The 72,089-nt window shown below is 39.6% G+C and overlaps 1 protein-coding gene and 1 long non-coding RNA gene across 2 annotated transcripts; one reads left to right on the top strand and one right to left on the bottom strand.

Moving 5' to 3' along the window:
* Positions 1-63,877: 63,877 nt before the first annotated feature.
* Positions 63,878-66,200, bottom strand: LOC122009192. Its single transcript, XR_006119487.1, has 3 exons — positions 64,831-66,200; positions 64,702-64,765; positions 63,878-64,396 (listed from the first exon to the last, which is right to left on the bottom strand). It is a non-coding gene; the product is annotated as an uncharacterized LOC122009192 (long non-coding RNA).
* Positions 66,201-66,521: 321 nt separating this feature from the next.
* LOC122009191 (cytochrome P450 71A1-like) lies at positions 66,522-68,351 on the top strand. The gene is made up of 2 exons (XM_042565258.1): positions 66,522-67,471; positions 67,558-68,351. Exons 1-2 carry the CDS (start codon positions 66,548-66,550, stop codon positions 68,179-68,181), a joined length of 1,548 nt encoding a protein of 515 aa, XP_042421192.1. The 5' UTR covers positions 66,522-66,547; the 3' UTR covers positions 68,182-68,351.
* The last annotated feature ends 3,738 nt before the right edge of the window (positions 68,352-72,089 follow it).

Genomic DNA, 72,089 nt, shown 5'->3' with positions numbered 1-72,089 from the left:
ATTTTAATTAGCTTTGACAAGTAGATTTTTCAAACTTAGTCTTAAAATTTTTTTTTACTAAGGGTTTAAATTGGATTTTATAAACTAAGGGTTTAGTTCTGAAAAGTAGATTTTCAAACTTAATTTTGAAATTTTGATTTTGAAAACTCATGTTTGTAAAGAATTCCAAGTTGAAACTTATTTTGAAAATTTAATTTCTTGAAATTTAGATACTTATGTTTATTAGACTTATACTTGAAAATTAGCTTTTAAAAACTTTCTCTTTGAGTTTGCAAATTCATTTAATGTTGCAAAGATTACCCTTAAAAAATTACTCAAAATATACTAAGTTATGTTACTAAATTAGTTATTTTTCAAAACTTAGTTACGTTACAAGAGTTAAATTACTATGTGGTGAAATTTAAAACTCCCCCAAGTTAACTTGATATCATTTCCTTTTTTTTTTTATGTATTCTGTATTTTTGAATGTTTAAATTATATCCTTGTTTGATGAATGTCAAAGGGGAAGGGATAGGTGGTTAAGTTAGAAAAATAAAATAAAATTAAAAACTAACTTAAACCTCATGCTAGAATAAAATGTTTAACCTTTTTTTCTCGCATATTTTTACTAACTTAACCAGGTTGTCATTCCATCAAAAAGGGGAAGATTGTTGGTGCAGTTAGCACTAACGGTCTAACTCGGGTTTTGATGAATGACAAATCGGGTTAAGTTAGGTTTGTTGTGATCTAACACTCTGACCGAGTGTGCAGACGAAGTCCAGACAGGTCGACGGGCTGACCGGATGTTTGGCAAGAAGTTCAGCTAGGTCGACGGGCTGACCGGATAGCTAGAGAGAAGTCCAAGCGGGTCGACGGGCTGAACGGACGCTTGGCGAGAAGTCCAAACGGGTCGAAGGGCTAACCGGATGTCTGGCAGGTAAGTGAAGGTAAGTCACTAGAAGGGAGTGACTGTGAGGACGCGTTCCCGGGAAGGGAACATTAGGCGTCGATCCGGCTTAGATCCATTTCGGATCTCTAAGTCAAGATCGTGACTAGATTCCAGTCTCGGAAAGACGGAATCTAAGTCATACTTTTTATGTCAAACTTATGAACTGTGCTCACACTCTGTTTTGCAAGATATACACTATTTATTCACCTCGGACTAACCTTGTCTTGTAGGAAAGTTGGTTTCTGGAGAAAGGTAGTCCGGGCGCCCGGAGGGGATCCGGGCGCCCGAGAGGTGATTTTTATTCAGATCACGCATCGTCACATGGAGCTCGTTGGTTGGACCTGCCACGTCTCACCAGGGCACCCGGAAGGGATCCGGGGCGCCCCGAGCCTCATATAAAAGGAGGGTCAGAGGAGAGCTTCAAAACAACAATTGAAAAAGAGATCTTCTACTGCTTGCCCTGCTGCTTTGCGCTCCTGCGACGCTAACGAAGTTCCGACAACTCGCTCCTGTTCTTTTAATTTCCTCCTTTGTCGGTATGAGCTTTGTTTTATTTTCGTTAGCATTTCTGTACTTAACTTTCTGTAATCAAATATTCGAACTGCTAGTGGATTGCCCAACGAAAGCACTCGACGAGTGCGGGCCTTGGAGTAGGAGTCGACACAGGCTCCGAACCAAGTAAAACCAAACTGTGTTAGCCTTGCCTTGATTTCTTACTTTGTCTTTACTCTATTTCCGCTGTGCGCTTAACTCTTTTCGAACGAAAGTTTTAATCGATATTCACCCCCCCCCCCTCTATCGAACGCTTACGATCCAACATTATCTCCACTAACTTCTGACTTCATCAAATTGAAATTGATTGTAATATTTATTCTTGATTGTTCCTGTAAACTAAAATGTAAAAAAAAATACAAAATGCATTAGATTCAATCTAACTTTCAAGAATGAAATATGATAACGCATTGAGAAAACATCCATTAATTTTAGATAATGAAATATAAGCTACATAATTTACAGAATCTAGACTAACATGGCATTAGTTCGAATCTTAAAACAAGAATTTGACTAACTAACAGATTAAGATATCTTTACAATTTTTGTATGAGTATCGAGATACTATTTTTAACTGGTTTGACAACTGAAGCCTGTAACAAAAAGATATTTCATTGTGAACATTGTCTATCAATAGGAGATGCATAAAATCAAACTTTTGACAAAATGAGTGGAAAATAAACTAATTCTTTTGACAGAATAAGTGGAAAATAAAACTCCAAGTGATCATCATTACTATTAGTGCTACAATATAAAGACAGCTATGAGGAAAAAAGAAGAGTAAGGTGAGGAATATATGACAATAATCAATAATGTGAATCCATAAAGTAGTTTGCTAGAACACAAGCATTTGACAGTTCCAATTTTAGTAAGTATCATTTTGCCAAAGTATTCCAAGAGATTTATAGTCAACTAATTTAGTTGTAAATCTAAAAGAATAATATAGTTATAACTCATGCTAATGATTAATAATCAGAAAAAGTAGGAATGTGTGAAAGTTGATAATTATCACAAGTTTTGTTTACTTGTGTCCAAAACAAAATGTTAAACACTTCATAAGAAAATTGTTGTATAGAAGGACCAGAGTGGCCTCATCTAGAATCTCATGCAAGCAATGGCGGAGCCAGCTCGGGTGATCTACCCGGGCTGTGGGCCACGCTGACGTCGACGCTGGCGCCAATGCCCGGGCTAGCCTCCTCTTTCTCTTCTGTTTTCTCCTTTTTTTTACAATAAAATCGACGTTTTTCTCTTCTCACCGCCGTCGGGCATCCGGGCTACAACCCAGGTAGGGTTGTACCTGGCTCCGCCCTTGCATGCAAGACTACACTAACTAGAAATAGTGATCAGTAATCATTTCAATAGTTGTTTTATTTAACATGAGGATTGGTATAAATGCTCAACACAATCAAAAACACAGTAGCAAAAGAGTATAGAAACTATATATTGATTTGTATAAATTGTCAGTTAGTACATCTTTTGTCATTGAAAATAAGATATAAAAAAACTAAATGAAAGATAATATTTTACATATTAGAGATCAAAACCAGTAATCCCACAATTCCCTATCATTATTAACCAAGAAAGACATTACAAAGAGGACAAAAACACTCTAATGAAAAGTAATAGAAAGAAAATGGAAGAATGGTATCAATCACTTTGAAAGTTTGCATCTGTCTACCTTGAGTATAGGGGAAGAGTAGAAAGATGCAAATTTTCAAAGATCAAAGCCATAGAGTTGTAGAAATCCAAATAGAACCTCTATTTCATCTCCATAACCTTCCCTCCGAAGCTCTAGAAAAAACACAACCAAATAATTGGATTTGTTCCTTGAAACAAAATCGAGAAAACATGTGAAAATACAACAAATTACTTAACACAACATCCCGCATTCTTTGTCAAGAATTGGTCAAATTATCAATATATAAAGTAGAAAATTATTTATTTTACGAGCCTCTCGAGCTGATTATGGTTATATGAAACAAGAGATACTAGTACTATAAATGAACATCTCACAAGTATCTACTAGTTTTCATGATGAAACTAATAAACATTGAGGACTAACTTTCAGGAATGCTTCATAGCAATCTAGGAGATTAAATGCCTAAAATTATACCTCCTCTTTGGTAATGAACATGTTGTGAAGATAAACAACATTGAAAGCAAATTAATTATCATGAAACTTCTACTTTTCTACTTATATTTTTAGCACAAGATCAAAAGTTTCACAAAAACATCAACACAATTAGAGAATTTATGAATTATTATGATCTTATAATCAATATCAAAACTCACCATCTTCTCCAACTCTAGATTTTTAGTTTCAACTATCTCTTTCATGTACCTCATCACACAATATCCACATCCAACAAACTCAGTTTGTTTTAAATTACTCTATAAAGTAATTGAAAATGTAATGCAAAAGTCACAATCCAAATAATAAGAACTATCCATTCACATCTTCATACAAAGGCACAATACATACCATCATTTGTTTAAAACCTGGCTCTTTAGAAATATCCTTTGATACATTGCACATTTTGACCCCACTACATTTTAAAAAGTAAAGTTAGTTTTTCATATTTATAAGTGAATGAATTCTAAATCAACACAATTTACTACCTACTTGGTAACTATAGTTTTCCATGCACTGTCTTAGTTTTTGTTACCCATAGAGTCCATTAAATATATCATATTTTTATCTTCATTGACGATAGTCAAGATCTAATGGTTCCTGTAAAAATAGAAATATAGCATTGACTAGTATATAGTAGGAATCGATAAATAACTAAAATATTACCCTGTGTTATATGGGGTGAAGCAGATGTTATCTCTATCCACTGCTTCCAACTGGTCAGCAATATGTTGTGATAAGTCACGACCATCTTTGCCAAGTGGCATGTAGGTATGTTGTTGGGATCCACAAATGAAATATTATAAGCCCTTTGTTCTTCCCTCAAACATTTGTAGAGGTGACTGCACTCAAATATTACATAACTTAGTTATAAATGTTTCAAAGTATGGACAAGTACTTCCAAATATTATAACAAATATGCAAACAAACATACCCCATGTAAATCAAAATGTGTCTGACACCTATCTCTTTCATCTTCATAAAGTGCAAGATATCTTCTCTTAGCAACAGTATACTTTTAGGAGGTCCAAAAATAGTGTCCTCAAACTTTATGTATATGCTCTCCGATTCTTTCATCAATCTAACAACATGGGAGTAGATATATTTGCATGCCATAGGTAATGTTTTTTCAATATCCTTAAAATTATCTTTCTGACTAGGAACATTTGAAAGAGCAAATGGTTATGGTTTCCCCTTCTTCTATAATTTAGGAAATAGTAACTCCATTACAATTAATGTTGACATTATGGTTTTTATGCTAGCATCACCAAGAAAAACTCACTGAACGAATTAATGGATTGCAATTTTTTCTAGTGCAACGAAATTTAAATGAACTATGGATAACATATTGGTTTTATCAAACACCTAGAGATGCACGTAAATAGACTGACATCAACTAATAAAAGGATTAAATAGTTTGTATCTATTTACATTATGTCTATTGCAATGAGAAAAGGGCAAATTCAACAGATTAATTATGTTCAATATCTCCAATGGCAATGCATTAAAGAAGCATATACAAGAATGATGAGTACAAGCTCACATCAAACTAACAGCTAAGTTTAGGAGGAAAGAAAAAGAACATTATTGTCTTATTTCCACTCTATTTCATCCATCTTAATTTATTGGCGTAATTATAAAGAGATAAATTACAATTGAGAGGACAACAAATAATCTAACTGCTTAAATCACATTTAAAAGGGAAAACATTAAGAGAAACCATAACAAGACACATACATCATGATCTATCACACATAAGTACGATTGCGAACTAAATCAAGACCATTTTCACTTGTCAAAGAAAATTTATAACATTTGATAGTATCTATAAGTAACTTCTTTTGGACATGCTAAAATGCATTTTATTTGACAATGTGGAACCACTCTTTAGGCCAACCAACAATATACAAACACAAAATCAAGAGAAAACTTAAACTACCTTTGTAGTTGGAAAAATTACCAACTCTTTAGGCCAACCAACAATGACTCCAACTACATCATTGATTAATCTTAGTCCAGACTTAATTGGGATTGGAAGCTCTAAAACAACATCAGCAGATACCTTGAAATTTTGTTTCCCTAGTGGAACATGGTGAATCATGATATTTGGACCTCCTTATGATATTATTGTGTCATACGCCACAACATTTTCATGTTGTTTAACGCCCAGGTGACATTTTTCCCCTTTTAAGAATAATAAGATATTATATATAAATAAATGAATGTGAAAAACTTAACTTGACTTGAAATCAGGAAATATAGAACCTCCAAATTTGAAGTGTCACATTCTAAAACTTCTTCCACATCATCTAAGAGTTTTGGCTCTTTCAAATCGAAATACTTGTTCGATGCTACAATCTCACAACTTTGATCTGTCATGATTGACATGCATATTTACACTAGCAAGTTGAGTCTTCAATTTCTCCAATTCAGCCTTAGTATATTCCAATTGTTCTTTAAAGTTTTTTGCCATATCTTTTGGCACTGATTCCCTCTTCTTTCTTGGAGTTTTAAAGAAGATGTGAGGTTTTACGAACACTCTCACACCTCAAACCTTTCCATGGTGCTCTTGGCTATAGTTAGAACATCATTCACTCTAGAACATGTAAACTCTCCTTAGATTTTCTTTTCCAATAAATCAGTCTACAATTAGAGCCATTATAAATCAATCCAAAAACTATAGTTTTATTTATCTAAGCAATATGGAGATTGAATAAAACTAAACATTTACAATTTTTTGATGACTTCTGATGTATCCGTATTTGTTATGCTATCAGATTTGTCTTCTTAGACTTTATGCCAAAGCATTGATTTGTCAACTTTTTTATCTTTAGCAATTATATTTTTCTCTCTCTACCATTCCAAAATTCATCAGCTTAATGATATATAATAATCAGCATACTATATTAGAACATGAAAAACATGTTGAAAATAATTGTTTAGAATGTTCTATAACTTACCAATTCAGCCTCTAAGTCTATGTATCCCTTATGAGATATTCTGTGGTGATATTTACAATGCATGGTATGTTTTTTGTGCTTTTCATGAATAACCTATATCATTATGTTCTTCAGTCAATTAAGTATGACAATTAATAATTCTTAAAGGAAACATGACAATTCTTAATGTACCACCTATGATGGATCCAATATTGCATCCACAAATGCTTTCCAATCTGCTATTGGGAGCTGATACTGACTTAGTGAAAAAATTAACTTTTCAAGATTTTTTCTATTTGGCCAAATGAATCTACTAATCAATTTATTTTTAAAAGCTCTCCATTTTTGAGCTACTAAAGTCAACACACTAAACTCACTTTGTGGCGCTAGGTTGAAGACATTTTATAAAAAAAAATATTAGTTGGTAGTATTTCATACATGGTCAAATTAATATACAAACATATTCTAAAAAATATGCATATGATAATTTAAATTAGCCTATGACTCTTACCAATATCTCTTCCCACACTTTTTGTTTTATGTTTTATAGAACATCAGGCCAGGATTTTATATTGATTGACACCATGAATCTAGCAATAGAGTCAATGTATGATTGTAAAGCCCTTCCATTTGCATTGTATGTTGGCCTTCCCATGTCATATTTTTTTTCCATATCTTGTAGCTACACTTAGTTTACCCATCAATGTAGGTCCTCCCTTATTCTTCTTCACAACTACAAGCCATTCTTCTCCTACAGCAAGTCCATCTAGCTCTACATTAGTAACTTCATTTAGCTTATCATCATTTGATCCTTGTAGTTCCTTAACTACATCTTTTTTTTCCTAGTTTTTATGACCCATTAAGCTCTCCACGGCATAAAAACATGATTAAAACTAATTATAAATCTACACAATAACATGGATAATAAAAACATCACAAACATAAACATTACATAAATAATAATAATAACAACATAAACATAACCATGATAAATAATAACATAAACATAACATAAATAATTAATACCAATAAGACAAATATATATAATCATTACATGAATAATAATAATAATAAACATGATAAAAGTATTGGAATGTCTACTAAAAGCCTAGTTTTTTGTATAAACATTTATTTAGAAATAAGAATCACATTGGTCAAATGTCTACATTTATGCTAAGTGTAGTTGTTCAATTAATTTGTATTGTAGATATCATGGTATGTGGTGTCACATACAGAAGATCATGTTATCAGTTCCTTATAAATTATAAATAGTAGCTCACGACTACGATGGATAGGAACAAACCATTGGAACAGTCATAGTGTAATTTGGTATTAGTTTATCTTGACTATAAAATTATACTAGTACACTCTGAGTGTATTGAGCAGGACCATTTAAGGTAATTTCATTTTATACTGACTGCATAAAAGAACAGGACCTTTGTTATTATGGAAGTGTGTGCTCCTAATCATGATATAATAATAAGCACATATACTTAATATTTATTTCTTTAATTTATCAAAGGGTGTGATTTAGCTCGTTAAATCAATAGGCCCGATAAGTTGGGAAATGATATTATTTATATGGTGTTGTTAATTATAGAATGAAACTATGTCTTAGTAATCTAGGTTGATGATGTCCCCTTGAGGAACTCATAAGGATTGTCATGTAAACCCTGCAGGTGGACCTAGTTCGGCATGACAATGAAGTTGAGTGGTACTACTCTTGGAGCTAGATATTAATTAAAGTGAGTTGTCAGTAACTCATTTAATTAGTGGTCATTCAATATCTTAAACACAGGGAGATTAACACACTCATGATAAGAAGGAGCCCATATAGTAATATGGGATTGGTGCGGTAGTGCAATAATAACTCTTTCGTGGAATGAGATATTATTGATGAACTTGAGTTGGGTGTTCGGGTCGAACACGGGAAGCTCAAGCTCATCGGGAGACCAAAACCAATTCCTCCTCTCAGTCCCTATTATAGCCTCTTATTTATAAAGTCTTATATCCACCAAACCCAACTTCTTACCCACCTTAAGGTGGTCGGCCAAGCCAAGCTTGGAGCCCAAGCTAGGGCCGACCAAACCAAGGTTAGATGGGTTCAAGTTGTGGCCGACCCTAGATTGGAGCTCAAGCAAGGGTGGCCAACCACATTCACATTGAAAGAGAGTTTAAAATTATAAATCTTTCCTTTTATAGCTTTCTACAAATGATTAAGAGAAAGGTTTGATATCTTTCCTTATTTGTAGTTAAAAGGAAGATTTTAATTTTTTGATAAATTTTAAATCTTTCCTTATGTGGAAGTCATGGTTTTAAAAAAAGAGTTTAAAATTATAAATCTTTCCTTTTATAGCTTTCTACAAAAGATTAAGAGAAAGATTTGATATCTTTCCTTATTTGTAGTTTAAAAGAAGATTTTAATTTTTGATAAAACTTTCCTTTTTGTAACCATCCACATGTTTTAAAAGAGATATTTTAATTTATAAAACTTTTCTTTTATAACCAACCATGAAGGGATTTAAAGAAAGAAATTTTTTAATTAAAATTTCTTATCGGAAACAATTAAGGAAATTTTAATTTTTTGTTTAAAACTTTCCTTGTTTTGAGGACAAGGTAGGGGCCGGCCATTAAAGGTTTATAAGGAAGTTTTTAATTAAATTTTCCTTTTTAGACATTGGCAAGGAATATAAGGAAGTTTTAATTATGTTTCAAACTTTTCTTATTTGCTAAGACCAAGGAATATAAAAGAAATGGTAGAGGTCCCTCATGAGATAACACATCTATTATTCCTCTCCTCTCTTCCTTGGTCGTGGTCGGCCCTCTTCTTCCTCCTATTCTTCTTCCTTGGAGGTCGGCGGTATCTCATCTCAAGGAGTTCAAGGTGGTCGGATCTTGTTAGAGGAAGAAGGAGAGATAGGAGGCATTGTTTCTTAGCATCCCTTGGAGCTTGGTTGGTGGCCGAAGTTCTTCATCTCTAGGAGATTGTTGGTGGCCGAAACTTGGAAGGAAGAAGAAGGTTTTGGTGGAGTATCGTCTTGGTAGATCGTCGCCCACATGACGTCCAAGATAAGAAGAGGAATACAATAAAAGATCGTAAGGTCTATAAGCTACAAAGAAAGGTATAACTAGTTGTCTTATTCCGCATCATACTAGTTTTCTTTGTATGGATTTTAAAATAACAAACACAAGAGGCTAAGGATTCTAGGTTTCGAATTTATGATTCGATTTTGTGTTTCTTTTGTTTTTCGATCTTGTGATTCGATTGTTCTTAGTGGTTAAACCTAAGGTTACTATAAGGAGATTAAATATTGAATTTCGTTGAAAGACTTTGTCTAGGAAGTGGTGGATGCTCCCATAACCAAGAAGGCCTAGTGTCTCGTCATGTTTAACTTGGAAGTCAGTCTCTAAAATAAATATTTAATCAAATTTGTAACATGGGTGGATTTGGATTAATAATGTTAAGTATCGTTTGCGATCCAAGTCTAAACCTCTAAGAACAGATAAGTTGAATTTGGAATCAATAATGTTAAGTTCTGTTTGCGATTCCAAATTTAATTTCTAAAGAACACAATAGGTTGTTAGGGAAGGTTCGGGACTTGTATAAAATTTTTGTACAGGGGAACTAGTACGCTAATCCGAGTAGCAACCAACAATTGGTATTAGAGCTAAGCTTTGCCTCTGTGTGTTTGGTTTTCAGTTTAATTATGCACATGTCATACATATTTTAGGCATGATAATAGTAGGATGTGCAAATAGATTAACTCTGTGGTTGCAGGCATCCTAGATCCAACTATTATGGCCTTAATGTGATTGTGTGTGATTGGATCCTCGGACATGTCGAGGGCATTTTATGTGTGTGCATGATTGTACTTATTAAATATAGCAAGAGTTGTATTAGTTCTAGGATTTTACATTATTGTTCGATCTAAACTCTATGTACATTCCTTTATGGAATATAGGATCGATATATGTAAAATTCTATTTTTGTCGCGGATCATATCCTTGTGAGGCGTGGTGCTATTTGAGGACCAGAGGCGCAACGGAAAAGGAAGCTCGATGGACGCGACGACATGAGCCCTAGGGCTGGTGGCAAGTTCGACGACTACTAGGGCTGGAGACACACGGAGGACAGTGATAGAAGAGTCCATAATAGTTGGAAAATTATTTTTCCATATTTATTGCTTTTTATTTGCTGTGATATGTGTGTGTGTGTGCATGTGATGTGTGCTTGCATGATAAAATCCTCATCTTAAAAAATACTAAGTGGGAGAGGGATTAATAAATAAATTTCACGGTCTCCATTACTGGTTTGTAAGTGATGCAACAAACTTGCTTGTTGGCTCTGAGTGCCTCCCTCCACAACGGATGAGTTTGTTTGCGGATCACTAGATCAAACTTCCTTTATGGACGGTTATAAGTGTTGGTTGCTATTCGGAATATCGTACCGGTTTCCCTGTACAAAAAATTTGTATAAGTCCTGAACCTTTCCTAACAACCTATTGTGTTCTTTAGAAATTAAATTTGGAATCGCAAACAGAACTTAACATTATTGATTCCAAATTCAACTTATCTGTTCTTAGAGGTTTAGACTTGGATCTCAAACGATGCTTAACATTATTAATCCAAATCCACCTATGTTACAAATTTAATTAAATATTTATTTCAAAGTTCGGCTTCCAAGTCAAACGTGGTGAGGAACTAGGCCGTCTTGGGTATAGATCATCCACCACTGCCTAGACAAAGTCTTACAAAGAAAACCAATATTTAATCTCCTTATAGTAACCCTAGGTTTAACCATTAAGACCAATCGAATTACAAGATCGAAAAACAAAAGAAACAAAAATTCGAATCACAAATCCGAAACCTAGAATCACTAGCCTCTTGTGTTTGGTATTCAAGATCTAAACAAAAAGATGAACTAGTTATGATGCAGAAACTTAATAACTAGTTATAGCTTTTATAGCTTATAGACCTCACGATCTTCTATCGTATTCCTCTTCTTATCTCAGACGTCGTGTGGGCGACGATCTACCGAGATGAGAATCCGCACAAGCTTCCTTCTTCTCCAAGCAAGTTTCGGCCACCAACAATCTTCAAGAGATGAAGAACTTTCGGCCACCAACCAAGCTCCAAGGAATGCTAAGAAACAAAGCCTCCTATCTCTCCTTCTTCCTCTAACAAAATCTAGCCACCACCAAGCTCCTTGAGATGAAGATGTCGCCAGCCACACAAGGAAGAAGAATAGGAGAAAAGGAGGTAGTGAAGGGTCGTCCACACCACCAAGGAATAGAAGAGAGGAATACTAGATTATGTTGTGAGGTGAGGCACCTCTACCCTCTCTTTTATATTCCTTGGTCTTGGCAAATAAAGAAAGTTTTATAAATAAAACTTCCTTATATTCCTTGCCAATGTTTAAGAAGGAAAATTTAATTAAAAATTTTCTTTTAAACCCTTAATGGCCGGCCACCACCATCTCCTCCAAATAAGGAAAGTTTTAAATACAAAATTAAAACTTCCTAATTTGTTTTCGAAAATTTTTAAAATAAAAATTTCTCTTTTAAAAATTCCCTTCATGGTTGGTTATAAAAGGAAAATTTTATAAATTAAAATCTCTCCTTTAAAACATGTGGATGGTTATAAGGAAAGTTTTCTCAAAATTAAAATCTTCCTTTTCAATCTATAAATAAGGAAAGATATCAAATCTTTCCTTTAATCTTTTGTAGAAAGCTATAAAAGGAAAGATTTATAATTTTTAAAACTCTCTTTTAAAACCATGAGGATGGTTACAAAAAGGAAAGTTTTATCAAAAATTAAAATCTTCCTTTTAACTACAAATAAGGAAAGATATCAAACCTTTTTCTTAATCCTTTGTAGAAAGCTATAAAAAGAAATATTTAAATTTTAAACTCTCTTTTAAAACCATGGCTTCCACATAAGAAAAGATTTTTAAAAATTAAAATCCTTTTATTGTGTTGTGGCCAGCCACCTACTTGACCCATCTAACCTTAGTTTGGTCGGCCCTAGCTTGGGCTCCAAGCTAAGATTGGCCAGCCACCTTAAGGTGGGTAAGAAGTTAGGGTTTAGGTGGGTAAAAGACTTTATAAATAAGAGGCTACGACAGGGACCGAGAGGAGGAATTGGTTTTTGTCTCCCGATGAACTTGAGCTTCCCGTGTTCGCCCCGAACACCCAACTCGAGTTCATCAATAATAACTCATACCACTAAAGAGTTATTATTGAACTACCACACCAAGCCCATATTACTATATGGGCTCCTTCTTATCATGAGTGTATTAATCTTCCTGTGTTTAAGATATCGAATGTCCACTAATTAAATGAGTTACTAACAACTCACTTAATTAATATCTAACTTCAAGAGTAATACCACTCAACCTTATTGTCATGTCGAACTAAGTCCACCTACAGGGTTTACATGACAATCCTTATGAGCTCCTCTTGAGGACATCATCAACCTAAATTCCTAGGACACAGTTTCCTTCTATAATCAACAACACACACTATAAATAATATCATTTTCCAACTTATCAGGTCTTTTGATTTATCGAGCAAAATCTCACCCTTTGATAAGTCAAAGAAATAAATACTAGATATACACACTTGTTATTATATCAGGATTAAGAGCACACACTTCCATAATAACAAAGGTCTTGTTCTTTTATGCAGTTAGTATAAAAAAAATTACTTAAATGATCCTACTCAATACACTCTGAGTGCACTAGTGTAATTTTATAGTCAAGATAAACTAATATCAAATTACACTACGACTATTCCAATGGTATATTCCTATCCATCTTAGTCGTGAGCAACTGTTTATAATTTATAAGGAACTGATAACATGATCTTCTGTGTGTGACATCACACACCATGTTATCTACAATATAAATTAATTGAACAACTACATTTAGCAATAAATATAAACATTTGACCAATGTGATTCTTATTTCTAAATAAATATTTATACAAAAAGCTAGGCTTTTAGTATACATTCCAACAATCTCCACCTATACTAAAAGGTTATGCTGCCATATACCCTGCCATACATCTGATTCCCAACCCTTCAACATGCCCATCAAAAGCTCTTGCCTTAAGGGCCTTAGTGAAAGGATCTCCCAATTTATCACCTGATGCAATCTAGGCGGCAACAACTTCTCCTCGTTATACGATATCTCGTATTGGGTGGTACTTGCGCTATATTGTGTTTACTTACCTTATGGACTTATGATTTCTTCGAGTTTGCTACTGCACCACTATTATTACAAAAAATTGTAATAATTTTTGGGCAAATCAGAAATCATGTCTAAATCCATCATGAAGTTTCTGAGCCATATAACTTCTATGGCTATCTCAGAGACTGCTACATACTCAGCTTCTATGGTAGAGTCTGGAAAAACACTTATGCTTAACACTCCTCCATTGTTATGGCTTCACCTCCTAAAGTAAACACAAAATATACAAGGGTTCAAGTTGTGGCCGGCCCTAGATTGGAGCTCAAGCAAGGATGGCCGGCCACATTCACATGAAAGAGAGTTTAAAATTATAAATCTTTCCTTTTATAGCTTTCTACAAAGGAAGAGAAAGGTTTGATATCTTTCCTTATTTGTAGTTAAAAGGAAGATTTTAATGTTTTGATAAATTTTAAATCTTTCCTTATGTGAAAGCCATGGTTTTAAAAAGAGAGTTTAAAATTATAAATCTTTCCTTTTATAGCTTTCTACAAAGGATTTAGAGAAAGGTTTGATATCTTTCCTTATTTGTAGTTTAAAAGAAGATTTTAATTTTTGATAAACTTTTCTTTTTGTAACCATCCACATGTTTTAAAAAAAAAAGATATTTTAATTTATAAAACTTTTCTTTTATAACCAACCATGAAGAGATTTAAAGAAAGAAATTTTTTAATTAAAATTTCTTATCGGAAACAATTAAGGAAGTTTTAAATTTTTGTTTAAAACTTTTCTTATTTGGAGGACAAGGTAGGGGCCTGCCATTAAAGGTTTATAAGGAAGTTTTTAATTAAATTTTCCTTTTTAGACATTGGCAAGGAATATAAGGAAAGTTTTAATATAAGGAAGTTTTAATTATGTTTAAAACTTTCCTTATTTGCTAAGACCAAGGAATATAAAAGAGAGGGTAGAGGTGCCTCATGAGATAACACATCTATTGTTCCTTTCCTCTCTTCCTTGGTCGTGGCTGACCCTCTTCTTCCTCCTATTCTTCTTCCTTGGTGGCCGGCAACATCTCATCTCAAGGAGTTCAAGGTGGCCGAATCTTGTTAGAGGAAGAAGGAGAGATAGGAGACATTGTTTCTTAGCATCCCTTGGAGCTTGGTTGGTGGCTGAAATTCTTCATCTCTAGAAGATTGTTGGTGGCCGAAACTTGGAAGGAAGAAGAAGGTTTTGGTGGAGTCTCATCTTGATAGATCGTCGCCCACATGACGTCCAAGATAAAAAGAGGAATACAATAGAAGATCGTGAGGTCTATAAGCTACAAACAAAGGTATAACTAGTTGTCTTATTCTGCATCATACTAGTTGTCTTTGTATGGATTTTGAAATACCAAACACAAGAGGCTAAGAATTCTAGGTTTCGAATTTATTATTCGATTTTGTGTTTCTTTTGTTTTTCGATATTGTGATTCAATTGTTCTTAGTAGTTAAGCCTAGGGTTACTATGAGGAGATTAAATATTGAATTTCGTTGAAAGGCTTTGTCTAGGAAGTGGTGGATGCTCCCATAACCAAGAAGGTCTAGTGCCTCGCCATGTTTAACTTGGAAGTCGGTCTCTGAAATAAATATTTAATCAAATTTGTAACATGGGTGGATTTAGTTTAATAATGTTAAGCATCGTTTGCGATCCAAATCTAAACCTCTAAGAACAAATAAGTGAATTCAGAATCAATAATGTTAAGTTCTGTTTGCGATTCCAAATTTAATTTCTAAAGAACACAATAGGTTATTAGGGAAGGTTCGAGACTTGTACAAAATTTTTGTACAAGAAAACCAGTATGATATTCTGAGTAGCAACCAACAAAAAGTGCATAACATAGTTTTTTAAAGTACATAACATGTCTTTTCTTGTCCATAACACAAACATGACATAAAAGTATAAATCATCATTGTTTTTCTTGTTCCTTTCCCAAACATCCTCCTTTTCTGATCTAAAGTATCTTTCGTGAACAAGAATACAATGAGTAACAACATCCTCAATTGGTGGAGACTCAAGAATACTAGTTCAACCATCACCCTCTGCCTCAAAACAACTATTTGGCACTGGGAGCACAATTGACCATCCTTTTCTTAATTTGTCATCAATATAAAAGACTTAATTAACTTGACTGGCAAGCATAAATTGGTCATTCTTGTACCCTCGTTTGTTCATATTGACTAAGGTAAAGCCACATTCATCGTTGTTGATTACTCTTTTATCATTTGCAACCCACGCACACTTAAAAAGAGGAACTTAAAATTGATAATAGTATAATTCCCATATTTCTTCAATCACTCCATAAAAAGGCACGTTGACCATTAATGGATTCTTATCTTGGCACTACAAACAAGCATGGTGCTGGCAACTAGAGAAACCTCATTGTTTTGGCAAACTCTCTCATCATCTCGTGCCTTTGTTTGGTATAAATTACCATGTGGTCCATGAGCCAACCCTGTCAATGTCGTTCCACCATTGCAGCTGTCTATTTCAACAGTCACCTGACATATATGTTTTAATTTTAATAAGATGAGTTAAATAGTAGCTACAACTTGTTTAGCGCAAAATGCATGGAAAATATTTTTGCATCCACCTTACCTTAGCACGAAACCAGTCAATGAATCTCTTATTGTGAGCATCTTGTATCCACCTTTTATTGCTCTCTTTTTTCCAAAACATTGACTTCAGGACAATTTTGTGTTCACTATGAAAATATTTATATATAAATTTGTCTTAAATATTAACAATGATACAGTGTGCAGAATATCTTCATTAATGAAGTACACTTACATTATGTAAGGAGATACTTCTCTATATTTTCCAGCACATTCAAATGTGTGTGTTGTAGATTAACTTGTTGCACTGTAATTGTTGCTTTGAATGCTAAGAATCCAAGAACGTTTACTTTGGATCTCGATTTGATTGAGGGACTTCAACAGGATCAAGGTCATTAAGGTATTCGGAACAAAACTCAATTGTTTCTTCAGCTGAATATCTCTTAACAATACAACCTTCAAGATGTTTTCGACTGGCTACATAACTCTTAAGCACCTTCATGTATCTTTTGAATGGATACAGATACCGAAAGTAAACTGTTTCACATAATCAAACTTCTTGAACAAAATAGACTATTAAGTGAAGCATGACATCAAAGAAAGAAAGGGGAAAAATACTATTTCAATAAGCAAAGCATAACAACCAAGTTAGATTATAACTTATCTAACTTGGCTACATCTATAACCTTGCAACAAATATCTTTGAAGAAGAAGTATAATCTTATGATGACATATCTAACATGTTTTGGCAACGCATCACGTATAAGTATTGGTAGGAAATGTTACTGTCACTCCCTGAGAGTAAGGTAGTCCGACGAAAATCGAACAACACCTCCCCTATAATAGTGACAAATAAATCATGTATACATAATCACAAGCTCACATAAGAAATAATCCACAGCCCACACGACTGGAACACACACAACCACGCAGTTATATACTCAGCTCACACGGTTGGAACAAAAATAACATAACCATGCAGTTATATAAGCAGCCCACACAACTGAAACAAAAAGAAACTACGCAAGATAAAACATTGATTGCATGCCGACATGACTTACACCACAATACAAACCCAAAACGAATAAATGGGCCACAAGGCTCAAAACCATAAACAAATCCATAACGCAATACTAAAACCAAATACAGAGTACCGATAGCATAATGCCCAATAGCATGGAAAGTCAATCTCAGATGTGACGTGAGACTGGCAGCTAGGATTCTCCAAGAAACTCCTCATACCTCTACCTGCTACCTGGCAAAAGAAAACCAGTACAAGAGGTGGTGAGTGCAACTCACTTAGCGAGTAATAAGAACATAGTAGTGCATAGATAAAAGTATAAGGCGATCAAAGATATACAATCTCAGTAGGAAAATAAGAACATGATCATATATAACATGATAAACATACATACCAGTACCGATCTAACACCCATGATATAACGATTAGTAAATCACTAGGAATCAATAATTAATATATATATATATATATATATATATATATACAACATAATAATATATGATAAAACAGTGATAAATCATCAAATGTGAGAGCAACGCTCCATCACAAAAATACAACATATGTGAGAGCAACGCTCCACCACAAACAATCGACAATATGTGGGAGCAACGCTCCACCACAAACAATCGACAATATGTGGGAGCAACGCTTTACTACAAATAATCTGAAATATATGGGAGCAACGCTCCCCCCACACACAATCTGCAATATGTGGGAGTAACACTCTACCACAAACAATCCACAAGTGACCAAGACGTCTAGCTATCTAGTAGGGACTGCGCAAGGTCACTCTACTACAGATCACTGTAGGCAAATAGGAAGTAGCTATTTAGCCACAGGCTGCGCGAGATCACTCTACCACAGATCACTGTGGGTAGCCCAAGATATAATAACCCAAGAATAAAACCACAAGTAAGCCGTCATACGCAGGAGCTACGCTCTGCCACGAGAAAATACAAGTGACCAATACATCTAATTATCTAGATAGGGATACACGAGATCACTCTACCACAGATCACTACGGGCAGTCCGAAATGTTGAGATCCCTGTCTGCGCAAGATCACTCTACCACAAATCATGGGTAGACAGGAGGTAGCAATCTAACTACGAGCTGCACGAGATCACTCTACCACAAATCACTGTGGGCAGCCCAACTACTAGGGAGCAATAGTCTTCAAACTAACTCATACCACATGGGAGCAATGACCGTCAAACTAGCTCATACCGCAAGAGAGCAATGGTCGTCAAACTAGCTCATACCACAAGAGAGCAATGGTCGTCAAACTAGCTCATATCGAAAGGGAGCAATGGTCGTCAAACTAGCTTATACCACGTGGAAGTAATGGTCATCAAGCTAGCTCATACCGAAAGGGAGCAATGGTCGTCAAAATAACTCATACCACAAAGAAACAATGGTCATCAACATGCATATAGTGCAATGATGAACATGATATAAATAATTATGATACCGATATAATGACCATCAATGCAACAACTCCCTCAACATAAGTACAATATACTCAACATGATCCTCTAATAGTACACACCAGACACATGTGCACACATAATACAGATATAATCAGCAAGATACCTCCAATAATACACACCAGACATGTGTGAACACTCAACATCGGCATAATCAACTAGATACTCCAATAATACACATCAAACATATGTACACACACCACAACACAGGTTTAATCGATAAAATACCTCCAATAGAACTTACCCGACATAGATGCACACCCAACACACATAGATCGAGAACATGGTCTATCAGTCACATATACCTATATGCATGAAAAGCTCCAACCTGCATCTACCAACAATATCTACAATACGTAGCAACACCTATACACATGTGCACACTAATATATGTATAATTAACATGGTAACTTCTATAGCATACACCAAACTCGTGTGTACGCTACTGCATACAAACAATCTAAATGCAAATTCCTATCATACACACCATACACGTGCGCACCCTATAAAATAGGAATATCAAACAGTGAGACTGTATAGATAATAAAAAGAGCATTTCAAATATCAAGCACATAAATATCAATCGCAGGAAAAATACGAGTGGAGTCAAGATAAAGCAACCTAACCATCAAATAATTCATGCACTAAGTTCAAAGAACTATAAAGGCCAATAAAGAAGTACCCGTCTTTATCTGTCAATCGTGCTAAATATCCTCCAATTTGTGCTCCGATCTCAAATTAGAAACCTGGAATTAGTAACGCAATCAATTCCTAGATCTAACATAGACTGGATAATGCAAATTAAACCCCAATTATCCCACCATATCTTGACCTTACAAATAATCAGAACTTAACCAAACTAAATCCACTTAATCCTTGATATAGATTCCTGACCAATTACTTGGTTAACTACACAATTCCATTAGATCAACACCTATGTAATAATCAACAGTGATTCTAATTATCAAAGATTTTCCCACATCCAAACATCACATTCTGATTCCAATTTCCAATCAGAACTAAAATAAGTCAACTAACCTTAAGTTAAGAAATTCCATACCTTCCAACTTCTTCCCATTGATTGTTGTTGCTCCGGTAGAGGCTCACAGCAAAACAGCGATGGTCTCGGCCAGAACACAACGCTAGGTGGAGGCAACGATACTGGTAGCCGAAGACCAGCTATCTGCCAAGGCTTCTCAACGGAAAGACCCACTGTGAAATAAGCGGTCGGTAATTGGGGTCGTGTACGCACCACGACGAATCTCACGATGGGGGCGGATCAAGAGTATAGTGAGGGATCAGTGAAGAGAAAGGCGACGATGATTCTCATATGGCCAACGACGTCGCTGTCCTAGCTTCTCGCGAAATGGCGACATCGGCTAGGAGAGGAAGCTAGATCTCGACGCTACTCGCTGTGATTAGCATATGAGAAGGCTCAGCTGATGGTGGTTGCACAACGCCGATGCGATGGAAAATATATGGCGTCGAGTAAAGATCCGGCGCGATCGGAGAACAAATGAGGTTGTCAGTGACAAGCGATCGGAAGATCCAGGGCTCCTTGCTCGATTTTTCGATAAGCTTTGAGTGTCTGCGGACAGGAGAGAAAAGGCAACGGCCGGATCGGAGCTTAGGTGGTCAGCATCGATGACTGGTAGCGCCGAGCACCGACATCTCTCGGTTGGGGTGGCACAGCGAAAGAGGGAGAGAAGGGCGAATCGGTGCTAGAGGAAGAGGGAGGAGGGGATCAAGTGGAGTATTAGAGAAGTTAACCTAGTTTTTTATTATATACTTAGGTTTAATCAATTTAATCCTAAGTTAATTCCTCAATCAACTTCCTCTTAATTGATATGTCAAACAGGTTTTCTCTAAGCATATTCGATTCATCCCCTTAAACGAGTCACACGAACTCCATATAAATCCCGAAAAAAATTAAAAATTCTTGAAAAATCTAATAAGTGTATTTCTCCAATAACACTTATTATTTAATGTATCATATCTCACAGCTACAGTAGAACATGACAATTATGAGACTTCAATCCAGTCAACTTTAGCTCAAAATGTACACAAGATTCTTCATGTTTGATAAGAAACCTTCTGGAACTTTTGTATCCATTAATGACTTACACACTTGTAACTTTTCTTTTTTTATGAAAGAACATGTAGCAAGAAGAAGATATGTTCTTTTTTCACCAAATTTAGGGGTAAATTCAGGCCTAACTTCCATTTTAACCATGTCCAACCTAGTTGTCATATTGTCCTTAGTTTTTCCTTTAACATTCATCAAAGTATTAATGAGGGATTCAAAGATATTTTTCTCAATATACATCACATTGAGGCAATGTCTAACACGCAGTTGTTTCTAATAAGGTTGAAAAAAAATTGATTTCTTCTTCAAACATTTTCTAAAATTTGTTGCTCCAGAATCTTTTTCTTCTTTACTGTCTTCCACATTATTCTCCTTGGCATTTTTTTTTACCATTAGCACTAATCTTCTTTCTAAACTCACACCTTATGTACGAAAGCTTGTCAAACAAAGTAACCCCAGATAATGGTTTAGATGCTTCTCCATGATCTTCCATGCCATTGAACTCCTTCATTTGCTTTCGATAGGGATAAAACCATGGTAGGAATTGTCTATGACCAACATATGACATTTTCTTCCCATTTTCCAAATGCTTTGCATAAGTATCTTCTTCATATACTGGACATGCATAATAACCATGTATAGTACATCCACTAAGGTTACTGTAGGCAGAAGAGTCATTGATGGTCAATGATACGGGTTGTAACGAGTTTTCAGACAGAATCAGTCCATAATAAGACTACTTTAAGAATGAAAAAATGTCTTCGATAAGCATCATAGACACCATTAACTCCTCACACAATTGTTGCAAATCTTCAACTAGCACCTCGAGATATACATCTATATCGTTTCCTGACTGTTTAGACCCTGAAATGAGCATAGTTAGCATGATAAGTTTCCTCTTCATACACATGTTTGGAGGCAGATTATAAGTGGCCAACATGATTGGCCAACAGTTGTACCGACTGCTAAGGTTGCTATAAGGATTTGCTAGGCGAAGATTTCTTGGCTCACATTCAAAGTCAAGCCACATATGATCCACCAACTTCCAAGATGGTGAATCAACTAGATGACGTAACTGACCAACAACTCCTGTGGATTTTGCATGCCATGTTAAATTTGTTGAGGTCTCTAAAGATTTAAACATGCGCTTAAATCTTGGTATGGGAGGAAAATACTACACCACATTAGTAGGAACACCTTTCTTCTCAATGTTCGTCTTAGTTAGCTTCCACCTCGATAATGCACATTTTGGGCAACTTAGACAATCTTTATATTGCTTCCTATAAATGATGCAATCATTGGCACAAACATGAATCTTTTCATGACTCAACATGAAACAACTCAATCTTTTTTATATCATACATTTTGGATGGCATATTGTGATTATCTAATAGCAAATCCCTAAAATCTATTAGTAGATCTGTAAATAGAGCATCACTCATCTCATGTCGTGCTTTGGTATTGTATAGTTTCACGAGTGCACTCAACTTTGTACAACATTTACATCCATTGTACAACGGTTTCTCTGCTTCCTTCAAAAATTTCATAAACACTTTTGGATTTTTTGTATAGTTATCATATGCTACCTCACACATATTAGCAGTTTCAAACTCATCGTAATAATTATTAATTGACTCCTGGTTGGTACTCAAATTTACTCTATCATTCTCGGCAAACTAACCATGCCAAATCTAATTCGCATAATTTTGACTAAAACCATGGAAATAAAGATGCTCTCGAATGGACTTCATCAGTCCTTTTTTAAGATTAATACATTTGCAACAAGTACAACAGATTAAATTGGAGTCAATATGGGGATTCTGTAAACAACCTCTAATGAATTGTTCCACACCCTCCCCATATTGTTTGTACCTTCTATCTGAGTGAATCCAAGATTTATCCATTTTAATATATTAAAATCCCAAAAAATGAGTGCATGTATAAGCTAAACATAATGGTTATCTACGAAGCTAACTACAAGATCATCAAAGAAAGTTTGGATAATTCTACAATTTAATTTTCAGAGTACCAAGAAATCGTGAACGACATTTTCACTAAGAATAAGTGTGCATAACATGTAAACTATTAGAAATTACATCACAGAAAGAGTAATACATCATAGAAAGTACATCACACAAGTAGATTTGCATCATAAAAATTAACATTATGACCTTTAGTTTTGAAGGAGCCAATTAGATTGGTAAGGAGATTATACTAATCCAACAAGAGTTAAGTCACACTCAGTTTTCCTTTCTAACATTTAATGAACAGAACATTTAAAATTCTAAAATAAAACAGAAAACTCATACTTTGCAAACAATCATATATAGTTGAGGTACATCTAAACAATTATCAAGAAAGTTTTAGTTCTCATCAATCTAAAGCTTTATGACCATACTTCACACCTCTTTATATACTCTTTAACAGTGGACTAAACCAGAGGAGATGAGTACAAAACAACCTTTTGCAAGATGAAACTGCAACGGTTTCTCAATCTCTCGAATATTTTTTATGGGTGAAACAATGATTATGCTAACTAAACCCATATTAAATAGTTGGCACCATCATATGCAATGTTAAAACTATCCTAGAAAGATAAGCGGACACTCAATTACAAAAGTTTCACATGGCATAATTAAGTGAATAACCATGGATCCTTATTATAAGCAGAGACAACTCTCCAATTTATGAGTGTCGCCAAGTTTACGTAGGTTCATATTGTATATACAGGGCAAAATAAGGCTACAAATTTCCAAGAACTTCAAATAAACAGAGAGTATGCATTGAGGTATTTATAAGCCAGATTAAATACCAAAATTTTGTAAACAATTAGATTCTTCAGTCCAAAGATTTTGTTGGCTGACTTTTAAAACAAAGCAGCAACAAACAAAATCTCAGCAATAGGCACACAAGCATGAATAAACAAGTGTAAGAAAGTGCAAGCATTCGATGTCTAATAAGCCGACACATTGACCGGGATAAAGGCAAAGTGCAGTCAACATTGAAAACCCTAAATCTTGCATGGCAAAGAAAAAAAAAAGCACGAGATCGGCGTCCAGGGGAAGACATTGGTAGTTTTCACATACCTCAAATCGCTAAAAGTCCAGAGAAAATGTATGTCAATGAATCACTCTCCTCTAGTGATAGGGGAAGAGGGGGAAGAGATTGGCAGTTCGAAGAGTTGTTGTAGAGCAAGAGATTGGCGTCTAGGGGAAGAGGAGGAAGAGATTGGCAAAAAAAACAAGGGAAGAGATCGACATCTAGGGTTAAAGAACGGAGGTCGCGCGCTAGTAGTTTTGACTTAAGGTATTTTTGGGCACTAACTGTATTTTGTTTGGCGCCAAGGCGAATATCTGGCTCATTTTTTTTAACTTTAGCATCTATAAACTATATTACCGCTTACTTCATTAAATATATTATGCCGAAATAATGGGTTACTAACTTCTCCAATGTTATTATCTAAGTTATTTATTATATACTACATCGAAATCTCTAATTACCAAAAGTAACCTATGTTGAAGTAAAACAACAATTTTGCTATTAGTGTAACTTGAGTATATATCTGCATAAAAATAAATTTCTTTTGAATTGATTATTTTTAACATAGATATATGTCTATCAAAATGTACTAAATTTATTTAAGATGTCTTTTTTTATCTAAATCATATTCAACTTGGTAATATGTTATATATGTAAATTCAATAAAATATTAGAAACTTTAATTGAACAGATAATCACTTAATTAATCATAATAATTTTAAATTAGACTTATTAATCAATTGATATATAATCGATTAATTTTATCCAATTCATTTGAAAAACTACTCTATACGGCCACGTAACATGTATGATCCGGTGATAAGGACGGGGGGCCCTTGTGGACGGAAGGTCAATGACACGTGGAGGTCAAAGGTCAAGAGATCCAACCCGGAGACCCGTCTGACCGGGGCGAAGTAGGGCGACCGACCGGCCGTAGCGAGACCGACCGGCCGTAGCAGGGCCGACCGGCCTTGAATCCCCCGCCGAATGAAAGACAACCCGACCAGAGGTCGGGTTTCCGATGCTCAAAGGTAAAAAAGTTTCAAGGGCCGATTGGGATGTCCATTCAGTCGGTGCATAAGGCAACACAGGCAAGAGCAGTCTAATCCGAGCATACGACTGAGGCAGAGTGATATGCTCGCCGAGCGGCCGACACGCTCGGCCCTGGAACAGACAGAGAATGCAAGAGGACAAAGGAGACAGAGGATAACATCATCCTCGAGACACCTGCCGCCGACAAGCAGCAGAGTTGGCGGCCGAGCCGTACACAAGATCATACGGTGGAAGCTTCCACCGTCACATCCGGGATATGCTCGGACGATTGCGGAATTGCCAGAGGTACTTTTCTGGCACAGACTCGTTAAGGTATATTTGGGGAAGCGTGCCCGCATCAGGAAGCGTGCCCGTGTTTCCCCCGGGTCCTATATAAGGACCCCCAAACGTCGACGAAGGTACACGTAACTCTCTACTATAGCCACATTATGCTGCCTCTCTCATTGCCTGACTTGAGCGTCGGAGGGTCGTCGCCGGGAAACCCCTCCCAGCTCAACTTCTTTGCAGGTTCGTCGGAGAGCTACGCCACCAGTCGGAGATAGCGGAGCGTGCCACGTCCCCAGCGTCCGTCGACTCAGCGCTCGGACAGGATCAAATTGGCGTCATCTGTGGGAACGCACCTGAATCCGAGTCGAGAAGATGGAAGAAGCTGGACGTCAACTTCTGGTAACGCTCTCTCCCGAAGAGCTCGAAGTACTCGTCCAAGCGCGAGCAGCAAAGATCGTGGAGCAGCAGCAGAAAGCTCAGGCCGAGCGGGCAGCACAACAAGCGACATCAGCCTCGGGGGGCCGAGCCCCACCCGAAGACAGGCAGGAGCAGCTCTCGATATGGGGGCAAAATAAGGGGCCGGCCGGCACTCAGATGGGGGCACCGCCCGCCCCGATACCTTTCCATCGGGCTCTGTTCCAAACGCCCTCGGAGGTAGCGTAAGCCAGTCAAGACAAGGGATCTTCATCGGACGAAGCACCAGTCCAAGACGTCAGAAAAGGAAAGGTGCCCCGAACAGACTCGTCACCCGAGCGGAACAACCGGCAGTTTTCAGACGTCATTCTTCGCAATCCACTGCCGAAGCATTATGCGCCCCCCGCGATCGGGGAGTACAACGGGACAACCGACCCAGACAACCACTTGGGTAAGTTCGACAGCACCACCACTCTGCATCAATACACAGATTGTGTGAAGTGCCGAGTGTTCCTCACCACACTTTCGGGATCGGCGCATCGGTGGTTTCGGAGACTGCCGGACGGATCCATCACAAGTTTCAAGGAATTCCGGACGGCGTTCCTCCATCATTTTGCAAGCAGCAGGCGCCGCCAGAAAACAAGCGTCAACCTGTTTGCTATCAAGCAAGGCGCGAGGGAGCCGCTCCGAGCGTACATCCAGCGCTTCAACCAGGTGGCCATGGACATTCCAACGGTCACCTCGGAGACGATGATGAACGCGTTCACGCAAGGGCTCGTGGACGGTGACTTCTTCCGATCGCTCATCCGTAAGCCGCCTCGGGATTACGACCACATGCTGCATAAAGCCAACGAATACATCAATGTGGAGGAAGCTCAGGCGGCGAGAAGAAAAGAAGCCTAGAGCGATCACCCAATTCCCGCCGAACGGAAGCAGCCAGTCAGTCACCAGCCACCCAGAGGACCGAGAGCCAAAGCCGCCCGTCCTCATCAGCACACTCGGTCGCACGTCGTCCAGCAAGTCGTGGCTGATCGGCCCAAGCCCAAGGGGAAGGTGTGGACCCCGATGTTTTGTTCACTCTATCAGTCGGCCACTCACAATACCCGCGACTGTCGGAGCCTACCCTCCATCGCTCATCCTGTGCCAAGGAGCTACCGCCGCCGATCGCCTTCACCAGACCAGCGACATCGACAACGGAGCCCCGTGCAAAGGATAGAAAGACGATCCCCCGAGCGGTATCATCGTCAGCAACACGGAGCCCACCATCGAGCGTCGCATGAACGACCTCGACCATCCGCTCGGGAGGAGGAAAATAGGGGCAACGCATCTCGGGGAGAGATCAACATCATCTTTGAAGGCCCGACCGGCGGAGATTCCAATAGAGCTAGAAAGGCGCACGCAAGGCAGCTGAGGATCCATGCGGTCGGCTGCAGCCAAGAAAGGGCGAACAGACCCGAGATCAGCTTCGGGCCCAGGGACCTCCAAGGAGTGGAAGTCCCTCACGATGACGCCCTGATCATTCAAGTGGTAATAGCCAATTATACTATTCACCACATTTTCATTGATACAGGCAGCTTGGTCAACATAATATTCAAGAAGGCCTTCGACAAACTATAAATAGACCGAGCTGAACTCTTGCCAATGACGACCCCCCTCTACGGGTTCACTGGGAATGAAGTCTTGCAGGTCGGCCAAGTCCGGCTGGCTATCTCGTTGGGCGAGGAGCCGCTCAGAAGGACAAGGACCACCACCTTCATCGTGGTTGATGCTCCTTCTGCATACAACGTTATTTTGGGACAATCGACGCTCAACGAGTTCCGGACGGTCATCTCTACCTTTTGCCAGAAGATTAAGTTCCCGGTGGAAGATCAAGTAGGGGAGGTGTGGGGAGACCAACTGGCGGCTCGGAGATGCTATGTGAAGATGGTCCGAGCCAAATCTAAGTCCGCTCGAAAAATGTCGCGAGTCGAGATAAATGCTATTACTGAAAAACCACCTTTTTTAGTTTATGAAGAAAAGGAGGAGGTGCAGATTGACCCTTCCCGACCGGAAGCCACCACCTTCATAGCATCCGATCTGGAGAAGCAGAAGGAGAAGTTGGTCAAATGTTTACGGCAAAACTGCGACGTCTTCGCTTGGTCGACCCATGAGCTGCCAGGGGTCTCGCCAAGCGTGGCTCAGCATGAACTTCACGTCCGTCTGGACGCTCATCCGGTGAATCAAAGGAAGAGGGACTTCAGCGCGGAGCAAAATGTAATCATCTGGGTGGAGGTCGAAAAGCTTCTAGAGGTCGGCCACATAAGGGAAGTGCAATTCCCAAGTTGGCTTACCAATGTGGTTCTAGTCTCCAAGCCGGGCAACAAGTGGAGAGTCTGCATCGACTTCCGAGACTTGAACAAGGCATGCCCGAAAGATTTCTACCCCTTGCCCCGGATCGATCAACTGGTGGACTCCATGGCCGGGTGCGAGCTGATATGCATGCTGGATGCATACCAAGGCTACCATCAAGTGCCTCTCGCCCGAGAAGACCAAGAGAAGGTCAGCTTCGTCACGGCAGACGGCACCTACTGCTACAATGTAATGTCGTTCGGGCTGAAGAACGTAGGAGCCACCTACCAGCGTCTGATGAACAAGGTCTTTAGGGAGCAGACGCAACTTGGAAGTGTACGTGGACGACATACTTATCAAGTCCTTTCGAGTGGCCGATCTCTACGCGGACATGGAGGAAACCTTCCAAACATTGAGAAGGTATGGCGTCAAACTTAACCCTCAGAAGTGCCTGTTTGGAGCAAAAGGCAGGCGCTTCCTAGGTTACATTGTGACCGAGCGGGGCTTAAAGGCGAACCCCAACAAGATAAAGGCATTGCAGGACATGCCACCTCCTCGAAATCTCCGAGAGGTACAGCGTCTCACCGGTCGGATAACGGCGCTGTCAAGGTTCATCTCTAAGACCACCGACCGGAGCTTGCCATTTTTCAAGATTCTCCATAAAGCCACCAAGTTTCAATGGGACGAGGAGTACGATCGGGCGTTCGAGGAATTGAAGACTTACCTGAATTCCTTACCCGTGTTGGCGAAACCAGCCGTAGGTGAGCCGCTTCGCATTTACTTATCTTCAATTGAGCATGCTGTGGGCTCAGCATTAATAAGGCCGAGCGGCGAGGAGCAGCCAGTGTACTTTTTAAGCCATATCTTAAAGGATGCTGAGTCTCGCTACACTGGTCTCGAGAAGTTGGCTTTCGCCTTGGTTCTGGGCGCTCGGAGGTTGCGTCCTTATTTTTTGGCGCACATCATTATTGTGATGACGAATAGCCCGCTAGCGAGGGTACTCCTGAACCCTGAAGCATCCGGACGACTCATCAAGTGGACGACGGAGCTAAGCGAATTTGACATCCAATACCAACCCCGCTCGGCGATCAAAGCACAGTCCTTGGAAGATTTCGTGACCGAGGTACCAAAGCCCGAGCCTGAAGCTACATGGAAAATATATGTGGACGGATCGTCCACTCGGCTCGGAAGCGGAATTGGGATCATGCTACTTTCGCCTCAGGGAGAGCGGATGCATTTATCCGTCCGGCTGGACTATCGTGCAACAAATAATGAGGCAGAGTACGAAGCCCTCATAGCCGGATTGCAAGTCGCACGGCATGTTGGAGCCAGTCGGGTCGTGATCCACTCGGATTCCCAACTTGCCGCTCAGCAACTCCTGGGCGCTTTTGAGATAAACAATGCAAGACTCAGATCGTACGCGGAGGCCTTTGAGAAACTCAAGACCAGCTTCACCGAGGCAGTAGTCCAGAAGATACCCCGAGCGGAGAACCAAGCGGCAGATGAGTTAGCCAAACTCGCAAGCTCAATATCGTCGGTCGTCATCCAGCCACCAATCGAACAAGTATGTTTGGTAGCGCATGTGGACCGGATGGATGACCTCACATTCCCGAGCGATTGGAGAACAACCATCACGGAGTTTCTACGCTTGGGTGCCACGCCTTCCGATCGGGAGGAAGCCCAGTTGCTGAGGAGGAGAGCTGGCCAATTCACTCTCATCGGGGATCAGCTTTACAAAAAGGCTTTCTCCCGACCTTTGCTGAAGTGTGTCAGTTCGGAAGATGCCGAGTGCATTCTCCAGGAGGTGCACCAAGGATCTTGCGGAGGTCATCCGGGTGGCCGGTCCTTGGCTAGGAAGATCCTGCTAGCTGGATACTTCTGGCCAACTCTGCATGAGGACGCTGCTCGGACCGTCACAATGTGTCTTTCCTGTCAGAAGTACCACAACTTCTCACATAAGCCGACGGAAGAAATGAAAACGTCCGCAGTGTCTTGCCCGTTCGACCAGTGGGGCATAGACATCATAGGACCCTTCCCTATGGCGACCGAACAATGGAAGTTTCTATTGGTAGCAGTAGATTACTTCTCCAAGTGGGTGGAGGTCGAGCCATTGGCCAAGATAACCGAGCAGGTGGTCAAGAAATTCATCTGGCAGCACATCATCTGTCAGTTCGGCATCCCGCGTCGGCTCGTCTCGGACAACGGGCGACAGTTCGTCGGAAAGCAGCTCAAGGAATGGTGCGAGGGATATGGCATTGAGCAGCACTTCACGTTTGTGGCGTATCCCCAAATCAATGGTCAAGCCAAAGTAGCCAACCAGGAGATACTCCAAATTCTTCGGGCTCGGCTCGATCACATGGGAGGAAGCTGGGTAGACGCGTTGTCGGGAGTCTTATGGGCCATCCGCACGACCCCTAAGGAGGGAACAGGAGTCATACCGTTCCACCTGGTGTATGGGGGCGAGGCGGTCGTCCCAGTCGAAGTCAGCGTAGAGTCCGTCCGGATCCAGAACTACGACGAAGATAATGCCAAGCGGAGGCAACTAGAATTGGATTTGATCGACGAGGAGCGTGCGAAAGCGTCTGTCCGGCTGATGGCCTACAGGCAGAGAATGAAGCAGAACTACAACCGCCGGGTGATTCCCCGAGCATTCCAGGTGGGAGACTTGGTCTGGAAGAAAGTGAAGTCGGTCGGTGACGTAGGCAAGCTGGAGGCTCCATGGGCGAGACCCTTCAAGGTCATCGAGAAGCTCCGATCGGGAGCCTACTACTTGGAGAATGAGGATGGACGGCGGCTGGATAGGCCATGGAGCGCAAACCACCTCCAGCCCTATCGGGATGGATGAAAGGTGCGCTGATGTAATATACTTTGAATATTCCGTTCGGATGTATCATTTGGTTGTAGGAATGAAAGCTATAAGAACAGAGCAAAGGCATGATTCTAGCGCACCAAGCGGGTAGCAGCATGATGCCATGGCGAAGACCCCGTGCCGTTCGGCCGGGAGTATATTATATGAGCCCTACTCGATGGCGAAGACCCCGTGCCGTTCGGCCGGGAGTATATTATCCGAGCCCTAGGCTCGATGGCGAAGACCCCGTGTCGTCCGGCTGGGAGTATATTATCCGAGCCATAGGCTCGACGGCGAAGACCCCATTCGGCCGGGAATATATTATCCGAGCCATAGGCTCGATGGCGAAGACCCCGTGCCATTTGGTCGGGCGTATATTGTCCGAGCTATAAGCTCATTATTGAAGACCGTCGAGCGACGACGTTAAACTCTAGAGTCGAACCGGCGACTATAAACCCCCCGCCCTGAAGACCGTCGAGCGGCGACGTTAAACTCTAGAGTCGAATCGGCGACTATAAACCCCCCGGCCTGAAGACCGTCGAGTGGCGACGTTAAACTCTAGAGTCGAACCGGCGACTATAAACCCCCCAGCCTGAAGACCGTCGAGCAGCGACGTTAAACTCTAGAGTCGAACCGGCGACTATAACCCCCCCCCCCGGGTCGGATGACTGTCAAGCGGCAACGTTAAACTCTAGAATCGAACTGGCGACTATAAACCCCCCAGATGAGGTAGCGTCGCGTCGACACACTTCGGCGAGACATTAGCAAAGAGCCATTTGACCGATCAGCGCAGTAAAGGAAAACACTTGGCGAAATGCTCATAAAAAGTCATAGTGGAAAGTCGTCTGTCCGATCGGCGCAGTAAAGGGAAACACTAAGCAAAGAGGCTATAGAAATCCCAAGTGGAAGGTCGTCTGACCGATCGGCGCAGCAAATAAAAACACCAGCTACAAATAGAAAACCTTTGCGGAAAAAAGGTCTAGAGACCGGTCGACATGGTCAAAAGGAACACTTTAAAGCAAAGGCTAACGCGACAAGAGTGGACATTCATTTAAAATTAGCATTTGAAGGTTACAGACGCCACATGAAAATTAAAGACTCGCCGATCGGAAGCTTTCCTGAAAATACTTCACTCAAGGAAGTCAAAGATATGCTTTGGGATGGTAGAGAGAAGCGCCGCGTGCTCCGTCGCGGGGATGACCACGGACTCGGGAAGTTGCCCCTTGGTCTTCAGATAATCCGCCGTGCCTGTGATGGCCAACTCAAAGGCAATGACCAGCCGGTCGCAGACCTTCTCTACAAACCCCGCCGAGCGGATGTAATTTTGCCTCAAGGCGGTGACACAGCCCGGCTCCGCCTCTTGGTACTCTTTGAAGGCAGCTCGAGAAGTTTCAAGAGCCTCATGCAGGTCCTTTAAATCGCCCTTGAGCTTAGTTACCTCCTCCGAGCGACCTTTCCGCTTGCCTTCCAGCAGCTCGGCTAGCTCATTCACGCGCTGCTCCAGAGCGCGGGCTTCCACGTTCTTCTTTTCCAGATCGGCGATGGCAGTGTTCTTCCGAGTGGTGGCCAGCTCAATCTTGCGGTCATAGGATTTGACCTTCTTGTCCAACTGGTCCAACATGTAGGCCTGATCGGTCGTTTTCTTCTGCTCAGCCTCTAATAGATCCTTGGTTTTGTCGAACTCCTTCTGCAGCTCGGCATAAGAAGAGCCTCGGGAAGAGGACGGGCCGCCCTGACTCTTCAGCCTCTTCAACTCGTCCTCCACCATCGCCAAGCGGTTGGAGACAGCAATCTCTTCCACCCATCGCTGAAGTACAATGAAAAGTTAAGGAGGCCGATCGGGAAAATTATAGTAAAAAGAAGTAAACCTTACCCTGGTGGACTGCTGCATGTGGCTGTCAGCCAGCTTGTCGAGTGGTATCATGGCCACACGGGCCCGAGCGTCCGCCCACATTTCAGCGAGGGGCCCCTTCATAGTGATCATATGCTCGGGGGTCGTCGGCCGATCGGACTCAGCCATAAAAGCCTCAGTAGGGAGATGCAAAGTAGCCCTAACTGTGCGTCGCTGGCCCGGAGTCGTCTAAGCGGATGCCAAAGGATCGGAGGCTGAGCTGGAGAAAGTGGACAAAATGCCCGAGCGGAGGACTCGGCGTGGTGCAGGAGGAAGGGAGGCAACCGGAACCACTTCGATGGGAGCCGCAGGCGCCTCCAGTTGAGAAGGAGTCCGGTCGGAAGATAGCGCCTCGACCGATGGTGCTTGGTCGTGTGGAGTGGCGGTGCCCGTCCACTCGAACGCTTGCACGGCGGAGGTTGCCGAACGGAGGGGCTTCTCAACTCTCCGTCTTTTCCGGTTAAGCGGGAGTTCGTCCTCGGGATCGGAGCTTTCCTCCCGAACGGCCGGTGCTTTGCCAGAAGTTGTACCAGCGGCAGTACCCATGGGCGAAGCCTGAGCGGCCGACTCGCCTGCCTGCGCTTCGCTCTCGTCCACATGAGAGCCGACCGGAGCAATGCCCAGTTGCTCCATTTCCTTGGCCGCTGCCGCTTTGAGCGCGGCCGCTTTCTTCTTCAAAATGCCGGACAGCACCGGCTCCATTACGATATTCGCTGCAAAGAAAAGAGAAAGAAATCAGTTAGAACTCAAGGCAAATATATAAGTGAAGTTCTTACCGAAGCTGCTCGGGAGGGGGGTCCGGCTCGGACTCAGACCAAATATGTACATCACTCCTTCAGGTAGGAGCTTGTTGATGTCGAGCTTCAAACCGGCTAGCAGATTCACTGCTTGAAGATAGTCCGGTCGGGTCTTGTATTTCTTCAGCTCGGGAGAGATGGGCGGTCCAACCTGCCATTTCGCACAGAAGGGGAGCCGCCCGGGAACACGAAGGTATAAAAAATTCTCCTTCCAGTGTTTATTTGAAGAAGACAACTTATCAAAAAAGACTAAGCCGAGCCGAGCTTGAAACAGATAAGTGCCCGGCTCAGATTGTTTGGGGTAATAAAAATAATAGAAGATCTCCGGGCGGAGGGGAATGTTGTGGATCTTAAATAAGACCACAACCCCGCACAGGAGGCGAAAGGTGTTGGGAACCAGTTGGGCGAGCGGGATGCCAAAAAAGTTACAAACTTCAACGATGAAGGGGTGAAGAGGAAACCACAGACCGGCTACAAATTGGTCGCGGAAAAGACAAAAGGCGTCGTTCGGCGGTTTGTGAGGCTGAGCGGAAGGTGAAGGTAAAATTAGTTCAAAGTCGGATGGGATATCAAAAGCATTGAACAGGCTCTCGGCATCGCGCCGATCGAACCGTGACTCCATGGTGGTATACCATGGGCCGAGAGTCGGGTCTGCGGGTTGAGAGGAGCTTGCCATCGCCGGAGCAATGGAAGAAGCAAAGACCGAGAGGGAAAGCAAATGCGCAAGCAAGAAAAAGAGTAAAACAGTAGCCAAAGGACGAAACGCAGCCAAGAGCGCGAAGAAAACGCAGGAATGAAAAGGAGAAAGGAGAAAGAACCTTACAAAGGAGTTGCGGATCGAAGGAAGGAGGCGGAAGGTCGTCGGAGAAGGGGAAATCGAAGTCGCCGGAACGCTGGAGCACCGAGGAAGGATACGGGACATGCGAAAGCAAGGGTGCGGCAGAGGAAGAAGGTGAAGGCTTTATAAGGTCGGGTCCGATCGGCCTCGACCGTCGGATACAGGTCACAGGGATCGAGGCCCACATCGGGCCGTCCATTTCAAATCGCTGATGTCCCCTCGGACACGTCGCCGCACTGTACGATGACGCCAGCAGAGTCACCACGTGGCACCATGCCACATAGGCGCATTTAATGAGCGTCATTACGGCGCACCACGCGCGTGCTCGGTCTTAATGGCGAAGATTTGCACGAATTCCGAGAAGATCCAAAGGACGTCAGCGTTGACCATCGACAGAGTTACAAAGCCAGCAGCAGTAATAAGCCGAGCGGCCGTTTGGAGGAATATTCCCGAGTGGCAGAGTGGTATCACTCAGGCCGACCGGCGGTCCAGTCAGTCGGACTTAGCGCCTCCTTCGACTAAACTTGAAGGGGAGGCATGTGATCCAGTGATAAGGACAGGGGACCCTTGTGGGCGGAAGGTCAACGGCACGTGAAGGTCAAAGGTCAAGAGATCCAACCCGGAGACTCGTCTGACCGGGGTGAAGTAGGGCGACCGACCGGCCGTAGCGAGACCGACCGATCGTAGCGGGGCCGACCGGCCTTGAATCCCCCGCCGAATGAAGGACAACCCGACCAGAGGTCGGGTTTCCGATGCTCAAAGGTAAAAAGGTTTCAAGGGCCAATTGGGATGTCCGTTCGGCCGATGCACAATGCAACACAGGCAAGAGCAGTCTAATCCGAGTATACGACCGAGGCAGAGTGATATGCCCGCCGAGCGGCCGACACGCTCGGCCCTGGAACAGACAGAGAACGCAAGAGGACAAAGGAGACAGAGGATAACATCATCCTCGAGACACCTTCCGCCGACAAGCAGCAGAGTTGGCGGCCGAGCCGTACACAAGATCATACGGTGGAAGTTTCAACCGTCACATCCGGGATATGCTCAGACGATTGCGGAATGGCGCCAGACGTACTTTTCTGATACAGACTCGTTAAGGTATGTTTGGGGAAGCATGTACGCATCAGGAAGCGTGCACGCATCAGGAAGCGTGCCCGCGTTTCCCCGGGGTCCTATATAAGGACCCTCAAACGTCGACGAAGGTATGTGCAACTCTCTACTGTAGTCACATTACGCTGCCTCTCTCATTGCCTGACTTGAGCGTCGGAGGGCCGTCGCCGGGAAATCCCTCCCGGCTCGGCTTCTTTGCAGGTTCGTCGGAGAGCTACGCCACCAGTCGAAGATAGCGGAACATGCTACGTCTCCAATGTCCATCGATTCAATGCTCAGACAGGATCAATGTATATACAGAACCCAAAGAAGCTGAAGCTTACTGGAGGTTCGATAATTGAACCATTATTTAATGGATTCAAACAATACAATTAATCGATTCACAAAAATATAATTAATCGATTCACATGCATGCATGACATTTAATCGATTCATGAAATCGATTCACATGCATGCATTGAAATATGTAGCACGCAAAAAGAATCTAATTGATTAGAAATAAATCGAATATATTAATAATTACTTCTTTAAAGCTTTTAATCGATTAGGAATAATCTGTCATGAGTTTAAGATAGTTAATTGAATTGATTGAACCTCAATTCTAATAGATTAAATTCATCAATAGATTAAACTAATTAATTTCAATTGATTTATCATGATTTTTCTATTAATCGATTGGAAACTATTCCTAATCAATTAAAGGTATTAATAGGTTGAAGATATCAATTGATTCTAATTGATTTTATCATGATTTTGAACTGGTAGCATTAAATCGATTAACCTGATTGATAAAAAAATTAATCTTGCATTAGATTCATTATCCCAATCGATTTGTGAAATTTACTAATCGATTGGTGTCAACTGAATCAAATTTCCCATCAATTCTATTCGTTATTTTATACTTGGTAATCAATTAGCTGACCAAGTCAATCAATTAAGTCATCACGATTTGACCTAAAATTAGATCAAACGTTGTGATTTTTGACAAAGAAGCAATGGTTCATTCATTGATCTTCATGTTCTTCACGAAAACACAAAAAACTTGAAAACCCAAGTCTTTCCTAGGTTTTCTATTACAATAATTCGATAATCAAATTGCTAAAATAAAATATCAACAAAAAACACTAACTTTAAACCATGAAATCTGAATAAACAAAACCGTGGCTCTTATACCAATTGATAAAACATGAAATCCTATGCAGTATGAATTCTAAGAATAAAACAAGAATTATAATATGAAAATACAGGTACATAAACAATATCTTATTTCTACGAAATCATGGCATAACAAATTAATGTATAAACTGTAACGACAAACAACCTGAATGTAGCGTCATAGTCCTTGTCCTGTAGTGTCGTCTCAATATCCAAGTCCCTAAGGAAGAAGAAGAAGCGAAGGCAAACAAATAGAACTCTTCCGAGGGAATTAGGAATGACGGCGCTGCACAAACTCTTGTCAATAGGAAACGAAGGTTCTATCAAGATACCTAATCCATCGGAGACCTCTCCCTTATATAGTAAACTAATCTGTTATCAGTCCATAGATGATAATAGATCGGGTTAAAAGGTTCTATACATCGAATCCACATCCAATAATCTAAAACTAATGAACTCAAGTTTGATCACTTAAACGGGTTTGATTCGTATCCATATATACAACTTACAAATAAGTTCACTGCTACGAGAAACATTGAATGACTGCATGATTCAAGGTTACAGCATACTTAAGAAGACAAGAATCTTAGTAAATGTGTGGGCAATTGGTAGAGATCCAAAGAAGTGGGATGCACCTGAGGAGTTCAGGTCGAAAAGATTCTTAGACAGCACGGTGGACTTCAACGAAACTAAAGTTGGCAAAAGGTGACTATGATCGCCCCCAGCACGCCCACTAATCCATCCAAAAGCTAACGCAGAGGAGGTCAATCATGAATGACTACTAACCCTTGAAATAGTGACTAGCACAAGGAGACATTTATCTCAGCTTTGTCTAGATTTGAATCTAAAACCTCAAGTCGGCAACACCGCATGCGCTAACCATTAGACCGTCCCAAGGGGACATTTTTTTTTTTATATGTAGTCCATTGAAGCAATTAATAGTAATGGATTTCATGTAACTATAGCTAAAAGTAGCTAAAGGAAAAAAATGTTGTTCAAGGATTGTCTTTGTCTTTCTCTTGGTTCTTTCTAATCTAAGGTTGATTTTGTTGAGTTCGGAGAGCAGCGGAAGATATATATTGAATCATGGATCTTTCGTGGTTGATGTGCATAGATTGTATACACTTGTTTAGCATGTTTTGACGCACATTCATGTATTTTGAGCATGCTTTATCTATGCATTTCCATACTTCCAGCTTTTCTTTCAGTATATTTACTCTTTTTGTTCGGAGATCTACTTTTTGGGAATTTTCTGTGTGCAAGAGTCGATTTTGGAGAAGATTTGACGCTTGAACGAAGAAGGAAGGCACAAGCCCTGTGTGCCACACGATCATGACATGGGGGGTTGCCCAGGCCGTGTAGTGATCACCACCCGTGTGGCTATAGTAGAGAAGGAAGAATCCATGGTCGTGTGAGAATCACACGGTCGTGCCAGGTTTAAAGCCAAGAAGGTTCGTGGTCGTGTACACTACACGGCCTTGCAAGCCATCCAGAACTGATGTTGTACACGGCCGTGTAGATCTACACGGTCGTGCAGCATTTCCAGAGCCCAAGAATGTCTTGGTCGTGTGCACCACACGATCGTGCAGGAGCTCCAGAGCTGGAGGCAGTGCGGACCGTGTAGATCTACACGACCGTGCAAGGGGAGAAGTGGCAGATGCATGCCCGGCCGTGTACACCACATGACCGTGTGAGATAGGCAGTGAGGGGAGTGAGCCAGGCCGTGTGAGCTTCACACGGCCGTGTCTCAGGGTCGTGTGGCGCCCAAACCCCCCTTCTATATAAGCCCTTCTTCAAGATTTGAAAGGGGATCTTCTCCCCTTTGGGAGAGAGCAAGATTTGGGTGATTCTTCTCCATCTTGGAGGGATTTTGCAGCGATTCAAGGGGAGATCTTCAAGGCATCGACTCCGGAATCGAGGATTGGATCCGAAGACGTTCTTCATCGTAGATAAGCTTTCTTTCTCTCTTTTCTTGGATTTGGGATCAAGAATGTTTGTAATCTTCTTCTCTTCGGATTTCTTACCTCATTTTATGGAGTAGATCTCTTATTCTAGGATGGAGAGAGTATTTGTAATGGAGATTTGATGTAAAACTCTTGTGGATTTGCCAATTTCCTATTTCTATGATTTTGCCTTGTTTGTATCCATTTGATCTTGTGTGGATTGTTGTGTTTGGACCTAATTACCACGCTTGGTTGAATGTTTGAATATCTTGTGGATCTTGTAGAGATTATTTCTCATTCGATTTTTTGAGGGACGTTCATGACAGGAACAAGCCCGTGTAAGGACATTTGAGGTGTAATCTTGAAAGGGAAATTAGGTTATTCAAGAGGGTAGGATAGATTGTATGCATTAATCTTTATATCTTAATGAGGTTGAGAAGTGATGAATTCTTATGTTGATTATCCGAGGGGCGCACATGACAGGCAAGCCTGTGTAAGGACAACATAGGGTTCATTCCTAATTGATCATATTTAAATATATTTCAGTTCTAGGCCGGTTGTCTATTGCAAGAGAGAACCGGCAACCTTCTACAAATGACGGACAATTGAGGAATAAGATTTGGTAGATCATTTACATTGAATATCCTTAAAAAGAAACTAAAGCTCCTAGAACATCTCTTTATCATTGCCCTTATTCTTGTTTCTTATTCTTTTGTTTTACTTTTCATAGTTACACTTTGCCTTTGTGAATCAATTGATTAGTTGTTTAGCTAACTCGCGTTGAGACATCTTTAGTTGTTATTCCAGTCCCTGCGGATACGATATCTTTTATTATTACTTACGATATTTCCGTAGACTTGCGGAACGTCAACAGTGGTACATATAGTTTTACACAAAATAATATAAAACATACCTCGAGTCCTCGATAGGTGTGAATAATATCACAGACAGATAAGACAGATCACAAACTTGACACGATCTGTTAGGTGCTAGCATCTTGGATCGACAAAGCCTTAGAAACACTATGATCTCTTCCGAACGAAGAAGAAGTTGACGAGGGAAACTCGGAGAGAATCAATTCTTCTCTTGTATCTTTCTGAGGATGGCTACTTATAGCCTCCAAGGAATACGAAGAGTTAAGTTCTCAATAAATTATCATTTATGATCTTCATTAATTAAGAAGATGAAGAGTTATAGGCTCCATAAATTCTTCATTTATAACCTTTATTATGATAACTCTTCAAATTCTTCATTAATTATCATTATGATGACTCTTTGAATTCTCTATTAATCATCATGATTATGGTTATTCGAATTCTCTCTTCTTTGTATCAAATAAATCCATATTTGATCTTGATCTCGACTAGCTTCTGATACTATTGTTCATGTCTACGTGCTATGCATGCGGCCCTCTAAATTTTATACACGAAGGCAGTGTAAATCCATACACAGACTAAGGTAACCGTCTAGCAACAATTTTTAGCCACCCAACGCGATAAAATTAATATAAGTCATAAACTATAAACCACCATGAACCGATTACTATGTAATTCAATCTCTTCATCTAAGCCTACATCCCAATTAATTCGATACATTATGCATCATTATCAAATTAATTATTTTACTTGATTTCCAAGATATAATAGACTTCTCTTGAATGATAAATCATTCCTCCCATGGCCATGGATTTTGAGTCACTAATATCTCTATCAAGCGGCCAGGATGTTAACTCCTAATCCAAGAGAGCGATGAATCCTCTATTGACTCAACACTATTCTCTCTACGCTTTGTCATACACCCAACTACCGTATTAATCACAATCCGATTAAATACTACTTTTAACAGCGTCAAAGCACATAACTCCACGCATAGAATAAATGAAGGTCTCAAGTCAAAAGATCAGTTACACTCGTTCATAAGAGGAATAACCAATGATGCTTAATATGTGGTCTCTTCTTGAGCGGGTCATGTTCAGTGAACCTCTAAACTCAAGGCACCCCCAAGTACAACTTGGATATCCATCCCTCCGGTCTATCTCGACCTAGTAATACTCAGCATTGATCTAGATATCCATGTCCCCTCTAGATATCTGTCCTATCAAGGACTATTTTCAGACCAATATACTCATTAATCTATGGGACTTTATCATTAATTATATACGTACAGAAAAGTAAATAATTAATGATAAATATGTGCCTTTATTAAATAATTATCCACAAAATACATAAGGAGTGTCTTGGCATATAAGTGCACACACTAACAGATTTGTGTTCGATCTCAAATATGGTGCATAGGCTTATCTTTTCCTGTGTTCATTTTGATGTACTATCACAATTTTATCTCAAATTAGATGAAATTTTGAGGGATAGTATATATATCAAACAGATTGACTTTTGAATTTTGAGGGATACTCAAACAGATTGAATTTTGATATGCACCAAATTTTGAGTGAATAGAGTTAGAAATAGATAAGTATGCATGAATCAAACTGACAATTAAGACTGTTTGAACTAGGCTTAAAAACTTTCATGAGTTTCTTCAATCGGATTAACATCTAAATGCTCTCCCAACTGGGATGCGTCCTCACTACTTTCCAAAATCGCAAGGCCTCTCTAGGACTTACCTTACTTACCCGTCAAATATCCGGTTCAACTAAACTATTTGGACTTCTTCTTCTGTTTAGTTTTGATCAACTTAATCCAATCAAACTTTCATGTAATACCAAATTAGTACAATAGATAGAAGAGTAATGCAAAGTAGTATTAAAAATATTGTACTTTGGTCAATCAAATACGCTGGTCTGGTAGATTACGCACGATCGATCAAAAACTTTGTTGCAATCACACTTACTTGGAATTCATTCCTTAAGACTTTTCACCACCTATGATTTACTCCCCTAGGGTTTTTCCTTTGCCAATATTCGATCATCCTTGACCTGCTTGGATTTTTTCCTTGCCAAATATGGTCAGCCTTGACCTACCTAGACTTTTCCCTTACCGAGCATCGGGTCAACCTTGATCTTCTTGTACTTGTTCCTTTGTTAGTCATCCGGTTAACCTTGACTTGCTTAGACTTTTCACATGCTAAGCATCCACTCAACTTTGACCTACTTGGACTTTTCTTTTTGTTAGACATCCAGTCAAACTTGACTTGCTTAGACTTTTTCCTTGCTTAGGTCTACCTTGACTTGTCAATACTTTTCACTTGACTATCAAGTATCCGGTTGATGTGTGCTAATCACAATTGCATGGCAGTGTCATCAAGTAATAAAAGATTGAATCCACAAGGACTGTGAATCAAATACTAGTCAGATTGGTAAAATAAGTTATCTAGAGAATCAAGGGTGGTTGAAGTCATGAACAAGCTAGGGAGAACGAGCAAGAGAGAGTTGAGAGAGAGATGCGAGCAAGAGAAAATTAAGGGAGAGGCAGAAAAGAGAGTTGAGTCAAAGAAGTAAATGAAGGATGAAGTGATTCTAGGACTTCAGTTTCTCTCAAATGATTGAAAATACCTAATCTACGTTTGGTTTTTTATCCTCAATGGGTATTTATATAGGTAGATCATCCTATGGTATCTGATATGAACTTTTGGTATTACAATGGCATACCATCCCTAATCATTGTCTACTTTCAGAAGGATCGCAACTAGTGATCGAAACCTAGAGGAAACTATCACAAGATTCCTCAACCTCTAATTAAGCACTTTTCCTACTTCATGACAACAAATTAGGTTTGTTCCATTAAACTCCATGACAGCTTAGGGTTTCTCGCAACATACTGTGTTGCACTTTCGTATCCGACTCTCCATGTCTCGATTTTCTACTGGTAAAAGGATCAAGTTCTCCTTTTGGTTCATTCCCAAATCCTAGTGGAATACGAATCTCATACTTTTGGTATCGAGGTCGTGTTAATACAGTAGATCTAGACCATAAACACACATTTCATTGAACAAGTAACATGCAAACTCAATAGATTAATTGAAAAGATGTTCACATATCCAAAGGGATACTCCCTATATCCTAGAATCAAGAGCTCTACTCTATGATAAAGGAATTACAAACAAAAGACACTCATAAAAGCATTTATATAATTCAAATCAGAGAATATAGATAAGAAATGCTTAGGGAGAAGATTCTCAGTAATTTCGGAGTAGTTTCTTAAGCCGGAGGTGGATGAATCGTCAAAGTGGATAAAGGTGATTGCTTAAGATTTCTCCTAGAGGGGAAAATCGTCTCCCAGGAGGAGGACAAAGTCCTCTGGTCCAAGATGCTCAAACAAGGGTTTGCTTGATTGTTTTACCAAAATGGTTTTTTCGACCCTTAGACTTGGTTTTCTCGGGTTGGACCTTGAATTAAAGTTATTGATCTTGAAATTATCTGCATTTCCATAAGTGGTCTAACCTGTAACTCCAATTGAGCCAAAAGTTATATCTATTTTACTTTTGGTTCACAGTGCAGGTCTAACTGAACATGACCCATGCTCACCAGTACAGGCACCCGTGTTTAATTATGGAAATTGGCCATTTAGACACGAGCCATGCCCAGCAGCATGGGTGCCCGTGGTGGGCTCTATTGAGGGGTGTTTTGGTGTTGTTTGCACCCAATTTCTTTAGTATGAACACTCTCGTGTCATGGGACATTGCTGGAGTATGTTACTTGATTAAAACTTTATTTTGATGGTCTTTTGAATCCTTTTTCTTTGTGGAAGCTTCATGTGTTCGGCTCGATAATGAGGCTTTATGTTCAATGGTCCATTTTAGCTCCAAATTCATGTCCTATTAATAAAAACAATCAAAGAGCAGTTCTCCAAACTAAAAGTAACTAAATGAAACATATAGAGATAAAAATATGAAATATATACATATAAAATGGGACAATATGTGTGTCAAATCATGAAAAAAACCTATATGAAATATGCTCATCAAAATCTTCTAGACTTAAACCTTTACTTATCCTCAAACAAACATCAATATCAAGAATGCATGTGAATTCATATCTCCCAAACTTCAATAAATTCATCTAATCCTATCAAGTAGTATCATTTTTAAGCAAAGGTACGAGCTAGTTTAAGTGCAGAGTACATAGTTTGTTCCTAAAATTTCAAGGTCCTCCCTAAGTCAAGTCATCATTCAATTATATTTCCAAAGTTTCCAGTGTTAGACACTTATCTGTCATACGCGAGGTTCATCCATTTTTCCCAATACAAAGTCTCAAAGGTATACTCGGTAGTGAGAAAAATGGACAAATATTTTCTCGGTAATCTAACCTGGTCTCAAAGGTGCATATCATCATTTCCACCCATGACAACTATTTTCTATCCCATTATTACCATTTTTATTTTATTTTATTTTTTTACTCAAATATTTCATTGCATCTCAAATATTTTCTTTTCTTTTCTTTTTCTCTCATTTGGGATTTTAATTTTTTCAAATAGGATATCACAAACTGAGCATAATTCAATAACTAAAATATTAGGAAAGGATTGTTAGGACCAAAAGTAGCTAGAGGGGGGGGGGGGGGTGAATAGCTCGTCGCGTTCGCTCGGTGCTCGGCGTTGCTTGTTCCTTCAAAGATGTGCAGCGGAAAATACAGAAACAAACACACAACGCTAACACGGTTGGTTTTACTTGGTATCCACCTCACAAGAGGTGACTAATCCAAGGATCCACACCAACACACACACCCTCCACTAAATAAAACTCTCCTTTGTGGTAACTACCAAGGGCAGAGAAGCCCTACAATACTCAATACAAGAAGAGAGGGAAAGGATACAAGAAATACAAGCTTACAAGCTTACAATGAGTACAAAACCCTAACCCTAGCTTCTCTTCTTGGCTTTGATCCGCCTCTTGACTTGGAGAGCTTCCAAGATCCTTCAAGAACTGGCGATCTGAGCTTTGTGAGCGCTGTGGAGGAGTTGGCGAGAATCGGAGAAGAGATACCGAAGCACATGAACGCTGCGGCCTATAACGACGCCAACGGTCGGATCCCGATCGATTCGAATGTTCCCAATCGATCGGGAGGCTTTGGATCGATCCACGGATCGATCCAGAGCGCCTCTGTGCTCTGGAACAACGCCTGGATCGATCCAGCGCTTATCGCGCGAAGAGCCACTGATCGATCCAGAGCCTGGATCGATCCACCGATCGATCCAGCACTTGGTTTTTGTCCAAAACCAAGTCCTAAACCTCCAAACCAACATCCGGTCAACCTTGACCTGTTGGTATGTCATGCCTAGCATCTAGTCACTCCCTTGACCTGCTAGGACTCCCTTACCAAGTGTCCGGTCAATCCCTTTGACCCACTTGGACTTTTCTCTGTGCCAAGTATCCGGTCAATCCCTTTGACCTACTTGGACTTTTCTTTCATGCCAAGTATCCAGTCAATCCTTTGACCTACTTGGACTTCCCAGCACCAGATGTCCGATCATCCTTGATCCATCTGGATTTTCCCTTCCCTGGCTTCACTCACCAGGGCTTTCACCTAGCTTCACTCACTAGGGTTTTCCATCTGCCTAGCTTCACTCACTAGGACTTTCACCTGGCTTCACTCACCAGGATTTCCATCTGCCTAGCTTCACTCACTAGGACTTCCTTCTGCCTGGCTTCACTCACCAGGACTTTTCTTCTGCCTGGCTTCACTCACCAGGACTTTCTTCTGCCTGGCTTCACTCACCAGGACTTTCATTTTGCCTAACATCCCAGTTAGGACTTCCCAGTCAAGTATCCAGTCAACCTTGACCTACTTGACTCTTCTTCAATCAATATCTTATTGTCAAACATCTAAACCCAAACCAAGACTCAGCTTGGTTACCCAGGTCAACCTTGACCTGAGGGATATTGCACCAACAATCTCCCCCTTTTTGATGTTTGACAATACCACCATAACACTTACAATCCCATATGTAAGTTAGGCTAATCCCATAGCCTCCTTCTTCATGCCACTAGGTAATGAAAGCATAAATTAAGCTCTTCATTCTCCCCCTAAGAGGGCAAACTCCCTCTAGGTAATGAAAGCCTAACTTACTCCCTTTCATGAGTCCTTTCATTCTCCCCCTATGACCTTCCCATAGGTAATGAAGGACTAAGCTTAACCATACATTCTCCCCCTATTGGCACACATCAACCCATCGTTGGACACACATCAACCTATGCTCCTGGGTACACTTCAACAAATCCATTTGTTGAAGACTCTCCCCCTGAAGAGTTGCTCATCGTTGTTCACAACATCACTCGTTGTGATCAACACGATAATGAAGGTCTCATACCCTTCATTTATCCTTAACTTCTCCCTCAATGTAGACAACTACCCAACCTTGAGCATTATCTACCACTTGAGTGTCCACTTGAAATAATGAGGATATCCACTCCCCATTTCTCCCCATTTCAAGTTTAAATGCTCAACCTTGAGCAAGTTCACAACAGAAGGTTAACCACCTTCCAAGGTTCATGAAAAATAATTTTCATGTCTTTAAAGAGTCCCTCCCCCTAAAGACATGGTGGTAACTTCTGTCATTGCATCAACAATGACTTGGAATCCCTAAACCATTAGGAAACCCAAATTTTGAAGTTTTGAGGTTCAAATATTCAAAATTTGAAACAACCTCAACCTAAACTTCTACTTAGTCTTCGTTAACCAATCCATCCTTGTTTTCAACATGAAAACACCCTTTGTATGTATACAAATGTATTTAAGGGGTTTGGAATGGTTACCTAGACTAAAATAGGTTCAAAGATGTGAAATCAGCCTTCCCAAAATCAGCATTGGATCGATTGAGTTGGGTTCCAATCGATTGAACCTTTCAATCGATCCATCGATCGATTCAGACTCCTGATCGATCGACTGATCGATCCAGGTGATTTCTCGCTGGAATTGCCGTTTGAATCGATCCATGGATCGATTCAGAACTCCAATCGATCCATGGATCGATCGAGACTCGATAGTTGCTGAAATTCCATTTCAGTCAACTTGAAACCCTAGAAAATTCTACAAAATTCAAAATTATGAAATTTCGTGTAGACATTATTTAGGGCATACTTAATCATGGAAAAGTAGTTTTCTATGAAAATACATCATATTTTCAAAGATTGACACAAACTTGAAAACTTGCAAAAACTTTAGTGTTTTTCTTCAAGTTTGTGTCTAACTATTCAATGGTGATTACTATCAAAAGATAGCCTTCACCAAGGTTTTCCAAAAACATTTTAAAAACATTTTCAAAACCAATATCCCATCATGTTCCTTGGGCATAATGCACATGACTTGTACATTAGCTTTCCCAATGATGGGAAAACACATAACTATGTGTTTTGATGAATTTAAAACTCAAAGGAATGTACTAAATCAACATCTTGAGCTTTGTTCATCATCCTAACATCTCACTTGTATATAATATGCACTAAAACACATACAAGTCACCTTAGAGGTCTTTGTGAGATGTAAAATTTGGTTTTGCCCTATTCTAGAGATCATGCATATCTATCTAGGCATTTTAGAGATATTAGACATCCACCCAGGATGTCACTTGTTAATAAGTGTCGTTAAATGCCATTCGTCCTTAATTATAAGGAATTAAACTTAATGCATGATTATGTTATGGCATACATCAAAAGAAAATAATTTTTCAAAAGAAAATATCCTATTACTACATGATGTATGAATGTCATGACATGGTATTTTTGGATTTTTCATAATAAAACATGAATGCAAAAATAGACATGATGTCATGGCATATGATGGGCAAACAATCATGACAAGGTTTAGCATAAATAAAATATACCTAGATTAACTATCTAAGTATCCTTAAAGTCTTAGCTAAACTTACAATTTAAACCTAGATTGCCCTAAAGTGCTTCAAGAGAGTGCCAAAACCTAAATTGGCATTTCTAATTTCCTTGATTTAATGTATGCCAATTGAAAGTAAACATGTCCTCAAATGTTGGCATATTCCATTTTTCCTCAAGAGTAGCACTTTTAAATTAAGGCTTAGTTTGCCTTTAATTTCCTAAGAACATACCAAAATCCCAACTTGGTAGTTCTTGTGTTTTCTTAAATTTGTGCCATTTAAGATTAAAATCAATTCTTCCACCATTAGGCACATTTTACTCTTTCAAGGAGTAATCAATAGGTCCATTTCATTTTCAAAGGTTAACTAACACCTTGAAAATGCTCCTTGAGTGTCAATTTCCTCAAAGTTGGGTTAACTACCCTTCTAATCGGAGTTGACACTCTCTAACCCATCTATGGGGTAGAGAAGATGCTCCTAGGAACCCAACACCTATTGGTGCTCCTTGGACGCTCTAGGTACTCACTAGGGATAACTTCCCTAGATACCTTCCTAGTGACCTTGTTGGGCTTCTTAGAAGCCTTGGTCACATTTTCTAAGTCAACTCTAGGAATAACCTCCCTTGTGACCTTGTTTGTGACTTTCTTAGACTTCTTAGAAGTCTTAGTCACATTTATTGCAAAAATACTCTTAGGGATGACTTCCCTAGTATTTTTGGCTTGACCACTAGACCTAGGGTTTGTTCCATAACTATATGGAACTCTATGGTAAGAGGGCACATCCTTCTTAGCCTTTGGTTTGTATCCCAAACCTCTATGGCCATTAGATGACCTTTGTGCTCCTAGACCTAGGTTATGCTCATTTTGCCCTAATAGGATATTTTCCATCCTTTTTAGGGTCTTTTCCATTTTATCAAGTCTTGACCTCAAGACTTGATTTTCTCTCACTAAGTCCTTAGTATTTGACCCATGAGCATTTTTGTTTCTAGGCTTGTATCTAAAATCCTTAGAGTTTTTGCCTAGGTTTTTACCTACATTCCTAGCCTTAGGGTAGTTTTGGCATGTAGGCCACATGCTTTTCCTTAAAGCCCTCATGCTTCCTATTCTTATGGTAAATCGCATTAAAATGATAAAAATTTGACCTAGCATGCTTTTTACCATTTTGCAAGGGAATAGGCTCAACGAAAGTTACCTTCCTTTTTACCTTGGAGGCTCCCCCTTGACTAGTGCCTCCTTGAGCCTTGACCATCTTCTTCCCCTTGGGGCATTGACTTCGGTAATGCCCTTTTTGTTGACACAAGAAGCACACAATGTGCTCCTTGCTCTTCTTTGTCCCGAGGGTGGTCTCCTTGGGCTTCTCCTTGCCCTTTTGTGCCACTTGGCCCTTCTTCTTGGCCAAGTTGGGACACTTGCTCTTATAGTGCCCATGTTCCCTACACTCAAAACATATTATATGACTTTTATTATTAATTGAAATATTTATACCTTCTTGTATAGGGATGGCACTTGCTCCTCCATTTGATATTTCTTGAATTTCAGAGGTGGCACCATCTTCTTCTTCTTCACTTGACCCGGATGTAGAAGCTTCTCCTTCTTCTTGATCCGGTGTCACCAAGGATTGCTCCCCCTCAATCCTAGAGGTGGAGGCTTCATCATCTTGAATATGAAACAAGGAGTATGCTCCCTCCTTGTTCCCTTCGTTGCATTCCCTTGAGGATGAAGCATCTTGGATTTCCTCTTCTTCGGAGGTTGAGCATCTATCAACCTCGGAATCCTCCTTTTGGTCTTGCTCCAAAGAGTCACCCTCTTTGGATTCTTCATGATCTTATACAGTGGAGGGGATCTCTTCATGAAGCTTGGCCAATTTGCTCCAAAGCTCCTTGGCATCTTCGAATTTTCCAACTCGAGCCAAGATGTGGCTAGGCAATAAGTTGATCAGAAGCTTGGTCACTTTGTCATTTGCCTCGCCCCTTTGAATTTGCTCTGAGCTCCATCTGCTTTTCTTTAGAAGCTTACCCTTGGAGTTCGTTGGAGCTTTGAAGCCTTCCATTAGAGCAAACCATTGCTCTATCTCCATCATAAGAAAGTTTTCGATTCTTGATCTCCAAGAATCGAAGCTTGCCGATGTGTATGGTGGAGCCACCCTTGTGTCAAATCCAAGTCCATCTTGGAATTGCATCTTGAAGTTGAGCTTGATAGAATCTTGAACTTGAAGAATTTGCTCCAACTTCTTCACCCTCTAGCTTTTCTTGATATGTTTGCCCCTTCCGGCGGTGATTCCGGTGAAGAGCAACCTTGCTCTGATACCACTTGTTAGGACCAAAAGTAGCTAGAGGGGGGGTGAATAGCTCGTCGCGTTCGCTCGGTGCTCGGCGTTGCTTGTTCCTTCAAAGATGTGCAGCGGAAAATACAGAAACAAACACACAACGCTAACACGATTGGTTTTACTTGGTATCCACCTCACAAGAGGTGACTAATCCAAGGATCCACACCAACACACACACCCTCCACTAAATAAAACTCTCCTTTGTGGTAACTACCAAGGGCAGAGAAGCCCTACAATACTCAATACAAGAAGAGAGGGAAAGGATACAAGAAATACAAGCTTACAATGAGTACAAAACCCTAACCCTAGCTTCTCTTCTTGGCTTTGATCCGCCTCTTGACTTGGAGAGCTTCCAAGATCCTTCAAGAACTGGCGATCTGAGCTTTGTGTGGAGGAGTTGGCGAGAGCTCTGGAGTGAATCGGAGAAGAGATACCGCAGCCATCGAACGCCTGCAGCTATAAACGACGCCAACGGTCGGATCCCGATCGATTCGAATGTTCCCAATCGATCGGGGAGGCTTTGGATCGATCCACGGATCGATCCAGAGCGCCTCTGTGCTCTGGAAACGCGCCTGGATCGATCCACGGATCGATCCAGCGCTTATCGCGCGAAGCAGCCGCGTCCCAATCGATCCATGGATCGATCCACGGATCGATCCAGAAGCTTTCTGTTCGCTGGGACAGGTCTGGATCGATCCACTGATCGATCCAGAGCCTGGATCGATCCACTGATCGATCCAGCACTTGATTTTTGTCCAAAACCAAGTCCTAAACCTCCCAAACCAACATCCGGTCAACCTTGACCTGTTGGTATGTCATGCCTAGCATCTAGTCACTCCCTTGACCTGCTAGGACTCCCTTACCAAGTGTCCGGTCAATCCCTTTGACCCACTTGGACTTTTCTCTGTGCCAAGTATCCGGTCAATCCCTTTGACCTACTTGGACTTTTCTTTCATGCCAAGTATCCAGTCAATCCTTTGACCTACTTGGACTTCCCAGCACCAGATGTCCGATCATCCTTGATCCATCTGGATTTTCCCTTGCCTGGCTTCACTCACCAGGGCTTTCACCTAGCTTCACTCACTAGGGTTTTCCATCTGCCTAGCTTCACTCACTAGGACTTTCACCTGGCTTCACTCACCAGGGTTTTCCATCCGCCTAGCTTCACTCACTAGGACTTCCTTCCGCCTCACTCACAGTTTCTTCTGCCTGGCTTCACTCACCAGGACTTTTACTTCTGCCTGGCTTCACTCACCAGGACTTTCATTTTGCCTAACATCCCAGTTAGGACTTCCCAGTCAAGTATCCAGTCAACCTTGACCTACTTGACTCTTCTTCAATCAATATCTTATTGTCAAACATCTAAACCCAAACCAAGACTCAGCTTGGTTACCCAGGTCAACCTTGACCTGAGGGATATTGCACCAACAAGGGTCACCATGGTACTAATCTAACAAAATAAATAATGACTATGTTACACTAAATCAACATTTTGGAAACAAATTAAAAGTGAAATGTAATGGTTAAACTATCAAGTAGACATATGGTGAAACAAAAATCAAGTCAACATCACTTTTATAAAATTTTACTACTAGATAGGAAAACATGAATCACCAAAAATAAAAGAATGCATCCAAATGATAAAACTAATACTAAACATATTAAAATATTACTTAATGGACAAGGCATGCATGGGTACTTCTATTTGAATCCAAAACATCAACTGAAACTTACATAATATGATGCAATCTAGAAGAAAATTTTATTATGCAAAAGTGATACTATGCAAAACTAATTAACAACCCAATTTATATACATTCCCCTAGACTTAAATTTTTTAATATCTCAAAGATAATCATAATTCTAATTTGGAGGAAGTTTAGAGTAAGTGGAGTTACCAAGTGATGTACACCAAATGTTTGAGTCATTCATATTTTGAAGACACCCCTATCTGGTATTCACAATCCTCCTTAACTTTGAATCCTAAAAAAAATTAGACAAGAAAAACCAAGTAGGGGGTTAGGGTTAGAAAAAAGGAAAGAAGGGAAATCAAGGAAGGCATGACCCGTGCTTGCTCTTGATGAAATTTGGCGAAATTTGACCCATGCTTGCTCTTAGCGGCTGACACGGCCCATGCCTACAAGCACGACCCGTGTTGGGCATTGTCAATTCCACTGGTTCCTGCCATGGCCCGTGCCAGCTATCATGGGTGCCCGTAGAGAGCTCTGAAAATTAGGCACAGGCACTAGTGTTAACTTCTAGAAATTGAGCACGACCTGTGCCCAATGGCACAGGCGCCCATGGTAGTTTCTAGAAACTCTCCTTGGCCCTTACAAGGAACATTAACATGAGTCGCTCTCTTAAATCATGCTCCTTGCCCTAAAATTAAGCAAAATAAAAACTTAAAACTATAAAATGAGAGAAAAATATAAACAAAAATAAGAAAAAAAAACTTGTGTTACCTCCCAAAAAGTGTTTGTTTATGGTCATTAGCTCGACCCCTTATGTGGTTCTTCTAAATCTCGCTCTTAGAGGAGTGAGATATTTCAAAACTCTCTTACTAAGGGTTCTTAGCCGTGCATTATCCTTGAATCTTGCTCGTGGAGGAGCAAGGTACTTGCTTGCTCCAGGCCTTAGGTCATCATTAAATATACTCATCTTCTAACAATTGTCAAGAGATCATCCATGTGATTGCTGTGAAAAACCTATCCTACCACCAACATGCTTGAAAAAATATTGATTAGTAGCTTCAGATATATCAAATGAAATTTTATCTACATCAATCATAAAAGTGAAGAAATCATTCAACATGGTTTCATATGTGGCTAGGAAACGTTCTAGTTCCGCTGGTGGTGCCATTAAAAGAGGTGATTCTTGGAGTTTTGTCTTCATTGCATAAGTCCTTACACTTCCATTATCAACAAGTTTAGTTCTGCAATATCCATAATGTCAAGTAGTTGGGTGACCAAAGAAAGTGATTCTTGGGCCATTGTTTCTATAACACAAGTCCCTACATTCTCATCCACAACATTATTATAAGTAGGACAAACTACAACAAGATTAACATCAACAACAATAGAAACAATAACATCGGTAAACACAACTAAATCAGTTTCTTTAAGTGCTTTCTAAATTTTTCTTTAAAAAACACCCCCTTTGCCTGATTGGTGGTTGCACCAAATCAGAGCGGTACCTACTCTGATACCACTTGTTGGATTGTGAAAGTCGATAGAGGGGGGTGAATATCGATTTAAAATTCGAGAGTACGTAGCGGAAAAGTAAAAACAATGCTAACAAAGTCAATTTACTTGGTTCGGAGCCTTTGACGACTCCTACTCCAAGGCCCGCACGCAAGGGTGCTTTCGATGGGCAATCCACTAGCAATTCGAATATTGATTACAACAATTAAGTACATAAATGCTAGAAAGAAAATACCGACAATAAACAATAAGAAGAAACAGAACAGAGCTTTGTCGGATGGCTTTCGCAACATCGCAGGAGCGCAGGAGAGCAGGTTTTCAGTTGTTGTTGGAGCTTCAGCCTTGACCCTCCTTTTATAGGAGGTTTGGGGCGTCTGGAACCCTCAGGGCGCCCTGGTTGTGACGTAGCCGAGGCAACCAGCCAACTCCATGTGGCTTAGTGACGTTGGGGATAAAAGTTTGCCTCCGGGCGCCCGGGCGCCCGAACCCTTTTTTCCAGCAATTTTCTACCTGCAAGAAAACATTTAGTCTAAGGCAAATATATATCCTGCAAAACAGAGTATTAGCACAATTTATAGATAAACAGAGATGGTATTAATTAGATTCTATCTCTCCGAGACCGGAATCTAGTAAAGATCTCGACTTAGAGTTCTGAAATGGTTCTAAGTCAGATCGGCGCCTAAGTTCCCTTCCCGGGAACGCGTCCTCACAGTCACTCCCCTCCAGTGACTTACCTTTACTTACCTGCCAAACGTCGTGTCAGCCCTTCGACCCGTCTGGACTTTGTGCAGCTATCCAGTCAGCTCGTCGACCTAGCTGGACTTCGTGCCAAACGTCCAGTGAGCCCGTCGACCCGTTTGGACTTCGTGCCAACTATCCGATCGGCCCGTCGACCTAGTTGGGCTTTGTACCAGACATCAGGTCAGCCCGTCGACCTGTCTGGACTTCTCCTGCACACTCGGTCAGAGTGTTAAATAACGACGAAACTAACTTAACCTATTTTGTCATTTATCAAAACCTGGGTTAAACCATTAGTGCTAACCGCACCAACATATAACATATTGTAGAGAGAAGTAGAGAGCTTGGAGAATTAATGCAAGATGACAGAATAAATTGGCAGAGGCTATAATTTATGATTTGGGGGATGAATCACGAGAAGTTCTATCAGCCAAATCGAAGGTCATTTTGGCTTCGAACATTTTTATCCTTTTTTGTTATTAGGTTTTGGGTCTAAGGTTTAGAGGTATTTTTCATCTTTCACAAGTTAGGGTTTGAATCTATTTAAATATATGTTTAGTTATTTGGAAGATAGTTTTGAATCAATAATAATTTAGCCGCCATTTGCGTCGTTCTTTCCCAAAAGCTTTGAGTTTTGGATGTCGATTTTTTGGTATTCTTCTGTCAAATCAACAAGTTTTAGAAGACTGCTTCTAGTATTCATATGAGAATCAATGAAATCGATAGCTTTTGCTACATTAGTTGATTTTAGAGCCAAGTTGATCTCATGGAATCATGCCATCGAAAAGACAGCAATTTGTCGACAACACTTTTGATCGTGATATGGAGTAGTGTTTTCAAGAGATGATTGACGGACGGTCTGACCTATGTGTGGATCAACTAACAGAGAGGATGACAATGATATTGGGAAACTTGAATAGATCTCGGAAGTCCGATCCAAGACAATGACATTCACCAAACGAACTCGGTGGAGGAGGAAGAGGACATTTTTATGAGGAAGAGGACATTTTTATGAGGCTCATCTGAGGGCATCTGATAAATTTGCTTGCGACTTCGGACTACAGTTGCAAGATAAGTCCATCCGTATGTCCACCTCCAAAATCAAGATGGTAGGACTACGAGGAGGATCGTACTGTGCAAGATTCTCCCAGAGCATGACAAGGTCTAGACGGAATGCAACCTCGACAAACAACCCCTTTGTCAGTGATAGTGGAGCTAACATCTTCGACAATTATGTCTTCATTGGCGGCTTGGGATCGTCGTATTTGACTTCTTGTGGTTGCTCTACCACTTCTTCACACCGACATCCTTGGATGTCATATTTGATGGCCTTGGGTATTCCACTGCAACCACTGTGTTGACTGTGCCTATCTATGATAAGGTGGTATATGACGACGATATAGATGACGGGGCTTTGGTCCTAAAGAAAAGTATGAGGATGTTTTTTCTACCATTTGGCCAGCATCCAATCATGTTTCAACACTTCCATTTGCAGATCTTCTTCAGAACTTTTAGAAACAAATGCCAGCAGAGTCCAAGGGCAGGAGTGATGGGAGATTTTTGGAGGAACAAAATATCTCTGAGTTTGATGAGTTAATTTCAAGATTCGGTAGGAAAGCCCACTGGAAGAATTGGAAAGAATTATGAAGGAAAAACTACGGATTTAAATTGGTGATGATGTTGATGAATCTACCGAGGCAAAAGCCACAGACTCTGACCTAGCATGGAGGGCTGCTGAGGAAGCAATGGCCAAGGCTTATTGCAAGGAAGACATACTTGCAAGAGATTTGTTAAACATGCTCAACAACCCCTTAGACTTTGAGCTCCATATGACCCAGAGGTTAATGGAAGGGGGAAAACAACGGTTAGTGGAGCAGGTTGGCCCTATCATCCAATCATAAGAGACCACAAGAGAGATTGTTCTAACGTGGGCTAGAGCAACAAAGAAGACACTCACTGCATCTGCTCTTAAAGCATTCTCCTCAACATTGATAGCCAATCCTGGGATGAACATTGCAGATCTAGAATATGTGTTATTGGGAAATATGAGAGGAAATCACTATTAGAAATGTGAACGGAAAAGAGGTAAAAAAGAAGAAGCTTTCATTCTGAATAGGACTTTTAATTCTGCATTGAAAATCACAAGATAAATTTATTGGTTCAAATTGTTACACATGCATTGATAATATGAACAAATATATTGGGAGAGATTTTCTCGTGCATGAATACTATAAAAAATGATTATTTAACCACACTCAAAAGATAATAGTTTTATGCCAAAATCATTATTTTTTACTTTTTTTTAACAATTGGTCTATCTTTGAGTTTTTTTTAATCAAAGACAATGATTTGTCAAAATATTTTTTGGGCTACAACAATGGTTTTTGAATACTGTTGTCTGTTGGTTCTTTTTCGGGCTACGACAATGATTTCTAAAAATCGTTGTCTATTTGTACTTTTTTGGGGATTACGACAATGATTTTTAAAAATCGTTGTTTTTTTGCGCTTTTTTAGGGCTACAATAACGATTTTTGAAAACTATTATCCTTTTGCAAAAACCTAATCCCTCTATTCTCTTCTCATGACAAATCTCTAGCAAATTTCATCTCTTCCACGCCTTGGAACTGCCAACGACCCCCCCCCCCCTCTCCCTCTCTTCCTCCACCAAGTCCTGTGACTCCACCTCGTTCCTCACCGCCGTCGGCCGTTCATCTCCTCTCCATCCCTCTTCTCAAGCCTCCACCACATCCCTTCCTCATCACTTCTTCCTCACGCCAACACAAGAAGACACCTGACGCCAAACTCCTAATGCCACCTTCCATCCATCCTTCTTCTCCATTTTCGGTCATCTCTTCTCTTCATGTTAGAAGAGAGAGATCTGGCCACTTCATCTCCACCTCCTCTTCGGGCTAGAAGAGGAGATTCGTCCATTTCGTCATCCAGCATCCCTTCATTGTCGCCGACAGCACCTCTCCTCTTTAGGTTAGAAGAGGAGAGTTCCATTCATCTTCTTCATTTTCGTAAACTATTCCCCTCTTCGGGTTAGAAGAGGAGGCCAGCCCACTTCTGATGATTCCGACATTAGCCAACCACAAGCGCCTACAACCATCGTTCATTCATAAGCTCAAATCGAATAAAAATTAAAATTTAATTAAACTCAAATTGAACTAAATTAAAATTAAATTAAATTATTAAAAATAAAAAAAATAAAATCAAATCAAATTTATATTTATATTAAATTATTAAAATAATTAAATTAAATCAAAATAAATTAATTAATTAAATTACACTAAAATAAATAATTAAATTAAATTAAATTAAATCAAAATAAATTTAATTTAATTAAATAAATTAAAATAAATAACTTAAATAAATTAATTAAATAAACTAAATAATTAAATTAAATTAAATAATTAAATTAAATTAAATTAAATAATTAAATTAAAAAAAATTTAAATTAAATTTTTAAAAATTAAAATAAATCAAAAAAAATTAAATTACAATAAATTAAATTAAAATTAAATTCATATTAAATTCAATTTAAATTAACTTAAAATTAAAATTAAAGTAAGATAAAACTTAAAGTTAAAATTAAAATTAAACTTCAAACTTAAAATTTAAAATAAAATTCAAAAATTAAATTAAACTTTAAAGTTAAATTAAAATTTTAATTAAATTAAGTAAAACTTAAGTTAAACCCAAAATTAAAATTATATGTTACTTAACTTAAACTTAATTTAATAACTTGAAATTAACAACTTATTTAATTTAAATCTACTTAATTCATTACCTTAATTAAAAAAAAAAATTAACCTAACCTACTTATCTCCTAACTTATTTAACAGATTAATAAATTTTTTAATACTCTCAATCAAAATCCTCTTGAAAATTCTTTTTAAAACCCTTTTAAAAAATCTTTTAAAAATCCTTTTTAAAAAATTTAAAAATTATTTTTAAATCCTTTTAAATATATTAAATCTTTAAAAATTATTTTAAAATCTTCTAAAATTTCTACAAATTCGTCATGGCTAGTGCTCGAACCATGGGTGTCTCAGTGACAACTTGAATGTCCTGTCACTACACCATAGCCCTGGGGTCAGTCTAACTTTATTTAAGTATTAAAATTGACTTGATTAATATCTTGATTTAATCTAATCAACTTTACTCTAAATTATTTTAAATCAAACTTGATTTTACATTAAAACATTAATTAAAATTTTAACTACTTTATCTTAATTAAAGAATCTTAAAATTACTTAACTTGGTTTAATATTTTTAATAAATTTAACTCTGAATTAATTCTTTAATTAAATCTAAAAACAAAAAAAAAGTAAAATAAATGAAAAATTATATTATAACTATGACTTTCATTAAATCAATTAATACAAAATTTAAGTTGTTTTAATCAAATAAGTATTAAATTGAGTTACTTATTATTGAGTTAGTAACAAATCAATTCTTAACTTAATCCCAGAATAATTGATTATTGATTAATTTAAATAACCTTATTTTAATCAAACTTATATAAACAAGTATATAGAAATTCTTATGTAAATAATACACTTGATGAATATAAGTGTTACTAATACTAAAATCCTTTAAAACACTTTGGTATAAAAATGTGCTAAGGCCTTGAAATTTAACATACCCAAACTCCAGTGTTAGCTTAAGAAGAAGTATTGACTTCAGGGAAAGTATTGACTTCAAGGGGAGTGTTGACTTCAGGAGGAGTATTAATTTCAGGAGGGGTAATAAATTCAGGGGGAAGATCATTTTTTTAAAACTTATTAAAATCTTTAACCATTTGTTTAGAAATTTTCTTCTTTCTTGAAAATTTTACTTCTATTTTTCAAAAACCTTATTTTAAAAGTGCTCTTAAATCTTTTTTTGAAAAATCTTGATAGTTTTTTTTTGGTATTTACATAAAGTTTTTTAGAAAAGCGTTTTAAATCATTCTTGTAACTAGACAATTCTGTTAAAATTATTTTGAGTCACTTTGAAAATATTTTTTTTAAAAAAAAGTTTTTACAAATCTTTACTTTAAAAAATCCTCTTAATAATAAACTTCTTAAAAGTTCAGCTTGGTTCAAAACTTTCATTGAACATATTACTTAACAATTTCTCTTTCAAATTTTTCTTCTTCTTAAATGTTTTTACTTTTCTATACAAGTTGTTTTTAAAAAAAAAAGATTTTTTTTAACTTTACTTAGAAAAATTTAAATCCTTTGAAATAATTTTTGAAAAGTTATTAATTTGTGAAAACTTACTTGTAAAATCACTTTTGTCACTTAAAAAATTTCTTTTGTGAAAACTCAAAAAAAAAAGGTTACTTTAGTTTTCTTTGATGTTTACTTAGAATTTTTTTCTCAACTATTTTAAATATATGTTGAGAGATATTTTTGCAAACATTTTGGAAAGTTTTTTTAAAAAAATGTTATGTGTCTTTCGCACATTGTTGGTACAAAACCTAATGGAAACTAACCTTAAGTTTATATCTTTTTGATGTGTGCCAAAAGGGGAGATTGATATCTTAAATTAGAAAAGTTAAAGGAAGAGAGTTATCTTAAGTTAGAAAGTTAAAACATTTTTAATCTCTCGAGTTTTGAGAATTAACCCTTAAAGACCCCAGCTTAACTTAAGAAAATTGTCAAACATCAAAAGGGGAGAGATTGTTGGTGCAATCAACCTCTAGGGCTTTGATGTTTGACAATATACCTAAGTTTGGTCAATTTGACCAAGGATTGATCCAAACAAGACTTGATGTTTGGGAGAAAAAAGTCCAGTCAAAACTAGATGACTAGAAAAGGTAAGTCCTAACCAAAGGTTAGACAAAGTGGAAGTCCTGGTGAGTGAAGTCGGACCCTAGTGAGTGAAGCTAGGAGGTGGAAGTCCTGGTGAGTGAAGTCAGACCCTAGTGAGTGAAGCTAGGTGGTAGAAGTACTAGTGAGTGAAGTCGATCCCTAGTGAGTGAAGCTAAGTTGTGAAAGTCCTGATGAGTGAAGTCGAGCCTTAGTGAGTGAAGCTAGGTGGTAGAAGTCCTAGTGAGTGAAGTTGATCCCTAGTGAGTGAAGCTAAGTTGTGAAAGTCCTAGTGAGTGAAGTCGAGCCCTAGTTAGTAAAGCTAGGTCGTAGAAGTCCTGGTGAGTGAAGTCAGGCAATGGAAGTCCTAGTGAGTGAAACTAAGCAACCCTAGGGGGAGATAACCCTAAGTTATACTTGAATTCTGTTAACACTGTTTTACCTTACCATTTTATCTATTATGCTAACTCAGTGTTGAGGGGAAGTTCAGCTAGGTCGACAAGCTGACTGAACAGCTGGCAAGAAGTCCACATAGGTCGACGGGCTAACCGGATGTCTGGCCAACGGTAAGTGAAGGTAAGTCACTGGAGGAGAGTGACTGTGAGGACGCATCCCAGTTGAGGGACAGTAGGCATCGATCCAGTTTAGGTCAATTTGGGATCCTTAGACTGAGACCTTGACTAGTTCCTAGTCCTAGGAGGACAGGAACTAATTACTCTATTTATTATATTTGTGTTAACACTTGTCTTGCATGGTATTTGGACTAACACATTTGTTGCAGTGTAAAAAAGCAAGTAAGTAAGCAAGCTGCCTTCGGGTGAACAGTACCTGAGGGCGCCCTCCATGGCTATAGAAGGTGCCTCAGTACTATTATGGAAGGCGCCCTCCGCGGATAAAATTTGACTTTGCTATGAATAAGTGCCAAGGAAATTGGGATAGCTTTTTGCCTCATTGGAGACACCTTCCATGGCTATGGGAGGCACCCTCCAAGTCATTTATAAGGCATTCTCAAGTAGGCACTAAAACAACAACTACATATGGCTACTGTGCATTTATTCAAGCTTTCGACTGCTCCCGATTGCTACTACGACTTTACTACGAAGCTATTGAGCTCGATGACCGATCCGAGGAGTTCTGGTCGCGCCCGGCAGACAGACATCAACACAAGAAGAGCTCTCATTTCGATTCATAAGAGTGTTGGTAACTTTGTCTTTGTACTTAATTACTATAAAAGGGCAAGTGAAGTGTGTTACACTTGACCTAACCTTTTTGTACTCGATTCTCTCTTCCGGGGGTACCGAAAGAGGTTTTTAGTGGATTGTCCATCGATAGATCTGCGGGACCTGGGCCTTGGAGTAGGAGTCGTCGAAGACTCCGAACCAAGTAAAAACCGCCTGTGTTTTCTTGTGTCTTAGTTTTTGCTTTCTTATTTTCGTTTTCCGCTACGTACTCCACTTTTAATTTTTAAAAGAAAACAAGTTTTAAAACACGTGATTCACCCCCCCCCCCTCCTCACGTGTATCATGATCCAATAGTTTCAGCAAAGGAACTCAGAATGAGTTCATGCCTCAACTGTAATGATGGTCTACACATCAGCATCATCAGCTCGCTTAGGAGGATCCTCGATCAAGAACCGAGCCAAGTTAAGTGTGGTCAAGTAGAAGAGCATCTTCTGCTGCCACCTCTTGAAGTTCAATCCACTAAACTTCTCTGACTTTTCCCCATTATTGATTGCACAGTTCCAATCGGGGCAGAGGGAGCCTTCAGGTGTTGAGTCTGTTACACCTCAACATTCTATTCTGTGGCCATCTCAACAAAACCGAGTCTGTTTCAAGATTATTGGAAGAAACAATTTGTTGTTGCAGGTTTACAGAGTATTAGCTGAATTTAAACTACACTAAATTAAATTCAACTTACAGCCGAGATAACCTGAATGGATAATCTAAGACTGTCAGTAGAGGCTGGTTTCTACTACGAGCCGAATGAAGGCTGCACAGTATCTGAGTGGCCTAGCTCCCGAGCGAGCTTGAGACTGGACAAGCGTAGTGACCGAGTGACCTTACAGCCAGTCGGGTGAGCAGAGAGATTGAGCGAGTTGAAGGTCAGCTCGGCAGATTAGCCGAGCGAGCTTGGCGATCGAGTGCCGAGCGAGATTAAGCTCGGTCGGGTAGATAGACCCATCAAGCTTGGCGAGCGAGTAGGTCGGTCGGGCAGATTAGCTGAGCGAGCTTGGTGATCGAGTGAACGTGCAGTCGGGTGAACAGTCGAGCGAAGCAGCCAAGTGGTCGGTCAGGCAGAGCAGTAGAGCGATAAACCGAGCAAAAGGGCCAGCGGCCGAGCGAACTGGAGGTCGGCCGGGCGAGCTGATCGACCGGGCAAACTAGAAGCTGGTCAGGCGAAGACTAGAAAGCGACCAGACGAGAACGCTTCCGAGCAACCAGGTGGGCAAACAGCTGAGTGAAGCGACCGGTCAAGAGATGAGCGAACCGAGGCCTGCGATACACGCAGTTTCCTTGAAACAGATTCGCCCTGTTGTTGTATGTCCTCTGCCTGTGATTGCAGCCTCCTTATAGGAGCTTAGACTAATGGCAGCGTTAATGATCTTAATGATCATTATTCGCTAAGCAGTGAAATGCCGATTGTTTCACTCATTATCACTCGACTATTTTGATTCTGCATTAATCTCGAATTTAATGCATTCGTTACATAGCAACAAAATACTGACATTCGGTATGTATAGGTTGTGCCTACATACGAGTCAGCATGGTTCACTGTAATTCGGACCCTAAATTTACACACACACCCCTCTACACCATGTATAAGAGAGAGTCTCTCCCCATGCATTTGTTCACATCTTCAATAAATGTGAATCAATATAAACTAAACAGCATGCCTTAAAGCTCCTAATGTGGGACTAAAATCTCATTCATAATAGAATTTTTATCCTCTTCCACCTATTCACCATTCACACATATTCAACAGTGTGGTCCTTCCCTGATCATCATTTCTAGTATAAATGGTAACTACCAATTCCCCAAGCTCTCCACTCTAATTAAGCTCAGTTCTCCGAGCTATAAACTTCTCACTATAGTAGGTCAGAAACGTGGCTCATGATCTTGCATGGTCCCTCCCTGAACATCATTTCTGGTACGAATGGCCACACCATATATATAGGTCAGACCTTACCTTGCAAGTCGAACTTCATCTCCACCTCAACATCAAACTTGTTGATGGATTTCAGTATCGTTTTTTTTAATCTAAATATTCAATGATCAACTAATCCACAAAAATTTATCATCGACCATCATGATAAATTCTAGAAGCACGGATAAGTCCTGGCGAATAGCCCAATATCACGAGTAATTTGAACAACACTATCAACAATCATCGTGTCATGCCCCAGGTAGTCCCTGTCAGAAGAAATTTTAACAACATCTCCCCTGTACGGGTGACAATATGAAACTATACTACATGCCCTCAGGGCAACATAACCTCGGCCAACACGGCCGAAACAATAATAATAAACATAACTAACAATCCACACAGTTTATATATTTCAAACTCTGGCTGACACAACCACGCAGTTTATATTTAAATAAGTCATACTCCACTACAATGACGGAAAGCTTAAAACTACAATAGAGAAATCAACGCAACGGAAAAATAAGTGCAGTAGATCAAAACTCGATAAACATCCTCGAGTGCAATCACACATCACAAGTATATAGAAAAATACATAACAAGTAAATCAACACAAAACAAGGAACCAAGTCCGTAAGCATAAAATCGTCGCGACACGAAGTGGGGACTAGCGACTGGAACCTCCTGACAGCCTCAACCTGAAATAGATATAATCAATGGGGTGAATCCAACAACTCAACGAGTATCGGGCTGACATGCATAATAAGAAATAACTAATAGTAATAAATATGTGTATAGTCTCCTGGAGTAATGAAAAATGTAAAACTGTAAGAAAATAAGAAGCTGTACTCACCAGGACCTCCTATCAAAATAATAAGGTCGTCAGACCAAAGGTAACATGTCCCTGTATGCATGTCAAACATATACATTCATCCAATATGCAGCAAATAAAGTGCAGCAAACACAAGCAATAAATGCAATCATGCATATGATGCCAATGACATGTCCTGGTCACCCCTGACGTCAGTCAGCCATCTCACACATGATGTGAGACCGAGTGGATAAGGCTATGACAACTTTGCACTCTGTCATCACTGCTCCTAATAAGTTACCGAGTGGACAGGATGCTGTCGGAGTATACCTATCCTCCTACCTCAAATCATAAGTGGGGGAGCTCAAAGCTCTTATCTCCCTGAGACAATCGAGAGGAGGGATCCCTGACATGCTACCACGCTGCGTCACACTACCCATGAGTGGATCAACGGAGCAATGACAGAGCAAACTGCCACACACCCTGCCTGATATACCACTAAACCATGAGTGGTTGTGTGTGCAGATCCATGAAACTGGCGATGAGCTCAACAATAATGGGACTACCAATCGCACAACATACAATCATGTAAGATGGTGCATGGCACTAAGCATGCAAATACTGACTATATCTACCTTCATAAAACATGTACCAAAAATAAATGGAGCAAATAAACAGGTCTAGGTACATGGGTCAGATATGGTAAATGTCTAGTTCGGTGTATCATAAGGCATGGTATGTCACTACCTCTATGAGCATAAATAATCATGGCAATAAACATGAGGGTATAAAACATAAATGTAGAATAGATAAAAGCATACAACATGTTTCATGTAGTGACATACCAAAGTTAAGATAAACATAATTATTACTAAAGGCTATAACCTACTACGCATATCAACATGACATTATCAAAGAGATAAGTCAAGGTACCCGCCTCCAATATAGCGCGTGCCAAAAGTAATCCCGCGTAAGGTGGCTCGTCGCAAATTAGAGTCCTGTAACAAAACATTTAATTTAGCTACTCCTACAATTATCAAATAGTTACATCAAATTCTTATTTACCTGGAACCCTAATGCATTCATTAAATTTTGATTAACTAAATAAATCGAATCTAATCCAAAGCTTAGATTAAATCCAACATTTTAACCCTAATTAATTATAACTCCACGTTCAATTAGGGTCAGTTTCCCTAACCCTAATTATCATATCCATCTAATATCAACTTCTTGACATTATAATTCCCTTAATTAATCCACACTTCCTTCATAGCTCGGATTAAAGCTTATCATGAAAACTCACCTTAGCAACCTCTTCCTTGATGTCCTCAGTAGAAGCAAGATTGCCACAGCAAATTTCAAAAGCCCTGAATCAAAAATCATCACATCCGCATCAAAGCATTTAACCCAAGGACTCAATCCAAATACTCACCCAAACCTGAATGTCCGATTGTTGAGTCACTGCCGGATGTGCTTGCTGTCGAAAAAATAGTGGCTGGAGCAAACTGATGTTGCTGTCCTCCGACCTAAAACATCTCAGATCTGTATAGCAAGATTTTGGCACATCCCCAAGGATAGATCTAGCACAAAGGAATAGAATTATCGCAACCAGTGAAGAGATTCCGGTTGTCACTAGTGAAAGAAATGAAGGAAGGTTGTGAGCATTAAACCTAGGGCATCACAGCGTGCCCCTACTCATACCTGTTGCGAGAAGTGGTTAGGCACGGTGGCTCACTGCAATCGAGAGAGGAAAAGGAAAGCCCGGTCGCTCCAGCGATGATCGTTGCAGCCCTCGCAGCGGCGGCGGATCAAAGCTAGGGCATGATTCTCTGATAGGGGAAGATGGGGTGGTGCTCGGGTGGCTAGGCTGCCGGTGTCGAGCCGCGACAGTCACACGAGCGAGACGGTCGGCGAATTATGGATTCGGGGAGAGGAATTCACATCGACGATGATCCAGGAGAGGGCGACAGTGGAGTGATTGGGAGAGGAAATGAGGGGAAGGGAAGAAGGAAAAGAAGAGCCAAGGAAGCGAAATGTCGCGAGGGTTGGGGAAGAGGAGAAGACGAGTGGCGATCGGAGGCTCGGCCTCGCGAGAGGGGAGAAGGAAACGACGTCGGGTGAGGCTTAGGGCACGCGGCGGAGAAAAAAAGAAAAGAAAAAGAAAAGAAAAATTAAATTTTCCTCGTTTAAATGGGGTAGTCTTTTCCGTAGTCCAATATTTATCCCCATAATCTACATCATACGGCATCCGAAAAATTCTCAGAAAATTTTTAAAAATTCTGAAAAAATTCCGTTAAGGTATTTCGTCCATTTAACCTTATTATTAGGTTACGGTATTTTACACATGGTGACATGGATCCCAACCACCATAAGTATTTCCAAAAAAAAATCATATATTCCTTCGTTAATAGCATGCTCTATCAAGTAGTGTCAAGAAAATTCAACAGGATGGAAGGGAGGAATAGAGTTTTCATAGAGTTGATCAACGAGAACTCAGTGTTATTGATGGTGGTGAAGATTCATTGATGTCTACTAACAATCTAACATGGTTAGTAAAGGGTTTAAGTTGAGTTCATTTAATGTCTACTAACTCGTTGTCAAATGGGTAGACGCATTAATGACTCAACAGGTTTGTCAAAGGTTCGTAAGATTAAAAAACCTCAAAAAAAAAAAGTTTGGAAGAGTGTGGATATGAGGTTTGGGAATTTTTATAATTTAAGAGCAGATTTATAAAAAAACTAAATCTACTTTAATTTGTTCTGTTCAAGATGGAATCAATAAATAGTGATAAAATAATATTACATATTTAACCTTTTCAAAATAATTAAAAAATAAATAATTTTATAAATTATTTAATTATAATATTTTGTTTCATAAATTATTAATAATAAAATAAAAATATATACAGATGACTATAATTAAATTAAAATTTATAAGTTAATTAAATATTAAATGAAAATATAAATTAAATTAAATTAAATATCACAATTAATTAAAATATTAAATGAAAATTATATAGAGATATTAAATAATAAATAATAAATAAAAATATGTTATTTGTAATGAATGACTTTATAAAAAAAAAAGGCATATCTGTTCTCCAAGTAAGAAATAAGTCCAAAACATTACCACCCTCCATCAGTGACGTCATGGCTTTCTTCTCTCTCTTTTTCCTTCTTCCCCTTTCTTCTCTCCTTCTCTTCCTCCTGCTGCAATTCAGTAAACAACTGATCTCCGGACGTACCAACCTTCCCCCCTCACCTCCAAGGCTTCCTCTCATCGGAAACCTCCACCAGCTCGGCCCCCTCCTCCACCAGTCCCTCGCCGCCCTCTCCCGCCGCCACGGCCCCCTCATGCTCCTACACCTCGGCCACGTCCCCACCCTCGTCGTCTCCTCCCCCGACGCCGCCTGCGACGTCCTCCGCCACCAGGACCTCGTATGCGCCGGACGCCCTGCCATCACGCCGATCAAGATCATCGCCGACGGCGACATAGCCTTCGCCCCCTACGGCGATTACTGGCGGAAGCTCCGCAAGATCTGTACCGTCCACTTGCTGAGCTCCAAGCGAGTGCAATCCTACCGCCGAGCGAGGGAGGAGGAGGTGGCAGCCATGGTAGCGGCCATCGCGGCGCGGGCCTCGACCACCATAAATCTATCTGAAATCATATATTCCTTCGCGAACAACATGCTCTGCCGAGTGGTATCGGGAAAAATCAAGAGGACGGAGGGGAGGAACAGAGTTTTCGCAGAGTTGTTCAAGGAGAACTCAGCGCTGATGATGGCGGTGTACCTCGGGGACTACTTCCGGTGGCTGGGCTGGGTGGATGGGTTGCTGAGCTACGTGGCGAAGGCGAGGAAGAACAGGAAGCGGTGGGAGGAGCTGATGGATCAGGTCATCAAGGAGCATGCGGATCGAGCGTGGTCAAAAAATACAGACGGTCATGATGAGGATTGGAAAGAAGAAGAAGAAGACGACAAGGAGAAGAAGAAGGATTTCGTGGATGTTTTGATGTCGCTGCAGGATAAGAACGAGTTTGTCCTCGAGCCAGCAAACCTCAAGTCGCTTCTTCTGGTAAGATCGATTCTTTTGTAATCATTTTCTGAGACTCAAACTAGAACTGATTGGATTCTTTTTTTTTTTAATGTTTCTTTCTGCAGGATATTTTCGGAGGTGGCACAGACACATCTTACATTACTTTAGAATGGGCCATGGTCGAGCTCGTTCGCAATCCTCTCGCCATGCAGAAATTGCAAGAGGAAGTGAGAAGCATAGCGAGCAGAAAGAGCCTTGTCAAAGAGGAAGACCTCCACCAAATGACCTACTTGCTGGCCGTCATCAAGGAGGTCCTGCGGCTGCACCCCCCAGCTCCATTACTGCTGCCGCGAGAAACGTTGAATGACTGCATGATTCAAGGCTACAGCATACCCAAGAAGACGAGAATCTTAGTGAACGCGTGGGCGATTGGTAGAGATCCAAAGCATTGGGACGCGCCTGAGGAGTTCAGGCCGGAGAGGTTCTTGGACGGCACGGTGGACTTCAACGGAACCGATTTCCGGTACATGCCCTTCGGATCGGGACGAAGAGTTTGCCCGGGACTGCAATTCGCCATTGCTTCTTTGGAGATTGCACTGGCAAACCTGGTGCATCAGTTTGATTGGGAGCTGCCTGATGGGATGGAGAAGGAGGAGTTCCACACGAGGGAAGCTCCTGGAATAGTAGTGCAACGAGAAGGGCAACTTCATCTCGTTGCCAAACCATGGAGTGATTGCTTAGAAGAGTAGCTATGTCTCTGAAAATGATGATTGTTTTGCTATCTTTAAACTTGTGGGCAAATAATAACAAACTATGTTATGTAGTTCATCGAAGCGCAATTAAGTAATGGATTTCATGTAATTATATATAGGTAAAAGCTAAAGGAAAAAAAGTTATTCGAGGATTGCCTTTGTCTTTCTCTTGGTTGTTTCTAAGGTTGATTTGAGTTCGATCTCAAATATGGTGCATAGCCTTGTCTTTTCCTTTGTCCATTTAATTTGATGTTCATCTTAAGTTTTATCTCAAATTAGGTTAATGTTTTGAAGGATAATATATAATCGAGGCCTTTCTTACTCCGTAAATTCTATCTATGCGTTGATCACTCTAATAAAATAGATCGTTTGTGTACGACTTTAGTATCATAAAAAAAATTAAAATGACTATTCACTACATTATATTGTCATCCGAAAATATGCCAACCAAGAGAACATTGAGGTGGAGGCGTAGCCAAGTCCTACACGACATGATCTAACCTATACCTATCAGAGCAAATGTCAGAGGGTATCGAAGCTCCTTTTAGCAAGGCTCGTCTGATATATGATTAAGTTACTCAAGGATTGTAGCGAATAAAGTGATAAGAAAACAAGAAAATATAAAGCTAGAAAAATTTTCCTTTAAATAACAAACATATTTTGGTATTTATAGATACAAGTTGAGAGATACATGTAAAAGTTATGACCATGATATCCTAAAAAAATTGAGCCTCATAAACCGTCCAACCATGTATCTCGTAGATTATAGTCATTAATCTATTAACTTCAGTCGTCCAACCTTTTTGATGTAGACCGTGACCATGATCTCTAGGAAATTAGAGATCAGAGAGGGGGACCATTCTAGGGGTTAATTATGAACCATGTTTGTATACGGCCAATAATTGCAAAGAAATTAGTGGTCGTGTCTCCAGAAATTATGGTCTCTATTTCGACCACTAAGTATGCCAATAATTGCATGGGTATTAGTGCCAGTGGGTGTGCCTTAGACTAAAGGAGTGCAAATCCTCTGTCCTCAAATCTCTATATCCCCGTGTCTCACTCATCGTCTCAGTCCATCATCGACAGCCTCCAGCCATCACCCCGATCAACACTATAACTCTTGAGGAAGGTGAACCCAAGGGGATCGTCATCGGCACGATCGGGGTCGGAATCCGGTCAGATCTGAGCAGAGGCTTAGATCGATGATAGAGGAAAGTTTGCTCAGATCCGGCCGGATTTCGGCGCCGATCGTACCGATGGCTACCCCCTTGGGTTCACCTTCCCCAAAAATTATAGTGTTGATCGGGGTGACGAGCGGAGGCCACTGGCAGTGAGCTAGGGTGACGAGTGGAACATAAGGATAGGTGATATTAGGGACAGGAGATTTGATTTCCAGACTAAAGTGTTAACCCTCTCGTATCAGGTTGGCTTGACAAATTTGAAATTGCAGGCCGCATGTCAACTAACATACAAAGAAGGGGATATATTCACCCTCGGACTACGGTGTAATGAACAAGTGTGAAGTTATCATCCAGATATATGTTCTTTGATCTCTAATTACGGTATATTTATTTAAATTTTTTTCTTTAAATAGATATATAATCATGGAATGTTAGGTTTCTAGACCGTCCATCATGAGCAATTCCTAATTTATCTTAACAACCAATGAAAATTTTCTATAGAACTAAATCGATCATCTTAGATTCGATGTTACTTGATTTTTTTTTTAGGAGGCATATGTTGAAGGAAAGAGATGAGCTTAGTCGTTTGATCTTGGGATTATTGTTTCAAAATTCTAAGGGTGTATTTGGTTGGGGGTTATCCTTTATAACTTTGATTATCCATCCAAGATTATTAACGAAAATCTTGTTTGATTTAGATAATCGATGATTCTCGAGTAATGTTACATGCCCGACACGTTAGCAAAAGGGGCATGCAATCCGAAATCGAAAAACCTCGGAAAATTGAGATTTTTCTTGATTTCAGGGTTAACAAAAAAATTTTATCCAAAATATCCTTGAATAAGAGAAAAATATGATTAAAAAAATATAAAGAAAAAAATAAAAAATATAAAAAAATAAAAAATATAAAAAAATAAAATAAAAAACTTTTAAAAAACAAAAAACATTAAAAAAAATTAAAAATAGAAAAAAAAAATGTAAAAAAATAAAAAAATGTGGGAAAAGAAAAAAAAAACGTAAAAAAATTTTAAAAAATTTAAAATATATAAAAATAAAATATAAAAAATATTAAAACCTTTAAAAATTTTAAAAAATTTAAAAATGCAAAAAAAATAAAAAATTCTAAAAATTTAAAAAATTAAAAAAACTGAAAATAAAAAACACATAAAAATAAAGAAAAATATGAAAAAGAATAAATGAAAAAACATAGAGTTTAAAAAATATATATGGTTGGTTTTGTAACTAAGGGTAATATAGTAAAATATTAAATTAAGTTATTCATTAAAACCTTCAAACAAATAAATTTTTATTGCATTGCCTACATTGAACCAAACAACATTTAGTTATGTTTTATTTCCAATAACCTTGATTATGTGATTACTTGGTAATCGCATAACTAAGATTATACATGATAACTTGAACCAAACACACCCTAAGGAACATCATATACTTCGAGATTGGTAATGTATCACTAGCGAAAGTAATCACATAACCAAAGTTATACATGATAACTTGAACCAAACACACCTAAGGAACATCATATCCTTCGAGATTGATAATGCATCACTAGCGAAGCATTGGGACCTCAAAGTTTGGAACCAATGCATTACTAATGCAAGTTCTAGGTGTACATTAGTAGGAATCATCTTTGTAATTCTCACTCACTCTTCCTCAGACCCACAAGCGGAACGAGGGGACTGGACCCTAATAGGCATGGCCTAATCAGAAGCAACAGAAAAAATTGAGAATGGAAAAATACTTAGAAAAGGAAAAGGGGTAGCACTCAATCTTTATATGAGGCTCGGGTCTTCCGTTAGATAGTTAATCCCTGCTTGATCGGACGGCACAAAGAGGCCTCAGAAAGATTACATGGTAATTAAGCAAGCAATGGAGGTAACGCTATCAAGGAAGCCTTCTCTACAACTGTCGATCTTTTCTCTTCAATGGCCCCTTCTAGATCAGCCCAGTTGTTCATAAGGGCTCACCTTGGCATCCTACTGACCTGAACACCTAAATCGAGTCTTTAATACCTCAGCTTGATTTGCAGGGACAGTAACGATCTTACCCTAGGTCAATAGGTCATGTCTACGTGACTCTACTATAGGTTAGTACAGGGTCGTCTCAAGGTTCTATGAGGCCCTAGGTAAAAAAAATATTTTTAGGCCTTTAATATTTTTTTAAAAAAAATTTCCCTCACCCTTTTTCATTCGGACTTGGGACCGACAATGGTGGGTTTAAATTTTTTTTTTTAAAAAAATAAAATATTAATTTAAAATAATTTTTTATGTAAAATTTAGTTTTCTAACTTTGTGAGATGCAAAATTATTAATTAAATTTTTATATTCGAGTTTTGATAATATTTTTTTTTCAATTGATAAAATTGCTAGATTATTTAATCTTTCTTGAGACATTATTGAACGTAAATAAGACTTTATTAATTTTAATTTTGAAAAACTTCTTTCTGCTGAAGCTACACTAACCGGTATAGTTAATAATATTCTATAAGTTATCCATGCATTAGGAAAAGAATTTAATTTTTTTATAAGGTTCAATACCTCAAGTGCGGTTTTTAATTTGGATTTATTATTTCTCTTAAAACTTTTAATTCTAAAAATAAATCTAAACCATCAATATCGGATAACATGTCATGTGTTAAAAAGTTTTCAAGATTTAAACATTTTATTTTTAAAAACTCATCATCAAGCAATTTTAACTTTTCTACAT

This window comes from Zingiber officinale, chromosome 8A, assembly GCF_018446385.1.
Source record: "Zingiber officinale cultivar Zhangliang chromosome 8A, Zo_v1.1, whole genome shotgun sequence".
In the NCBI taxonomy this organism is placed as follows: Eukaryota; Viridiplantae; Streptophyta; class Magnoliopsida; order Zingiberales; family Zingiberaceae; genus Zingiber; species Zingiber officinale.
This window is presented reverse-complemented; position numbering and strand designations above follow the sequence as displayed.

What these genes read in the sequence shown, in the direction of transcription:
- LOC122009191 (XM_042565258.1), top strand. Translation starts at nt 66,548, where the DNA reads ATGGCTTTCTTCTCTCTCTTTTTCCTTCTTCCCCTTTCTTCTCTCCTT. An exon ending in ACCTCAAGTCGCTTCTTCTG is followed by an intron (nt 67,472 to 67,557) that starts GTAAGATCGATT and finishes TTCTTTCTGCAG; the next exon opens with GATATTTTCGGAGGTGGCAC.